The sequence below is a fragment of the Gossypium arboreum genome, chromosome 10 (assembly GCF_025698485.1).
Source record: "Gossypium arboreum isolate Shixiya-1 chromosome 10, ASM2569848v2, whole genome shotgun sequence".
Classification (NCBI taxonomy): domain Eukaryota; kingdom Viridiplantae; phylum Streptophyta; class Magnoliopsida; order Malvales; family Malvaceae; genus Gossypium; species Gossypium arboreum.
Window position 1 is genome coordinate 71,329,547 of NC_069079.1, and position 72,089 is coordinate 71,401,635.

Here is a 72,089-nt window from a genome sequence, read left to right on the forward strand (position 1 = left end):
ATAAGCTGCCTTCAACCGCTCCCATGCTCAAGGCCCAAAACTTCTAGGCCCAAATTCAGGGTGTTACATAAGAAGTGTGATGACGAGTTGCTAGCTAAACGGGCATAGAGTGAGTCGACTTCTGATTTAGAATTTTAGATAGGACCCAATGATTGCTTATTATTCAGAGGTAGAATTTGTGTACCAAAGAATCCAGAGCTCATTCGGAGAATCTTGCACGAAGCTCATAATGGTAGCTTGTCTGTTCATATGGGAAGTAATAAGATGTATGGTGATTTGAAATAGATGTACTGGTGGCTGAGAATGAAACTTAAGATTTCTGACTTTGTATCGAGATGTTTAATATGTCAGCAAGTTAAAGATAAACATCAGGTACCTTATGGATTATTGGAGGCCGTAATGATACCGAAGTGGAAATGGGATCGAGTTACTATGGACTTCATATCGGGTTTACCTCTATCTCTGAGAAAGAAAGATACAATTTGGGTTGTTGTTGATTGTTTGATGAATTTGACACATTTTATTCTAGTACGTACAGATTACACCCTTGAGAGATTACTTGAGTTATACATTTCTCAGATTGCCTGATTGCACGGGGTGCCGGTTTCCACCATCTCGGATAGAAATCCACGATCTATATCACGGTTTTGGAAAAATTTACAGAAAGCTCTAGGTACGCGGTTGCATTTCATCCTTAAATCGATGGTCAGTCTAAGCAAGTAATTCAGATACTCGAGGATATGCTTCGTTGTTGTGTATTAGAGTTTGAAGGAAATTGGGAGAAATATTTACCGTTGGTTGAATACGTGTATAATATCAGTTTTCAGTTGAGCATAAAGATGGCATCGTATAAAGCTTTGTATGGTCGTAAATGCCGAACTTCGTTATATTGGACTGAACTTGGTGATAAAAAGATTCATGAGGTTGATTTAATTCGTAAGACTGAAGAAAAAGTAAAAGTGATTCGAGATATTTGCAAGCAGCTTCGAATCAACAAAAATCATATGCGGATTTTAATAGTAAAGACATTGGATTTCAAGTCATTGATAGAGTGTTTCTAAAAGTATCGTCCTAGAAAAAAGTTCTTTAGTTTAGTCGCGAAGGAAAGTTAAGTCTGCAATTTATCGGATCGTAAGAGATTATTGAAAGAATCGGACCTATAGCGTATCGATTAGATTTGTTGTTAGAATTAGGAAAGATTGATAATTTCTTTCATGTATTTATGTTTTGACAATATCGATCTGACCCTTCACATGTTATCTCTCTGTCAGATGTCGAGATTTAGTCTGATATGTCATACACTGAGGAACCAATCAGAATTTTGGCTCGAGAGATTAAAGAATTGATAAATAAGAGCATAACTTTAGTAAAGGTTATTTGGAAATGATATAGGATAGAGGAAGCCACCTGGGAACCCAAAGAAACTATGAGGAAACAATATCCAAACCTTTTTTCTAATAAGATTTTTGGGTACAAAAATTCTTTTAGGGAGAGAGTTGTAACAACCCGTTTTTAGTGAAACTGGAACAGTAGTTTTGCGACCACAAATCTAACATCAAAAATATTTATTTTATTATTATTTTATTTTCCACAACATAATAGCAGTACCGTATAAAAAATTCGTTAAGAAATTTTACCGTTTACATGCTTAATTTGATAAAAAGAACTAAATTGCGTAAAGTGTGTTCTAGTAGCTAAAGGTATTTAATAGCTATAGAACCTTAAAAGTATGAGCCCTTATGTGGTATTAGACCATAAATGGTGTTAGTGGATGTACATGGCTTGGTATAAGTGAAAATTTTAATATTTTTAAAGGGTATATTAATAAATAGGGAAATAAAGGTTAAAAACTAAAGAAAAAAAATTTCTTCATGTATTCATCTTCTCCACTAATTTTATAAGGCAAGAACACCATTTTTTGAGATTTGGCATTCGGCTATTCAAGTGCTTGCATTGTAAGTGTTTTTTGTCTCATTTTTAATAATTTCTATGTTTTTAGATCGTTCTTGCTTAGTCTAGCTAGCCCAGGGACTAATTTGTGAAACTATTAAACTATTAGGGTTTTTCCATTAATGGATGTATATGATTTTTGATGATTTTTGGAAGAAAATGGTTAGTTGTTGTTAGATAAATAACTTTTCTTAGGTGATTTTTGATGAAATTTTCAAATAGTGATTAAATTAAAAAATAGAAAAATATACATGGTGAAATTGTGAAATAAATGAAATATAGGGCTTGCTAGGGACCTATTTGGTATTCAATTGTGATTGGTTGAGGATGAATTGCATGAATTTCCATTTTTATGAGCTACGGACTAAACTGAAAAAAAATAAAAGAGTATAGGGTAAATTTGTAGTTTTGCTAAAATGTAAATTTGGGTTAAATTGAATAAAATACATATCGAATTGAGCTACATTTATCCATTTAGATCAAGACAAACCACAAAGATAAAGTTTCAGATTCGCTGTGCCCATACCTCGTTCTGAACGTGGTCTTAGGTACGTCTTAGTCTTTAACTCACAATTGATAATAACCCGATCTCAAATCAATCTTTGAAAATACTGTAGCCCCTTTCAACTGATCAAATAAATCATCAATCCGAGGTAGAGGGTATTTGTTCTCTATAGTCACTTTATTATGCACATTCTCATCGTGCCATCTTTCTTCTTTACAAAAAATAATGGTGCACCCCAGGGTGAATAACTTAGTCATGCAAAACCTCTATCTGTCAATTCTTGCAATTGAGCTTTCAACTCTTTTAATTCTGTTGGAGCCATTTTGCATGGAGCTATCGATATCGGTGTTGTTCCCGATTCTAATTCAATACCAAATTCAACCTCTCTGATCGGTGGCAAACCCAGTAATTTCTCTAAAAATACATCCGAAAACTCACAAACAACAGGTACAGATTCAACCTCATACGGCTTTAGATAAGGACAAAGATAAAGTTTCAGATTAGATGGAGCAATTTGTAATTTTGCTAAAATGTAAATTTAGGTTAAATAAATAAAATACATATTGAATTGAGCTACATTTATCCATTTAGATCAAGACAAACCTCATACGGCTTTAGATCAGGTACAGATTAGATGGAAATACCCGATCTAAAACTTTATATCTTTTCATTTCAAGTCCGCATACGATTTTTGACAATTTGATGTTGTTTTCAGACTTTCACGGATTACTTTCACTTTCTCTTCAGTCTCTAATCAAATTGACCTTGTGTATCTTGTTTTTACTGAGCTCATTCCAATACAATGGTGTACGACATTTACGACTGTACAAAGCCTCGTAAGGTGCCATTTTGATACTTGATTGAAAGCTATTATTGTATGCAAATTCAATCAGAGGTAAGTATTGTTCCCATGTACCTTCGAACTCGAGAATGCAACATCTCAACATATCTTCAAGTATATGAATGATTCATTCGGATTGACCATCTATTTGTGGATGGAAAGCTGTGTTGAAATGTAATTTCATACCTAATGCATCTTTCAGTTTCTTCCAGAACCTCGATGTAAACCTCGGATCTCTATTCAAAACAATAGAAATAGGCATACCGTGTAATCTCACAATCTGAGAAACATATAACTCAGCAAGCTTGTTAAGCAAATAATCTATACGAACTGAAACGAAGTGAGCTAATTTAGTCAATCTATCCACAATAACCGAGATTGCATCTTTTTTGCTCGATGTCAATAGTAAACCAGATACAAAATCCATTATGACTCTGTCCCATTTCCACTTAGGTATCATGATCGGTTGAAGCAATCCAGAAGGTACCTGATGTTCGGCTTTTACTTGTCGACAGGCTAAACATTTCGAAACAAAGTCAGAAATGTCTCGTTTCATACCATGCCACCAGTAAAGCTGTTTCAAATCATTATACATCTTCGTACTCCCCAGGTGAACAGATAACTGACTGCTGTGAGCTTCATTCAAAATCATCTGAATCAAATCTAAATTTCTCAAGACACATATTCGATTTCTGAACCTCAAACAACCTTCAGCATCAACTCTGAATTCTGAATCAACATTTGAATCACATTGAGCTCGTTTTGCTATCAAATCATCATCAACTTTATGGGCATCATAGATTTGTTGAACAAATAGCGGCCTTACTTTTAACTCAACTATTATTCAACCATCATCAGATATAGCCATATGCACATTTATTGCATGCAAAGCAAACAATGATTTTTGGCTTAAAGCATCAGCAACAACATTAGGCTTTCCTGAATGGTAATCAATCACAAGCTCGTAGCCTTTTAACAACTCTAACCAGCGTTGCTGTCTTAAATTCAGATCTTTCTGAGTCATCAAGTATTTCATACTTTTGTGATCAGAATAAACATGACATTCTTCACCGAATAGATAGTGACACCATATCTTAAATGCAAACACAATAGCTGCTAATTCCAAATCATGTGTCGAGTAGTTCTTTTCGTGCGCCATTAACTGGCTCGAGGCATAAGCTATAACTTTTCCTTTCTGCAATGGAACACAACCCAAACAATTTAAAGATGCATCACTATAAATAACAAATTCTTTACCCAATTCTGGCTGAACTAGCACTAGAGCTTCGATCAAAAGGGCTTTCAACTAATCAAAACTTTTCTGGCACTTTTCTAACCACTCAAACTTAACATGTTTTTGTAATAGCTTCGTCATCAGAATTGCAATCATAGAGAAACCTTTCACGAACCGTCTATAGTAACTGGAAAGTCCCAAAAAACTTCAGATTTCAGAAACATTTCTCAGAGTTTTCCAATCAAGTATACTAAAATTTTACTCGAATCAACCCGAATACCTGATGTTGATACAACATGGCCCAGAAAACTAACTTCGTGTAACCAGAACTCACATTTACTAAACTTTGCAAACAACTAATTATCTCGCAAAGTTTGTAACACAAGTCTCAAATGTTCGGCATGCTTGATTTCATTAGAGAAGTATATCAAAATGTCATATATGAAAACCACAAACCAATCTAGATACTATCTGAAGATCCGATTCATCAAATCCATGAAAACAACAGGTGCATTAGTAAGTCTGAAAGGCATAACCTAAAACTCATAATGTCAGTACCTCATCTTGAAAGCAGTCTTTGGCACATTAGAGTCTTTAACTTGCAACTGATAGTAGCCTGATCTCAAATCTATTTTTGAAAACATTGTAGCCCCTTTCAGCTGATCGAACAAATCGTCAATTCGTGGCAACAGATACTTATTCTTTATAGCCACCTTGTTGAGTTGTCGGTAATCAATACACATCCTCATAGTTTTGTCTTTCTTTTTCACAAATAAAACTGGTGCACCTAGGGAGAGAAGCTCGGTTGAGCGAAACCTCTATCTATCAACTCTTGCAACTAAGCTTTCAATTCTTTTAATTCAGTAGGTGCCATTCTATACGGAGCTATCGATATCAGAGCCATCCCTAGTACTAACTCAATACCAAACTCTACCTCTCGAATAGGTGGCAAACCCGTCAATTCTTCAGGAAACACATCCAAATACTCGCACACAACAGGTACTGATTCAATCTTTCTTTCGATTACTTTACTATCAAGCACATATGGAAACTAAGCTTCACAACCTTTTCTTATATATTTTCGAGCTAACATCGAGGAAATCTTTTTCGGTAAACCGTTTGGATCATTAGATTCAACCCGAATAATCTCATCATTCTGACATCGTAAACCAATAGTCCTTCTTTTGCAATTTACAACAGCATCATGCAAAGTCAACCAATCCATACCCAGAATTATGTCAAACTCATCGAATGGCAACAACATCAAATCAACCGAAAAACACGAATCTCAAATCATCAAGGGACAATTCTTACATACTTTATCAACCATTACACATTGGCCCAAGGGGTATGATACTCTAATCACAAACTCAATAGACTCAACAGGAAAAGTCTTACTGAATACTAATGTCTCACACACATAAGAATGAGTCGAACCAGGATCAATCAATGCAATTACTCTAGTATCATAGAGAGTGAGTGTACTAGTAATAACATCTGGGGATGAAGCCTCCTTACGTGCGCGAATAGCATAGGCTCTGGCAGTTGCACGAGCCTCGGATCTAACTGTTGTATCTTTAGTCCCTCTCTGACTGTTACTCATATTACCCGTATTTCTGGGCAGTCTACCTCGAGTTGCAGTGTTACCCGATCTCGTATTCTATACAATATTTTGTTCAGCTAACTCAGGGCATTCACGAATATAATGATCCATCGATCCACATTTGAAACAAGCTTGATCATGCAATCTACAACTGTTGGGATGTCGGTTACCATAATGTTTACCCTCAGGTTGATTTAATCTGACATTACCCACACTAGCTACTGAGGTCGCTCTCGAGCTCATAGGTGGTCCTTCTTGATCTCGTCGTATACAACCCGAAGTAGCCTTAGAACGGCTAAAATCATCTCGGAACTTCTTTGGTGCTGACTGAAATAACTTACTCTATGATCTCTTACGTGAATCTCTAGCTTCAAAGTCAGCTTTTCTTTTCTCTTTCCAAAGCTCTTCAGCTTTGCAGTCTCACTGAACCAGTACTACAAACTCTTTATCTCAAGTATGCCAACTAACAGTTTAATGTCTTCATTTAGCCCGTCTTCAAATCTTTTACACATTATGGCTTCATTCGAAACACACTCTCGGGCATACTGACTGAGTCTCACGAATTTCCGCTTATACTCTGTCACGGTCATCCGACCCTATTTCAACTCCAGAAATTCTTTGCGCTTCTGGTCGATAAATCTCTGGCTAATATATTTCTTAAGAAACCTAGTCTAAAAGAATTCCCAGGTTACCCGCTCTTTCAGAACCACCGATACTAGTATATTCCACCAGTGATATGCAATGTCTCGAAGTAAAGATATGGCACATTTTAAACATTCATTCGAAGTACAAGATAGTTCATCAAACACACAGATAGTATTATCAAGCCAGAATTCAGCTCACTCAACATCATCTCATCAGTAGCTTCGAACTCTTCAGCCCCGTGTTTTCTGATTTTATCAACAAAAGGCTTAAGTAATCTCAACAGATCACTCACTTGAGGTATAACAGGTATCGAAGATGGATTAGTCGGGAGTGGAGGTTGTGACACCCCTAATGTGACCCTAGTCGGAGAGTGGTTTCGGGACCACGAAACCGAGTCACAAGAATAATTAGGTGTTATATTCTGTGCTTATTGTATGTGGAATTTGTATGCGTAAATATTTCGTGTCTTGATTTTTATTAATTAGGTGCAAATTTATAAGAAAGGACCCATGTGCTAGGACTTGAAAATGTGATAGGTGTATTTTTAAGTGGCCTAATAATGCATGAAGTGAAATAAATGGAGTTGCATGTCAATTATCCCATTTCCTAAGGTGGATGGCGGCCATGACAAATTATGGGCAAGGAAAACATGTTTCCAACATGTTTGGCTAGTGAGTTATGTAGGAAGTATTATAATAAAATAAGCATAAAAAATGAAAAAAAAAAGAGAAAGATGAGCTTGGATGCCCTTGTTGCCGTGAGTAGAGGAAAAGAGAGGAGAAATTTTTGTCCATCCATTTTCACTTCTTGGCGAAAATACTAAGGAAAAAGGGGAGGATTTTTGCTTCATGCTTGGTTTAGAAGAGATCTAGAAGGAGATTTGGCTAAATTGCATCAAGATTAAGCTCAAGAGCTTAGAGGGCCACAATTGGACAAGGGGAAGGAGAAAGTGATCGAATAGCCGTAAAAGCCGTTCGACAACATCCGAGGTAAGTCCTCAAGAAGTGACCCTACTTGAATTATGTGAAATGATGTATGGATGTGTATTGATTATTGATTATGTGTGTATGAGTATTTGAATGATACCCGGGCTAAGTCCCGAAGGCGATTATGCTAGTGATCATAATTGTGTTTGAGCCTTAGTAACGAAAATGAAATATGTATGTCCAATGATTATTGATGTATGTGCGCATGAGAAATTGAATGATATCGGGCTAAGCCCGAAGACGTTAATGCTGGAAATTATATCCGGTTAAGACCGAAGGCAATTGTGCTAGTGGCTACATCCGGGCTAAGACCAAGGCATTCGTGCGAAGTCATTCTATCCGGGCTAAGACCGAAGGCATTTGTGCACGTGGTTATATCCGGTTATATTCAAGAATCTTGGGCTGGAGGTGAGTGTTGGTTGCTGTAATGAATTCAATTAATACGCTCGAAAAGCCCAAAGAATAAGGTACGTTTATATGTGCATTGGAAAGTCGACATGTTTGAGCAACATTCGCTCAATCGTCTAACAATTTCAGCTATTGAATTGATCGATACTTTGTGAAAGTATATAATGATGAAGTGTGAAGTAAGAATGACTATGTGAATGTGTATTAATGGAATGATGCATTTGGTTATGTGAATGTATTGCTTTAATTAAAGCTGATTATATTCCTTGAGGCTTACTAAGCATAAAAATGCTTACCCGTTGCTTTGGCTCTCTGTTTTATAGATTTCGCTCGATAGCAATCGGATTCGGGATCAATAAAGTCAAGTCATCCACACTATCAACGCCTCTATTTTGGTATAAATTTTGTTTGAACTTTGAAATGGCATGTATAGGACTACCCTTGTTGGTTTAAAATGTGGTGATGTATATGTATACGGCCATGCGAAAATGGCTCGTAAAAGGAAGCATGAACTTAGACTATTTTTGGTTTGTATGTATATATATGGTGTCATGATGTGATTATGGATTGGAAATGGGAATGTTGGTCACATGATCAGCCATTGGTATGGTTAAAATGATCATATATGAACCTATGTATGGCAAGACTAGTTGGTTCATGGAGACTACAAAATAGGTAAGACCTACCTTAAAACAGAAGCTGCCAGCTGCAGTGACGTGAATGTGAAAAATCACAAAATTTGTAGGAATGGTATTAAATAGTGAATAAGCTATGTAAATGAACCTTGATGAGTCTATTTTCATATGGAAGAAACGAAATGGTCATAGGAGTTACAGGTTAAGAGATATGAAAGCTATTGTGAGACAGGGCCAGAACAGTTTCTGGGTCCCCTGTCGCAACTTTAGAAATTTACTATAAATTATCCAGAAAGAATTAGGAGTCATGCCTTATATGTACAGATTCCATTTTGAGTCTAGTTTCATTAGAAATAAACGACACCAGTATTAAAGCCCTGTACAGAGAGATATTCAAGTTATAGCGTGCGAAGGTCAGAGCAGTCGATCCCTGTAACATGGGCGACTTTAACTAATAAACTGTACCAATTGGCCCAACCAAAAATTCTAGAAATAAATCCATGGATGGATATATGAGTCTAAATTCAGGGAAAATTTATGAAACCAGTTTCCGAGTTTTGAAACTCGAGATATGATTTTTAAGGCGACGGTGACGCAGTTTTCCAGCCTGACTGGAAATGTCAAATTGGTGGCAAAACATGTGAACTTGGCTTGTTAACCCCTCGTGTCCGACACCGGCGATGGTCTCGGGTTCGGGGTGTTACAATTTTATTGGTATCAGAGCCAGGTTTAGTCGATTCTAGGACTACCGTGATGTGTTTGGAGTCTAGCTTTACATGCCATTAAATGATGAATCGATAGTGTGGTGATTTCGACAATTTGACTTTGTGTTTGTTTATAGCAATGGATCCGATCCCAACCGAAAGCGATAGTGATGATGTGGAGAGTGTGGCGCTGCTCCCACGCAAGGGAGGCGATCTTGGCGGACTCTCAACCTATGGCCAGCAATCCGAATGATGAGGCTAGGCAAGCCTTTTATAGTGTGATGAACGAATGGTTTAATCAATACATTCAAACTAACACTTTGTTCCACAACCTCCATTCCGACAAATGCAACCCCGCACCTACAATACCTCCGGTGACTGACCAAATAAGGTCAAGTAAGCCCCCATCGATAGGATTCGAAAACATGGGGCCACTGAATTTAAGGCTACGGATGATGATGATGCCGAAGCGAGCTGAATTTTGGTTGGATAACACTATCAAGGTGCTAGATGAGCTATCTGTACCCGATGAGTGCTTAAAGTGTACCATCTCCTTGCTACGTGAGTCCGCCTACTATTGGTGGAGTACTCGACTTGTGGTACCTAGAGAGCAAGTGACTTGGGAATTCTTTCAAACCGAGTTCAAAAAATATATCGATCGAGATTCATCGACCAAAAGCGAAGGGAATTTCTTGATCTTAAGCAAGGTTCTATGTCGCCATCGACTACGAACGAAAATTTGTGAGGCTTAGCCGACACGCTGCGAGAATGCATTTCGTCCGAAGCTATTATGTGTAAACGCTCGAGGATGGGCTAAATGATGATATAAGGATGTTCGTTGGCATTCTCGAAATACGAGAGTTCGTAGAACTTGTTGAGCGAGCTTGTAAAGTCAAGAGCTTAGAAAGGAGAAACAAAAGTTGATGTGGGACCGGAGAATTCGAAGAGGTCCTCGGAAAGTCTCTTCAATAGGCATTGAAGAGATTTCGAGATGATGTGAGCCGGTCTAGAGGCGTTTGGGCTTTTCTAGACGAGGACGCGATTGACCCCTGTGACCACACGAGTCACTTGATCTTGATGGTGGAAATGATCGCCGAGAGAGGCGAGTGTCTACATTGTGGCAAATGGCATTCGGGAGCTATTGGTTTCGTGATCGCTCCTCGCTATAAGTGTGGATCGGCCGACCACTTTATGAAGGATTGCCCGAGGATGCATGAGCAGAATGTAAGTCGAGTGGAAACCGGGTGCTACCATCGCCGAGGTAGGCCACCTAGAAATATGGGCAATGTCGATTGGCGGTCGAGAGGATCTAGAGATGCTACCATCGATCCGAGGCTCGTGCTCTGCTAGGACTTATGCCATACGCCGCACGTGAGGATCTTGCCTCTCCGGATGTCATTACCGGTACTTTCACTCTTTTCAATACAAATGTGATTGCTTTGATTGACCCCGGTTCTACTCATTCATATATATGTGAAACCTTAGCATCCAAAGAAGACTTTGCCTATTGAGTCTCTCGAGTTTGTAATTCGGTGTCAAACCCCTTGGGTCATTACGTGCTTGTCAACAAAGTGTGCAAGAAAAGTCCCCTAGTGTTCCGAGGTTCTTGTTTTCCGGCGGACTTGATGCTTTTGCCGTTCGATGAGTTCGACGTTATTCTTGGTTTGGATTGGTTGACCATGCACGATGCGGTTGTAAATTGCAAGAGCAAGACTATCGATTTGAGGAGCGCGAATGACAAGATAATTCGGGTTGAGTCTACGGACTTAAAGGGGTTGCCGGTGTAATATCAGCGATGTTGGCCCAGAAATATGTAAGAAAAGGGTGCGAAGCATACCTTGCGTACGTGCTCGATGACAAGGAATCAGAAAAGAAACCCGAATCTGTGCCCGTGGTTTGTGAATACCCGGATGTTTTCCCCGAAGAATTGCCGGGTTTACCACCTGTTCGAGAAATAGAATTTGGCATCGAATTGGTACCTAGTACCACTCCAATTTCGATAGCTCCGTATCGTATGGCACCAACGGAATTAAAGGAGTTGAAAGCTCAGTTGCAAGAATTGGTGGATAGAGGTTTTGCTCGCCCGAGTTTCTCGCCTTTGGGTGCGCCAAGATTGTTCGTGAAAAGAAGGATGGAACCATGCGGGTTGCAGCGTCGACTATCGTCGCCTTAATAAAGCGACGATAAAGAACAAATATCCGTTACCACGATCGATGACTTGTTCGATCAACTGAAGGGAGCCTCGGTGTTCTCGAAAATAGATTTGAGATCGGGCTATTATCAATTGCGAATCCGAGATTCGGACGTACCCAAGGCGCCTTGAGCGAGATATGGTCACTATGAGTTCCTAGTGATGCCGTTTGGGCTCACTAATGCCCTACGGTATTTATGGATTTAATGAATCGGATCTTCGACCATATTTGGATCGGTTCGTAGTCGTGTTCATTGATGACATCTTGGTCTATTCAAGAAATGAGATCGAACATCTTTGAACACTGCGGTTAGTGCTGCAAATTTTACGGGATAAGCAATTATATGCTAAGTTCAGCAAGTGTGAGTTCGGTTAAGAGAGGTTAGCTTCTTGGGTCATGTGGTATTCAGACGGTATTCGAGTCGACAGAATAAAATTTCAGCCATACTTAATTGGAAGCCTCAGAAATATTCTCGAGGTTCGAGCTTTTTGGGCTTGCTTAGGTTATTACCGACGATTTGTAAAGGTTTCTCAACGATAGCCACGCCGATGACGGTTACTCCAAAAGGATGTTAAGTTCGAATGGACGGAGAAATGTCAAAAAGTTTCGATCAATGAAAACTTATTTGATGAAGCCCTAATTCTAGTGCAACCCGAGTCCGCAAAGAGTTTGTCATCTATAGCGACGCCTCCCTACCGGGTTAGGTTGTGTATTGATGCAAGAAGGTCGAGTTGTGGCCTGCGCGTCGAGGCAATTAAAGCCACATGAGAAAAATTATCCGACTCATGATCTCGAATTGGCCGCCATCGTGTTCGCCTTTAAAGATTTGGTGACATTACTTATTTGGTGAAAGGTGCCATGTGTACTCGGATCACAAAAGTCTCAAATATTTGATGACCCAAAGAGACTTAAATCGGCGACAAAGACGTTGGCTCGAGCTGTTAAAGGATTACGAGCTGGTCATTGACTATCACCCGAAAGGCGAATGTGGTTGCGGATGCCTTGAGTCGTAAATCATTATTCGCTTCTGAGCGATGAACGTGCACTTGTCCGTCCGATCCGATAGTGTGTTAGTAGATGAATTGAAAGCCAAACCACTATTGATACATCAAATTCGAGAAGCTCGAGAAAGTCGACGACGAGTTGGGCGCAAAGCGAAATTTGAGTGTGTTCGAACAAGGACTCGAATTTCAAATCGATGATGACGATTGTTTGAGGTTCAAAAGTCGTCTGTGTGTTCCAAAGAATTCGGAACTCATTTCGATAATTCTGAATGAAGCCCATTATAGCCGAATGGCAATCCACCCGGGGAGTACGAAGATGTACAATGATTTGAAACGTCGGTTTTGGTGGCATGGTATGAAGCGAGACATCTCCGACTTTGTTTCGAGATGTTTAATATGTCAACAAGTGAAAACGGAACATCTGGTGCCTTCAGGATTACTTCAGCCAATCACGATACCCGAGTGGAAATGGGATCGAGTCACAATGGACTTTGTATCCGGACTGCCATTGTCAGCAAGTAAGAAGGATGCGGTTTGGGTCGTGGTAGATAGATTGACTAAGTCGGCCCACTTTGTCCCCGACGCATTTAATTTTTCAATGGACAAACTAGCCAATTGTACGTTTCTCAAATTGTGAGATTACGGGGTGCCTATTTCCATCGTGTGGGATAGAGATCCGAGATTTACCTCGCGATTTTGGAAAAAGTTGCAAGAAGCTTTGGGTACCAAGTTGCATTTCAGCACCGCCTTTCACCCCAAACCGATGGTCAATCCGAAGCGGATAATTCAGATACTTGAGGATATGTTGAGATGTTGCGTCCTCGAGTTTAGTGGTTCATGGGAGCGGTATTTGCTGTTGATTGAATTCGCCACAACAACAACTTTCAATCAAGTATTAAGATGGCACCCTACGAGGCTTTGTACGGTCGTAAATGCCGTACACCATTGTTTTGGACCGAGCTTGGTGAAAGCAAGATTTTCGGGTGGATTTGGTTAGAGATCTTTGAAGAAAGTGAAAGTAATCCGTGAAAGTCTAAAGATAGCCTCCGATCGTCGAAGTCGACGCGGATCTCAAGCGTAAGGATATCGAGTATCGTGGGTGATAAAGTGTTTCTCAAGGTATCGCCTTGGAAAAAGATACTCGATTCGGCCGTAAGGGCAAGTGAGCCCGAGGTTCATTGGGCCATATGAGATATCCGAAGCGAGTCGGTCCAGTGGCATATCGTTTGATTTTGCCCCCTGAACTCAAAAAGGTTCACGATGTCTTTCATGTTTCGATGCTTCGACGCTATAGATCCGATCCATCACACGTGATTAGCCCATCAGAAATTGAAATCCAAGCTAATATGAGTTATGAGGAAGAACCGATTCGTATCCTATCACGAGAAGTGAAAGAGTTGCGAAACAAGCGGGTTCCGCTAGTGAAAGTGTTATGGCTCAAGCACGGATAGAAGAAGCTACTTGGGAGACCGAGAACTCTATGAGAGAGCGATATCCAAACCTATTTACGGTAAGATTTTGGGACGAAAATCTCTTAAGTGGGGAGAGTTGTGACACCCTAATGTGACCCTAGTCGGAGAGTGGTTTCGGGACCACGAAACCGAGTCACAAGAATAATTAGGTGTTATATTCTGTGCTTATTGTATGTGGAATTTGTATGCGTAAATATTTCGTGTCTTGATTTTTATTAATTAGGTGTAAATTTATAAGAAAGGACCCATGTGCTAGGACTTGAAAATGTGATAGGTGTATTTTTAAGTGGCCTAATAATGCATGAAGTGAAATAAATGGAGTTGCATGTCAATTATCCCATTTCCTAAGGTGGATGGCGGCCATGACAAATTATGGGCAAGGAAAACATGTTTCCAACATGTTTGGCTAGTGAGTTATGTAGGAAGTATTATAATAAAAATAAGCATAAAAAATGAAAAAAAGAGAAAGATGAGCTTGGATGCCCTTGTTGCCGTGAGTAGAGGAAAAGAGAGGAGAAATTTTGTCCATCCATTTTCACTTCTTGGCCGAAAATACTAAGGAAAAAGGGGGAGGATTTTTGCTTCATGCTTGGTTTAGAAGAGATCTAGAAGGAGATTTGGCTAAATTGCATCAAGATTAAGCTCAAGAGCTTAGAGGGCCACAATTGGACAAGGGGAAGGAGAAAGTGATCGAATAGCCGTAAAAGCCGTTCGACAACATCCGAGGTAAGTCCTCAAGAAGTGACCCTACTTGAATTATATGAAATGATGTATGGATGTGTATTGATTATTGATTATGTGTGTATGAGTATTTGAATGATACCCGGGCTAAGTCCCGAAGGCGATTATGCTAGTGATCATAATTGTGTTTGAGCCTTAGTATGTGAAAATGAAATATGTATGTCCAATGATTATTGATGTATGTGCGCATGAGAAATTGAATGATATCCGGGCTAAGCCCGAAGACGTTAATGCTGGAAATTATATCCGGGTTAAGACCAAGGCAATTGTGCTAGTGGCTACATCCGGCTAAGACCAAGGCATTTGTGCGAGTCATTCTATCCGGGCTAAGACCAAGGCATTTGTGCGTGGTTATATCCGGTTATATTCAAGAATCTTGGGCTGGAGATGAGTGTTGGTTGCTGTAATGAATTCAATTAATACGCTCGAAAAGCCCAAAGAATAAGGTACGTTTATATGTGCATTGGAAAGTCGACATGTTTGAGCAACATTCGCTCAATCGTCTAACAATTTCAGCTATTGAATTGATCGATACTTTGTGAAAGTATATAATGATGAAGTGTGAAGTAAGAATGACTATGTGAATGTGTATTAATGGAATGATGCATTTGGTTATGTGAATGTATTGCTTTAATTAAAGCTGATTATATTCCTTGAGGCTTACTAAGCATAAAAATGCTTACCCGTTGCTTTGGCTCTCTGTTTTATAGATTTCGCTCGATAGCAATCGGATTCGGGATCAATAAAGTCAAGTCATCCACACTATCAACGCCTCTATTTTGGTATAAATTTTGTTTGAACTTTGAAATGGCATGTATAGGACTACCCCTTGTTGGTTTAAAAATGTGGTGATGTATATGTATACGGCCATGCGAAAATGGCTCGTAAAAGGAAGCATGAACTTAGACTATTTTTGGTTTGTATGTATATATATGGTTTGATGATGTGATTATGGATTGGAAATGGGAATGTTGGTCACATGATCAGCCATTGGTATGGTTAAAATGATCATATATGAACCTATGTATGGCAAGACTAGTTGGTTCATGGAGACTACAAAATAGGTAAGACCTACCTTAAAAACAGAAGCTGCCAGCTGCAGTGACGTGAATGTGAAAAATCACCAAAATTTGTAGGAATGGTATTAAATAGTGAATAAGCTATGTAAATGAACCTTGATGAGTCTATTTTCATATGGAAGAAACGAAATGGTCATAGGAGTTACAGGTTAAGAGATATGAAAGCTATTGTGAGACAGGGCCAGAACAGTTTCTGGGTCCCCTGTCGCAACTTTAAAAATTTACTATAAATTATCCAGAAAGAATTAGGAGTCATGCCTTATATGTACAGATTCTATTTTGAGTCTAGTTTCATAAGAAACAAACGACACCAGTATTAAAGCCCTGTACATAGAGATATTCAAGTTATAGCGCGCGAAAGTCAGAGCAGTCGATCCCTGTAACATGGGCGACTTTAACTAATAAACTGTACCAATTGGCCCAACCAAAAATTCTAGAAATAAATCCATGGATGGATATATGAGTCTAAATTCAGAGAAAATTTATGAAACCAGTTTCTGAGTTTTGAAACTCGAGATATGATTTTTAAGGCGACGGTGATGCAGTTTTCCAGCTTGACTGGAAATGTCAAATTGGTGGCAAAACATGTGAACTTGGCTTGTTAACCCCTCGTGTCCGACACCGGCGATGGTCTCGGGTTCGGGGTGTTACAGAGGTTGTGGTGCAGCCGTATTAGTCTGGATATATTCAGTAAACCAATCATTCATCATTTGGTAAAAGGCTTGTTTAGCCTCTCCCTCTTGGTTACTCGAAGTCAGTTGAGAATCAACCAGCACTGTCCCATGCGCCAGAGCAGGCACTATACTCTCGACATCATCAGCTATGGCTCTGTTAGGATCCTTTTACTATATGAAAACACATTTTCAAATGTTAGAAATCATCACACTAACGTAGTTTATAATATGGCATGTATAGCTAGACTCACACGCGCTACGTTAGTCCTAGAATCGACTAAACCATAGCTCTGATACCAATAAAATGTAACACCCCTAACTCATATCAGTCACCGGATTAGGGTCACGAGGCATTATCAAACAAAAATACATTTCTGAACAACCACACATTTATACAAGTCATATTCATATATATAAAGCGTAAGTTCAATTAAAATAATAAGCATGATTTTATTAACCATAATATAATGTACAAATCATATTAAAAACATTTCAATAATATCCGAATACTTAGTAGAAGTCAAACAATTTATATCTTATTTTCTTACAAGCATATTTTAAAATAATTTAAACAATTCGCATGTTAGCATAGACATATAATATTATCAAATTTACCAAATGGTTATATATACAAGTCATATATTAAGATATAAGTCAATAATAAACCTCAACCAAAACACATCGAACAACCATGTTTATTCACTTAAAACAAATTCATATATTCAATATCATATTTATATACTTACACATATAAAATTGATACATCATTTACTTAGATACATAAGTGCAAAAGCCAAATCATCAATCAACATTTTCATTACCTAAATTCACATCTCACTGAACATACTTGTCAACCAAATTAAACTACTACTATTTTTACAAGTCATAACCAAATCATTTTAACCAAGGATAACATAACAAACTTAATTTATACCTATATGTATACCATGGCCGAATCACTCAAATCACATCCAAATCACCAATCAACTTCAATGCATAAAACTCATATCACATACACCATTCATCCATAACACATAATATTATAATAAAAAATGAACTTAAACCATAACAAAAAACAATCGAACTCAAAATAGAAAATTTATTCATTTTCGCATGGCTTAATTTATACATAAACCAAAATGCAACATTCCAAATGTATAATCTAGCCTATACATGGCATAGATTCAAAAATTCACTTATAAAGATACCGAAGACAGTCGATAGTGTGATAGACTTTGCTGACGATCCCCGAGCTCGTAACTTGACTCCAAAATCTATAAAACAGAGGCAAACACAAACACATACAATAAGCTAACATAGCTTAGTAAGTCATAAGCAAGTAAACAACCCAATCATATAATCAACTCAATTAAACTAAACCAAATTATATTATCATTACCACAATTAGTCTCAAACTTACAAATTTCATAAATAATACATTTTCATACACAAATGCTACCATGGTCGAATGCTCATATAATTAAAATAACAAATTATCATTCAACTTTCAAAACCAAAATGTCATTATATAACCAAATATACATACACACATATGCACAAGCTCAATAATCATGATATAACATCATGTACATATACTACTTATGTGGCCGAATATACATGGTCATATATACACATGTTCAAGAATCAATTCCATAATTTTCATATCATTTATTCACAAAGTCGAATACACTTACCATGTTCACATACATTCTTCCTTTACTTCATATAAGACTTACAACATATATCAAGTAACTTACTTACCTTATTTCAAGTAGGAAATAAACTAATTCATACCTAATCATTTTAGCTCAATTTATACATTCGATCACACTTATCGTTGCCCGATGAACCATTCAGAATTGGATAGGACACTCGGATAATCACATATATCGCACAATGCCAATGTCCCAGATGTGGTCTTTTATGTAATCACATATCGATGCCACTGTCCCAGATAAGGTCTTACTCGTACACATATCTCGAAGTAACATATCAATGCCAACATATAAAATGTGGTCTTACTCGCACACATATATCGAAGTCACATATCGATGCCAACGTATAAAACGTGGTCTTACTCGCACACATATATTGATGCCATGGTCTTACTCGCACATCACATATTGGAATCCTATGTCATGACATATGTATCCTAGCTATTCTTAAGGTTCATACGGGACTTTCAGATGTCGTATCTCGGTCGAATCGAACTCACAAACATAGTTGCCAAGCTTGTATACATTCAGCTATTATAAATATATGTTCACATATTTCATTCCAGCATATATATAGTTCACATTTAATTAAAATTAACAACGTCTATCTACTTATAAACTTACCTCGGATGATGAAAAACGAAACGGGACGACTAGTCAACAACTTTAGTTTTCCCCCGATCTAACTTCGATTTCTTTGGTTCTTGATCTAAACATATTTAAATTGAACTCATTCAAACATATTTTCATTCAATTTAGTCAAAAAACACATAGATGGGCAAATTACCATTTTACCTTTAACATTTTACACTTTTTACAATTTAGTCCCTATTGCACAAAACACAAAATATGCAAAATTTCACTACACCCATGTTAGGTCGAATATTCCTAGTATTCATTCAAGTCCATGTATTTAATTTATTTCACATTTTAGTCCCTCAATTTAACATTTTTGCTATTTAGTCCTAATTACTCAAAATCATCAAAAATTCCAATACAAAACATGTTAACCCAAAACATATCTTTCATATTTCATCATCAAACAACAAAGCTTTCAACAATGGCTAACTCAAAATATTCACCAAAATAAAAAATTAAAGCATGGGTCCTGTAGATAACTTAGCAACAATCTCAAAAACGTAAAAATTATCAAAAATCGAGCTAGAACTTACCTTGAATCAAGCTTCAACAAGGCTGAACCCTAGCTTTATTTTTTCTTTCTTTCTTATTTATGTTTAGACAAGAACAAGCATTATGAAAGCTTGTTTTAAATTTTTATGTTTTGTTATTTCATAAATATAACACATTTTACAATTATAACCTTAATAAAATTATTTATATTTCACTAACTAATGGCCGAATGTGTCCATACAATATTTCAAGGGTATAATTACATTATAAATACCCAATTAAAAGAAAAAAGTAATTAAACACTTCAACAATTAGCATAGAAATTTTGCATTTTACACGATTAAGTCATTTTATTTAATCAGACACCCAAAGGACAAAATTAAATCACAAAAATTTCACACACACATAATAAACACATAATAAACACAAAAATAATTAAAAAATATTTTTTTGACTCAGATTTGTGTTCTTGAAACCACCATTCTAACTAGGGTCTAAATCGGACTATTACAGAGAAGGTATACGTTATTATCGTATCTTGAATCAAAACTACTTGGATTTTTTTTTCTTGAATGATTTGTACATTAATGATGCTAATTTTGGCGAGATCTTTACTACTTATGAGAGTGATGCTTTTGGGAACTTTTATAGGTATGAAGGCTTCCTTTTCTAGGAAGAAAAGTTATGTACTCCTCAAGGTTCCATTTGGGACTTACTTGTGCATGGGACATTTCAGAATAAGTAAGACCTTGGAAACGTTTCAAGAGCACTTCTATTTGCCTAGGATGAGACAAGATGTTGAATGAGTCTGTGAGAGGTTCTTGACGTGTAAAAAGGCTAAGTCTAAGATTCAACCACATGGCCTATACATTCTACTGCCCATACCTGAATCTTCTTGGATGAATATATCCATGGACTTTGTCCTTGGATTGCCCAAAACAAAAATGGGGAAGGATTCCATCTTTGTTATTATTAATCGATTTTCAAAAATGTCTAATTTTATTGCATGTACGAAAATTGACGATGTTGTTCATGTTGCTAATCTTTTCTTTAGGGACATTGTTCGATTGCATGGCATCCCATGAACCTCATCCTGTCCAATCGAGATGCGAAGTACGTAAGTCATTTTTGGAGATCGTTGTGGGGTAAACTTGGAACTGAGTTGCTGTTCTCAACCACTTGCCACCCCAAACAGATGGACAAACGAAGGTGGTCAACCACGCTCTATTCACACTACTTCGAGCAATCATCCGAAAGAACTTAAAATCGTGGGAAGAATGTTTGCCACATATCGAGTTCGCCTACAACTGATCTATTCATTCGGTGACTAAATATTCATCTTTTGAAATAGTTTATGGGTTTAATTCGTTAACTCCATTAGATTTAATGCCTTTGCCTAACTATCAACTAATTTATTCTGATACTAAGAAGAAGGCTAAATATGTCAATGAGTTGCATCAAAAGGTTCGTGCCAATATAGAAGCGAGAATCGAGACTTATGTGCAAAAGGTGAACAAAGGTCAAAAGTGAGTTGTTTTTGAACCTGTTGATTGGGTTGGGGTTCATATGCGTAAAGAACATTTTCCAGCCCAAAGAAGGTCCAAATTGTTACCTCGAGGAGACGGACCTTTCCAAGTCCTAGAACGAATCAATGGGAATTCCTACAAACTTGACTTACCGGGTGAGTATAATATAAATGCAAGTTTCAATGTGTCTGACTTATCTCCCTTTGATGCAGGTTCCGACTTGAGGAAAAGTCACTTTGAAGAGGGGGGAATGATGCGAGCATGCCTCAGAGCTCACCAAGCTCGAGCAATGATCATATGGAGTTGCCCCAAGCCCTATCCTGCAAGCTCAAGCTAAGATCTTTAAAGAGGCCATTTTGGCCTTAGTCACTTGAATGTGGGATGAAATAATGGTGCCAGACACATTGAAAAAGCTTGGACCAGCTCAACGAGGACTCCTTGTGATACGGCCACGCCTCGGGAATGCCCTTGGACAAGCTCACCAAGTGAGGCTTACCATCTTTTGCAAGTTGACCTAGCTCAAATCTAGCTCGTTGAGCTCAATTCATCTTGATTCTATCTCATCGAGCTCATTTCCATCTTTTTTATTTTATGCTTCCTAAACTTGCTGGAATAAATAAAATTATTTAATTAAGTTGTTAACTTAGTTTCAGATTATAAATGTGTTTTATTTTAATACATGTCTTTAATTTGTCCTAGTTTAATACCTGTTTTAATATGCTTTAGCTACAGCCAAATTTATTTTCTTTTAATGTGTCCAAAGCTTAGAAAAATTAAATGATGTTGGATTATGTTTTATTATTAAAATTAAGACGGGTTTTAATGTGTTTGTAGGAGCTGATTAGCAAGCAAAATTCAATGGACAGTAAACATGTGCAATGAACGGCATTGAAGGTGAAGACATGCACTTGGACATGCATTAAAAGGAGGTGGAGCTGCTGATTGTTTCTTCCATGCAGCATTCATGTCTATGGACATTTGGGAAGCTTAATGTGGCCATTGGGTTGCACTTCATGCATGTCCTACATGCATGAACATCCAAGGAAGGAGAAGATAAATTAATTTAGCACATTAAACAACAATGTTCATACATCAACTTGCTCTAAGAAGGCTATTTGTTTTTAAAAAAGAAATTTAAGTGTTCCACACTTGACCATTCAGCTAGAAGCTAAGTTCACACCAAGTGTCCAACCGAATTCATATGTTCACATTGAGGGCTGTTCGTGAGCTACAACAGAATTAAAAATGGTTGTTGCCCATTCGACTATCCAAGGGGAATTATGTGACAGCTCTAATTTGACCCTAGTCGGGAAGTGGTTTCGGGACCACAAAACTGAGTCACAAAATTATTTAAATGCTATTTTCTGTGTTTATTATATATGAAGTATCATGTGTGAAAGTATCATGTCTAAATTTTGTCATTTGAATTTGAAATTATGAAAAAGGACTTATGTGATAAACTTGAAGAATGTGTTAGGAAGAAATGAGGTGACCGAATAATGCATGGCTTATTAAAAGGGAGGACTTGCATGTCAAATTGTCCAATATAAAGTTAGTGGCCGGCCATGATAATGATGATTTGTAATATATGCATTTTATATATATAAGAAATATAATTATTAAATGTTTTATAATATGAAATAAGAATTAATAAAACAAAAAGGGGTGAAAAAGAACAAAGTTTGTTCATCTTTGTTCTTCCTTAGCCAAAAAACCAAGAAAAAGAGAAAAGGAAAAGTTTCTAAGAAGTTCGGCCATGCTTGTAACTAGATTGAGGTATGTTTGATATTATTCTTTGAAATTCATGTATATCTTAAGTTGTTAGTTTGAATTCTACCTAGCCCATGGTTCAAATTTTGCTATTTGATGGAGATGATATTCAGCCATGGATGTTGTATTTCTTGGTTGGTGTTTTGATGTTTTTATGACGAGGCATGAAGGTGGTTGATTTTGAGTGTTTAATAAAAAGGATTGGATGTGAGTGTGTGTCAAATAGCAAATGATGAGTCTTGGTAACTTCATGAAGTGTTCGACCATTGTGTTAAAATGTTATACTTGTGTTTAAATTTGGAATTTAATAGTTATATGGTTAGTGTGGGTATAGATGACCGAATATGAACATGAATTATGATATGAATGAATTGTTGTTAAATAATGGCCGAATGTGCTTAAAACCATGCAAGGTTGGGTTTGTTAGTAAATTGAGATAAATAGAATGAAATTACCATTTGTAAATTGTAAATGTGAGATGATCTTTGATTGAATTGAAAATATCCTTGTGCTATAATCGTTTAAGCGGTTAGAAAGATTGCCGAATATGAATTAAAGAGAGAAATGAGGTAAAGGATGAGTTTGAGCTTGTAAATTATATATGTGATTTAATTGAGAATTTATAATCGACTAAAGTGATCATTGTGTAATTATTTATATATTTTTATTTATTTATAATGGTCGAATGTAGCATGAATAAGGATGTGAATAAATTGTAGTTATAGAGGTTTTCAATAAAAAATATGAGTTGGATGAGCTAATGCCGAATGGACTTGTGGAATTAAGTGTTAAAAGATTTTTTAATTAATTAGTTAAGTGATATTCGACTATATGAACAGCATGTGCACTTGATGTTATATTACGGTCTAAGAGTGGTTGTATGAAAGTAAGGTTAATGAATGTAGTAGTGCCATGTGAAGTGTGTAAATTACATGACTTTGATAAGTGTTGCTTCTGTTTTGAGACTTATCAATGTTTTTTTTTATGTGCCGAATGTGATTTTGGATGAATGAGATGTGATAATTATAGTATTTTATAAATTGCCGAATGTGGTTTTAAATAATAGAGACGTGATAAGTTGAATTTGTTAATCAAGCTCAAGAGCATAAGGAGCCAATTTTGGATAAAGGGAAAGTGAAACTAGTCGATTAGTCAATCCGTAGTTATTCGATAAAATTCAAGGTAAGTTCTTAAGTGTTTGTGTTTGATCATGTTATATGCTTAAGAGTTGAATAATCATAATTAAGAAGATGTTTGATTGTATATATATATACATATGTTCTTTGAGTTGAATGAATATTAAATTAAAGTTATGAGCCATAAGTGACTAGCATATCTAGTCAACTTTGATACTATTAAATGATGTACTAAGATATGTGTTCCAATGTGGAAATTAAACCCTATGTGGTTGAAAGGATGAAAATCTTTGTTCATAGATATGTGTTTCAGTTATACGTAATTGAAGTATAAGTTATGAAAGTATGAAAGAAAATGTGAATTGTTTATCGAAATGTGATATTCGGGCCTTGGCCTAGCAAGCTTTAAGCTGGTGAATAATATTATCGGGCTTCGGGCCTAGCAGGCTATAATGTCGGTGAGATAATATCGGGCTTCGGGCCTAGTAGGCTATAATGCCGGTGAAATAATATCGGGCTTCAAGCCTAGCAGGCAAAATGCCAGTGAATGAGTTCAGACTTAAAGTCTAGCAGGCTTCGTGCCGGTGATGAATGCGGGTTTAAAACCTAGCAGGCTAAATGCCGGTGATTTGATAAAAGTCTAAGACTACGAGACCTTGTGTTAAATCGGCAATTGAATTCATTCAATACATTAAGTTGGCCAGGTATGTGATATATGCTTATACATGTTAGATCGATTGGAATTGAATCATGAATGTGAAATGAGAAGCATAGGTGAAGATGTCATATGTAATATCCCGAATTAGGGCCTAATCGGAATAGTGGTTTCGTGACCATAAATCCGAGATAGAAATAATTATTTTATAATTATTTTGAGGTCTATGATATGATTGCATGATTGTGTGAAAATTTCGTGATGAAATTCTATGCCTAAAGTGCTTAAATTGAAAGTAGGGACTAAATCGAATAAGTTGCAAAACTTGCATTCTAGAAGTTTTTAGTATGAAATTGTTTTGGAATATTAATGAAGAGGTCTTAAATAGCAATTTGACCAATTTTAAGTTCATGGACAAAATTAGGACATGGAAGGAATTTTTGGAAAGTTTAGTAGTAAGGGTATTTTGGTCATTTAGTTATTAAAATGAATTAAAAACAAAATTAAAAGCCAATTTTTATCCATCTTCTTCATTAGGCTGAAATTTCAAGGGTTCTCCATAGCTAGGGTTTGTTTCAAGCTTCCAAGCTCCATAGTAAGTGATTCCAAGCCCCGTTTTTAATGATTTTTACGTTTTTGAGATCCCGGTAACTCGATAAAGCTTATGTTAGCAATAATTTAACCTAGGGTTTATATTTGGAAAAATACCCATAGGTGAAATTTGTGTATTTTGATGTTTTATGATAGAATATGAAGTTTTAAATTATGTTAGACAACTTGTACTACTCGATTTTAAGCAAAAACAAGTAAAAGGGCTTAATCGGTAAAAATACCTAATAGTCACAAGTACATGTTAGAGTGAGAATTTGATGTTGCCATAGAAGAGAAAAGTGATCAGCATGTTGTAAAACATAAGAATAAGGAATAAAGTTTAATCCCGAGCCTAGGGGAAAAAATGTAAATATGCAAAAGTTTAGGGGTAAAATTGTAATTTTGCCAAAATTTGAGTTAAGGATTAATTTGATAATGTGAGTATTAAATAAGCTAAATGTGTTATTTTAGATCAAGAAAGACGTGGAATCGACCTCAATCGAGGAAAAGAAAAGATTGTGGACTAAATTGCAAAATCTTTGTATTTTGGTACCAAGGTAAGTTCATGTGTAAATAATGTAGCATAATGGTTATTTTAAGTTATTGATGTTAATTATATGTTATGCTGAATTTTATTATGAAATGTATGCTTTGTGGTTAATTTCAAATAATATGTAAATTATGTGAACTACTTGTTAAATATAATTGTTACTGAGTATTGATTTCGGCATTCTACGGAAGACGGCAAGGATAAGTGTTCGAGGAAAAAGCCCGTTTGAACCTTAGGAATAGATTAGGATACAAGTGACATGTCACTAGGATGGTTGAGCATCCGAACTCGTTGAGTTGAGTCCGAGTTCACTTATGGATGCGAATGTCCGAACTCGTTGAGTTGAGTCCGAGTTCGTGAGATGTAACTAGGCATCTGAACTCGTTGAGTTGAGTCCGAGTTCACTTATGGATGCGAACGCCCGAGCTCGTTGATTTGAGTCCGAGTTCGCTATGGGCGGGTTACATGATTGCTTGATTGCATATATGGCACTTATGTGCAAGTTATCCATGTATCCCAATTATATTCGATGTGTTCAACGGGTAAAGTTCTACTCAAATGGAGGAATATTCGAGATGTAAAGAGACGTATTGGTAAGTGATGTGAAATGGATATTTTGGACAGGTATGTATTTAACCCTCGGGTTGAGTATTGATACAACCACGATAAGGTAATAAGATGATGAAAATGATTAAAATGTGATATGTGTTTTAGTGATACATGCTAATGTTGATTGGTATGACTGTTTGTTATGTTACTTATTATTTGCATATGAACTTACTAAGCATTTATGCTTACTCCCTCCTTCTTACACATTGTAGTTTTGGACAAGCCACTCAGAGTCGGGATAGGTCAAGGCTCACCACACTATCCTAAGACTTTTGGTAATGGCTTGTAAATTTAAGTATGGCATGTATAGCAATATACCTTTTTGTGTAAATGATCTTATGGTATGGTGATGGAATGGTTGAGGAAATGCTTGATAATGATAAATTATGAAAATAGTTAGTTTAGATTATATTTGATGTTAAGGAAAATTATTAAGATACTTAGTGCATAAAAACTCATAAAAGGGATGAAATTTGCCATAAACAGAATACTGCAGCAACACTGACGCGAGTTTAAAAATTTACTAAAAATCATAGAAATTGAACTTGGTGATGAAATACATATCAAATTTAAGCTTATTATGTCTAGTTTCACATGAAACAAATGAAACAGGTAAAGGAATTATATGTTACAAGATATTTGAATTTTAGTGAAACAGGGTCATAGCAGTTTCTGAATCCCCTGTTCCAACTTTAGAAATTCACCATAAATTGTAAAGATATAATTAGGTAGTTTATTTTATATTCTCAGAATCCTTATTGAGTCTAGTTTCAGGAGAAATAAACCTCATAGTCATATGGATTTTGTACAGAGAGAAATATGGTTCGTAGTAAACAGAGGTGAGACCAGTCAAGTCCTGAAACAGGGGTAACTTTAACTAATAAACTGTACTAATTGGCCCAACCAAAAATTCTAGAAAAAAATTAGTAGATAGGTATATGAGTCTAGATTTATAGAAAATTTATGGATCTTGATTTCAAGTTTCGTAACTCGAGATATGATTTTTCTTGTGACTGTGATGCAAGTAGCTTAAAAGCTGTAAATGTAGAAATAAATAATCCAAAGTTCTAAATATGTTAAATTAAGCTTAGTAACACCTCATACTCGACTCCGGCGATGGTCTCGGGTGTGGGGGCGTTACATCATATGTGTATGTGTGTGTATTTGGTCATGGTGAAAGGTTATATGAATTATGTGAAATACCATTTAGATATGACGAAAGTAACTATGGTTATGGAATGGTACAATGGTTAAATTCGATTGAATTAAAGTTGACATTGAAGTATTTAAATGCCTATGTCATATATGTGAGTAAGGGTAAAACCATCGTAAATTATCGATAAGGGTGGGCTATGTGCGGAACCATCTTATAATTGCTAATTTGAACGGTTGTGTGCGAATCATTGAGCATGATGTATTGTATTGAGATTATGCTTAAGTGAAATTATAGATATGTGATGAAATTGATTGGTGATATACATGTTTAAATAATATGAATTCAAAGAATGTGTGAGAGAGTAAATTTGTAATAAATCTGCTTGGGGCAATAGTAGTAACGTGATTTTGGAAAATCACCATAAATTGTGGGAGTTGAGTTAGAAGCTGAATAAATTATGTAATTAAATCTTAATGAGTCTAGTTTCTTATAAAAGAAACCGTGTAAGCAAAAGAATTGCTGATAATGAGTTATTTGAAGTGGCGTGAGACAGAGTCAAATGACTTCGGGGTCCCTGTTCTATTTTTAGAAAATCATTATAATTTGTACAAAAATGGTTATAAGATAAAATTTATATTCATAGACTCCTTAGTTTCAAATGAAATCAACGAGAACATATTTTGAATTTTGTAAAATGAGAAATTTGATTCGTAGTGAAGAGTGGTCAGATTAGTCAAATAGTGAAGCAGGGGAAACTTTAAGAAAAATCTGGTATTGATTGGCCAAACCAAAAATTCTGAAAATTTTATTAATAGAAGATATATGAGTCTATTTTCAGGGGAAATTAACGCAATTTATTTAGAGTTTAATAGCTCCAGTTATAAATAATTTAATGACTTTTGTTCAGGAAGACAACTTGTAGTGAATTTGTGATTATGTTGTAAACATTGATAAAACTTGTTAATGAGTTGCTTATTGCTTTCTTATGAACTTACTAAGCATAAAGCTTACTCCCCTTTTCTTTCCCATATTCCCTAGGGTTTCCAGGTTAGCTCGAGTTGGAGGCCATCAGAGATATTATCACATTGTCGAGTCTATGCTATCGGCATAAGTAAATCTTAGTGTTTCGAGTCTATGGCATGTATAGGGTTGTGAAGTTGAGTATGTAATATTATGATTAAGCCAAATACTTTGGCTTGTTATTAAGGTAGTTTGTTTAATCATATGCTTGTATGTTATTATCTCCTGTGATGTGGTTTATAGCATGTATATTTAGAATTTGAATTGTGATTCAATGTTGAGTAAGTAAATGATACAAGACTAAGATATTGGTAAATATTTAATAATGCCTCATGAATGTTTTGGGGTCTTGTAAGCCCAATTAAAGGATAATATACGCGTGTATGAAAAGTTTAAAATTGATCAAAAATTTTTACGGCCTGGTTTTATATAAATGGTTGAGTTTAAATTTGGTAGCACCTCGAACAGGTCAAGGTAACAGGTCAAGGTTCCCTATCTTCCTTCATCGAACCACCTTAAGCCATATAAGTCCCGGGTCAACACTCTCCTTAGTGTTGGTTCGTTCTTGTTGCTTAAGTCTAACTTCCATTCCGCCTATCTATCAACTTATCTAACTTAATTTCTTTGTTAGCTGAACGTAATCACACTATTTTCATTACTTATCTACTTACTTATCCGATTATAAACCTATTACAAGTTTGGAACAATACTTCTTCATCGACAATCAAGCAACTAAGATGACTCTACTCAACACACCCAGTAAAGATCGTATTAGTTAGGCTGACTTAGGCGTTTTTGAGCGAAGAAATTGCCTAAGGCCATAGGGCTGCTTGTGAAAACTCTATGTCTGTGACATTAGTACATGTTTCTCCATAACTATGTTCCATTGAATCTTCAATTATACATTAATGATTAGTAGCCAATGTGAACAACCTGAAAGACTAATGCGATCCCGGCCGTATCATGTTACGATACAATTGGACGTTACTGAGATTGGCCTAAACGCGAAGGGCCCAAGTGCAAAATGAAATTTAATTTTAGTTTGTTAATTTGTATGCAGGTTTTAATTGATAGAATTTGGGGTGGAAACCATTGCTGGAATAATCGAATAATCAAAGAAGTCCGATTCAAGTGTCCCATGCAATTTGCTACAAGCTCATTCAGTTCGTTCATAGTTAATCCAAGCTCATTGAGCTTAACATTAATCAGTTTTAGCTTGAGGATCAACTTGTTGGAATATCTAATTCGGTTTCAGTTCAAATTTAGCTTTATTTAATTTATGCATTTTTGAGCTTAAAAGTTGCTGGAATAAACTTTTAATGTGTTTAGTTATTCTAGTTTAATTAATTAAGTTGTTTTAATTGTCTTTAGTTGTTTAAATAATTATTTTAATTAATTAAGTTGTTTTTTAATTTTCTTTAGCTGCTTAAATAATTTCAGCAATTAATATGTTCCAGCTTAATTAAATTAGCTACAGTCATATAACTTGTTTAAACATTTAACTTGTTTAATTGTGCTTATAGGTGAATTAATCATTGAACTAGCTATTACATGGATTGGCATTAAAGAGAGAAATGAATTCAGCTATTATGAAGATGAATTAAAGGCCAGTAGCTGTTATGAGCTTATTCAAGTAATCGTTTGAAGATTTTAATGGACAAGGAGTTGATTACACAAGCCATTCAGCTTCCAAATGTTTTTATGTGTTAATGGTTGTTCCAATTCATCCATTTACACCTTGAATCAGTTTTCTTCAGGCATTCATGCAAAGAGGCTGTTCGTGTGCCAAATTTAAGCCAATTGTTGTTGCTATCCATTCAGCTACCCAGGAAGAAATAAAAGGCTATTATAACCTTTTTAGCTGATCAAACATTGAATCAAATTCATACAACTCATTAGAGCTAATTATTAGCTGATTGGGAAGATTAAATAAGTTGTTCATAGCATTACATATGTTAAAGTTTCTCAAAGGTCTTTTAGTTTTTCATTAGCTTAATTAAGTTCATCAATAACTTTTTAAGCTGATTAGTTTGTGTCCATTCGATGGAACATGTTCAGCCTATAAATAGTTTGTTTTTGTAATTATTTTAGAAGACTTTTTGCTAGGTATAAGAACATTTGTTCTTTATAAGAATTCAACTGTCATTGTTCTGTTGGATTGAAATGACTTATCAAGCGCAGCTTGTGGCATCACTCTTTCCTTGTTATCCGAACTTATCACATACCAAAGTGTGGCATTCGTAATACCTTTGGTTCCAATCTTGATAGATAGCGGGTTAAGGTTTTATTTGCTATTTTTCACCTACCATTATCCATCTAAGTGTTTTTAAGACTTGGGTCAACAATCCTATATATTGTTGGTTCAGCCTTTGCCTTAGTCGAACACTTTCCATTCATATTTTAAACTATCTTTGAGACCTTTATTCGAACCTAACTTCCAGCCTTTTCAAATTTATCTTTCCATTTTTCCAACCTATTTCGATTTAATTCAATGCTTACTTAATTTAACAATTATGCATCTAAAATGACTTAAATCATCATTGAATCGAGTTTGTATCATTTGGTATCATAGCTGGTGAAATTGAAGCGAGTATCGACATTTTAACACTCCAGTATCGTATTTAGTTTTATAAAAACAAAAAAAATTGTGAAAAAAATTCAAAAAAAAATTCAGTAGTGTGAAAATCAACATTTGGGGTACAAACTACGTTGGAAATTAAAAAAAAAAAAGAAAAAAGAAGAAGCTAGCTTGGGATTTCATTGTTTCCTGAATCAATTCATTCATTTCCTACCATTCGGCCACACTTAATTCACTCCATTTTTTTTTCTAAGCCTACCCTTTTGTCTTAATATCATTATCTACCAATAGCCGAACATCACTTTTGTAAGCCGACCCACATCGACTACTGTTAAGTCAAAGTAGTCCATTGCGAACATAGAGAGGCGGATTGAGCAAAAAAAGGCAAGAGAGTGGTGAGTCGATTCGAGTGAACAAAAGCCAAGTGAGTGAATTTTCTTTGGAGAGAAATAGTGAGGTTTTTTGCTTGTGTGAACTTAAGATGTCAAGAAGTTCGAAAAGAAACCCAAATGAGGGAAATGGTTTTCAACCTATAAGGAATGTTGGTAGAGGTGTGCCAGATTTTACATTCCAAGCCTTCACGAGTGAAATGGAGCGTTTATTTGATCGAAGCCTCAAACCCATCAAGAAACGATTAGACCGAGTCAAGAACGAGACCAACAGGAACGAGTTTCTTCAAGACGAGGGACAGAAATAAAATCGTCACGAAGAAAAATGTCCAACGGTTATTCAAGAAGAGATCCATACCGTAATTCTTATATGATGAGGAATTCAAGATGAAACAAAGAAAGCTTCGAGTTTAAAGCCTATCAAGGTGACGAACGAGAAAACACAAGTCATTCTTCGTATGCATCAAAGTACTCATCTACGGAGAATCAATCACGAAGAGGTGATCGTGTTTCAAATCTAACTTCGTTCATTTCTACCCAATGAAAGTCTACTCTTTTTGAATCTGTTATGTTAACTTCTTCTTGTAACGAAAGGAAATAAGAAAAAGAAATTGAGAGAAGAAAAAAAAAGAAACGATAAATGTAACACCCCAAACCTGGCCTAGACGTTATGGCCGAATCTGTGAAGTCACATTGAAGTGTTTTTCGAAAAACATAATTTCATTGGGAAGTCCATTCTATATTAAAACCTCTTTGTGATTTTAATGAAAATTTAGAATATCTTGTTCATCGTTAAAACTCTAGTCATTTTAGCAAAATGTTAATCAAATTTGACTGTTATTACACTTTAAAACAATGTTTGTTGCAAAAGCTTTTAAAAATATGTTGCGCAAATGTGGTGTTTAAAAAAACATTTATCTTTATAGAAATCCGCAACCTACTACTAACAAATATAAATCAAAGTAAATAAATCCCAAATTAAAATAAAAACTTAAAGAGGCCTTATTATAGAACAAATACCCAAATTAAATTACTCATAATTTAAAAGTTAAAAATGGAAGCAAATGCGATTGTGTGGCCACCATCGAGTCCCTCGCAACACCGATCTGCCTAAGGATTACTGTGACAGCCCAAAATTGACCCTAGTCGGGAAGTGGTTTCGGGACCGCTAAACTGAGTCACCGAAATGTTTGAACGTAATATTTATTGTCTAGAATATGTAATTATGAATGTGTGAAAATTTCAAGCTTCGATTTAGTCGATTGCATGTGAATTCAGTTAGTAGGACTTGTGTGACACTTTTGAAAAGTGATAGGCTAATCTATAAGGACCTAATAGTGCATGTAGTCAAAAGGGAGGACTTGCATGTCAAATTTCCCCCCAAGTGCTAGTGGCCGGCCATGACAAGGAGTGATAGGCAAAAACATGTCATAAAACATGTTGGGACAATGGTGTATGTAAGAAAAAAATAAAATAATGAGCATGGGAATTGAATAATGAAAGGGAAGAAAAAAAAAAAAGAGAATGGTGAGTGTCCCCACCCCATTGCCGTGAGTTGAAGAAAAGAAAAGAAAAAAATTTGTTCATCCTTTTCATTCTCTCTTGACCGAAAATTCTAAGGAAGAAGAGGGAGTTCTTGCTTCATGCTTGGTTTGGAAGAGGATTAGGAGGAGGTTTGGCCATACTTGTGTCTAGATTAAGGTATGTTTGAGGTTGTGCCATGAGATTCATGCATGTTTTTAGTTGCTAGCTTGATGTTCTTATTAGCCCATAGTTCAAATCTTTGCTATGTCATGGGGATGATATTCGGCCAAGGTGGATGTTGTGTTAATGCCATTGCATGCTAAATATGAAGCTTGATAATGATACATGTGATGGTGGGTTGAGGACTCTTGGAATTTCTTTTAGCATTTTTGAGTGAGACATTAAGTTCTTTGTTTAACCATGACCAAAATTGAAACGGTATGGTGTTGGGGTGTATTCGGCCATGGTATATCCATAAGTATGATTTATGCATATTGCATGGTAGGTAAGATTTGAGCTTTGGATATATGTTTATATTTGATATAAGCAACTTGAGATTCGGCCCTTGCACCTATATGTACATATGTTTGCACATGATGTATTGGTATGACATATATACTATCTCAAGGTATATATTTACTTATGATGATGTTTCGGTTATGAAGTAAATGATAGATGTGTATTGAACTACAATATGTAATGCATTAGTTAGTAAAATGTATGCCGTTCATGTGTGGTATTAAATATGTAATTGGCCTCAACATCAACATGCATAATTGGCCACATGAAAGAGTACATAGGTTGATGTGTTGTTCGGCCATAAGTAAGCATGTTGAAGGCTTTATCTCGACCTAGAAAATTCGGCTAAGGAGAGTACTAACTAATGTGTTGAGTTTGATGCATGATTTCACATGTATGTGACTTTAATGTCTAATGTATAAGTGTGGGCTAAGTGCCTTGTGTTCCTCTTTTCGATGCTCAAATGATTAAATCGATTTATTTATTTAATTAAGCTCAAGAGCAAAGGGGATCCAAATCCGATAAAGGGAAGGAAAAAGTGATCGAATAGCCGTCGAAATCGCTCGACCACGTCCGAGGTAAGTCTTCGAGTAATGATCCTACTTGTATTATATTGAAATGATTTGTCATATTATGGCGGATAGCTGAATGTGCGTAGGGACTACGTTGTAAAGTCGATTGAAATCATGCTCTTTGTGTGTGGCTATTGAGCCGAAATTGGAAAGGTTTGATAAATGTTTTGTGTTTGAGCCTTAGTAAAGAAAATGAAATATGGATGTGTCGTGATTATTGATATATGTGTGCATGAGCAATTGAATGATACCCGGGCTAAGCCCCTGTGACACCCCTAATGTGACCCTAGTCGGAGAGTGGTTTCGGGACCACGAAACCGAGTCACAAGAATAATTAGGTGTTATATTCTGTGCTTATTGTATATGGAATTTGTATGCGTAAATATTTCGTGTCTTGATTTTTATTAATTAGGTGCAAATTTATAAGAAAGGACCCATGTGCTAGGACTTGAAAATGTGATAGGTGTATTTTTAAGTGGCCTAATAATGCATGAAGTGAAATAAATGGAGTTGCATGTCAATTATCCCATTTCCTAAGGTGGATGGCCGGCCATGACAAATTATGGGCAAGGGAAAACATGTTTCCAACATGTTTGGCTAGTGAGTTATGTAGGAAGTATTATAATAAAAATAAGCATAAAAAAATGAAAAAAAAAAAAGAGAAAGATGAGCTTGGATGCCCCTTGTTGCCGTGAGTAGAGGAAAGAGAGGAGAAATTTTGTCCATCCATTTTCACTTCTTGGCGAAAATACTAAGGAAAAAGGGGGAGGATTTTTGCTTCATGCTTGGTTTAGAAGAGATCTAGAAGGAGATTTGGCTAAATTGCATCAAGATTAAGGTATGTATGAGGTTGTGTTGGGAGTTTCATGCATGTTTTGGTTGCTAACTTGATGTGCATGTTAGCCATGGCTCAAATCTTTGTTATGCCATGGAAATGGTATTTGGCCAAAGTTGTTATGGTGATAAAGCCATTGCATGCTAAGTGTGAAGCTTGATGATGATGCATGCAATGATGGATTGTCTACTCTTGGGTAAGATTTTGAGTTTTCTTTTGTTCAACCATGATTGAAGTTAAAAGGGCATGATTGTCATATTCGCCATGATGCATTCATGAGCATGATTCATGCTTCTTGCATGTTAGTTAAAATTTGTGTTTTGGATGGCTATGGACACCTTGAAATTGCCATGCTCATATATGTATATATATGTTTGCACATGATGTTTTGGTTATGAAGGAAGTGATGAATATGTTTGTTTAAAGAAGAAGATGTTGAAGAATAATTGTGAAATTGCAAGCACATTCGACCTAGCACACATATGAGTGCTTGATGCTATATTATAAGTTTTGAGCTACAATATGCAAAGCATTAACTAGTAAAATGCATGCTGTTTTTGTGAGGTATTAAGTGCATAATTGGCCTCAACATGTACATGAATATTCGGCCTTGGGTAGCCTATTGAAGGCCTTAGCTTTTCCTTGATGCTCGAATAAATTGTATTGAATTGCTTGATGTAGTATAAAATGTGTGTAACACCCCGAACCCGAGACCATTGCCGGTGTCGGACACGAGGGGTTAACAAGCCAAGTTCACTTGTTTTGCCCATCCATTTGACATTTCCAGTCAGGCTGGAAAACTGCGTCACTGTTGCCTTAAAAATCATATCTCGAGTTTCAAAACTTGGAAACTGGTTTTGTAAATTTTCCCTGAATTTAGACTCATATATCCATCCATGGATTTATTTCTAGAATTTTTGGTCAGGCCAATTGGTACAGTTTAATAGTTAAAGTCACCCATGTTACAGGGATCGACTGCTCTGACCTTCGCGCGGTATAACTTGAATATCTCTCTGTACAGGGCTTTAATGCTGCTGCCGTTTGTTTCTAATGAAACTAGACTCAAAATGGAATCTGTACATATAAGGTATGTCTCCTAATTATTTTTGGATAATTTATAGTAAATTTTTAAAGTTGCGACAGGGAACCCAGAAACCGTTCTGGCCCTGTCTCACCATAGCTTTAATATCTCTTAACATGTAACTCCTATGACCATTTCGTTTCTTCCATATGAAAATAGACTCATCAAGGTTCATTTACATAGCTTATTCACTATTTAATTCCATTCCTACGAATTTTGGTGATTTTTCACATTCACGTCACTGCAGCTGGCAGCATCTGTTTTTAAGATAGGTCTTACCTATTTGGTAGTCCCCATGAACCAACTAGTCTTGCCATACATAGGTTCATATATGATCATTTTAACCATTTAACCATGCCAATGGCTGATCATGTGACCAACATTCCCATTTCCAATCCATAGCCACATCATGACACCAAATATATACATACAAACCACAAATAGTCTAAGTTCATGCTTCCTTTTTCGAGCCATTTTCGCATGGCCGTACATATATACATCACAACATATTTAACCAACAAGGGGTAGTCCTATACATGCCATCTCAAGTTCAACCAAAATTTATACCAAAATGGAGGCTTGATATTGTGGATGACTTGACTTCAACGATCCCAAATCCGATTGCTTGAGCGAAATCTAGAAAACCGAGAGCCAAAGCAACGGGTAAGCATTTTTATGCTTAGTAAGTCTCAAGGAATATAATCAACTCTAATTACAGCAATACATTCACATAGCCAAATGCATCATTTCATTAATACACATTCTTACTTCACACTTCATCATTATATAATTTCACAAAGTATCAATCAATTCAATAACTGAAATTCATTAGTCGATTGAGCGAATGTTGCTCAAACATGTCGACTTTCCAATGCACATATAAACGTACCTCATTCTTTGGGCTTTTCGAGTGTACTCATTGAATTTATTACAGCAACCAACACTCACCTCCAGCCCAAGATTCTTCGGAATATAACCGGATATAACCATGTGCAAAATGCCTTCGGGTCTTAGCCCGGATAGAATGTCTCGCACGAATGCCTTCGGGTTTTAGCCCGGATGTAGCCACTAGCACAATTGCCTTCGGGTCTTAACCCGGATATAATTTCCAGCATAATTGTCTTCGGGATTTAGCCCGGATATCATTCAATTTCCCATGAACACATACATCAATTATCATTGGACATACATAATTCATTTTCGTTACTAAGGCTCAAACGCAATTATAGTCACAAGCATATTCGCCTTGGGACTTAGCCGGGTAGAATTCAAATACTCATGCACACATAATCAATAATCAATACACATCCATACTTTATTTCACATAATTCAAGTAGGGTCACTTCTTGAGGACTTACCTCGGATGTTGTCGAACGGCTTTTTCGGCTATTCGATCACTTTCTCCTTCCCCTTGTCCAATTGTGGCCCTCTAAGCTCTTGAGCTAATTCAAACAAATTCAATTTATTAAAACCTCATTGTGCTAGCTTATGGCCGAATATGACAAGGAGTTTAAATGGTCATATGGCCACCCTTTAGCTTGAATACACAATAGTCATGCACATTTTATACTACATCAAGCAATTCAATACAATTTATTCAAGCATCAAGGAAATGCTAAGGCCTTCAATAGGCTACCCAAGGCCGAATATTCATGTACATGTTGAGGTCAATTTTGCACTTAATACCTCACAAAAACAGCATGCAATTTACTAATTAATGCTTTGCACATTGTGGCCCAAAACTTATAATATAGCATCAAGCACTTATATGTGTGCTAGGCCGAATTGTGCTTGCAATTTCACAAGCATTCTTCCACATCTTCTTCTTTAAACCAATATATTCATCACTTAGTTCATAACCAAAACATCATGTGCAAACATATATATACATATATGAGCATGGCCGAATTTCAAGGTGTCCATAGCCATCCAAAACACAAATTTTAACTAACATGCAAGAAGCATGAACCATGCTCATGAATGCATCATGGCCGAATATGACAATCATGCCCTTTTCAACTTCAATCATGGTTAAACAAAAAGAAAACTCAAAATCTTACTCAAGAGTAGACAATCCATCATTGCATGCATCATCATCAAGCTTCACACTTAGCATGCAATGGCTTTATCACCATAACAACTTTGGCCAAATGCCATTTCCATGGCATAACAAAGATTTGAGCCATGGCTAACATGCACATCAAATTAGCAACCAAAACATGCATGAAACTCCCAACACAACCTCATACATACCTTACTCTTGTTGCAAGTTTAGCCAAATTTCCTTCTAGATCTCTTCTAAACAAAGAAAATGAAGCAAAAATCCTTCCTTCTTCCTTAGTATTTTCGGCCAAAGAAGAGAAAAATAGGTGAACAAAATTTTTTTCTTTGCTTCTCTTTCACTCACGGCAAAAGGGGGGAAGGATGAGCAAATTTTGATTTTTTGTTTCTCTTCCTACATGCTTAATTTTTTATCATTTATCACATCATGCATTAACAAAACATGTCATAACATGTTTTCCTTGCCCATATTCCCTTGTCATGGCGGCCACTATACCATCTTTGGGGAAATTTGACATGCAAATCCCTTATTTTTGCATGCATGCTCAACTAGTCATCACACATTTCCCCATCATACTTTCAAAGTTTACTACTAGGTCCTTTCTAGTGAAATTCACATTTATAATTCTAAATTGAAACACCAAAATGTCATACACAATTTAACACATATCATAGGCATCAAAATAAATTTTTAATTATTTTTATGCCTCGGTTTTGTGGTCCCGAAACCACATTCCGACTAGGGTCAATTTTGGGCTGTCACAATGTGCATGACCATTGTGTATTCAAGCTAAAGGGTGGCCATATGACCATTTAAAATCCTTGTCATATTCGGCCATAAGCTAGCACAATGAGGTTTTAATAAATTGAATTTGTTTGAATTAGCTCAAGAGCTTAGAGGGCCACAATTGGACAAGGGGAAGGAGAAAGTGATCGAATAGCCGTAAAAGCCGTTCGACAACATCCGAGGTAAGTCCTCAAGAAGTGACCCTACTTGAATTATGTGAAATGATGTATGGATGTGTATTGATTATTGATTATGTGTGTATGAGTATTTGAATGATACCCGGCTAAGTCCCAAGGCGATTATGCTAGTGATCATAATTGTGTTTGAGCCTTAGTAACGAAAATGAAATATGTATGTCCAATGATTATTGATGTATGCGCATGAGAAATTGAATGATATCCGGCTAAGCCTCAAGACGTTAATGTGGAAATTATATCCGGTTAAGACCAAGGCAATTGTGCTAGTGGCTACATCCGGCTAAGACCAAGGCATTCGCGAAGTCATTCTATCCGGCTAAGACCAAGGCATTTGTGCACGTGGTTATATCCGGTTATATTCAAGAATCTTGGGCTGGAGGTGAGTGTTGGTTGCTGTAATGAATTCAATTAGTACGCTCGAAAAGCCCAAAGAATAAGGTACGTTTATATGTGCATTGGAAAGTCGACATGTTTGAGCAACATTCGCTCCATCGTCTAACAATTTCAGCTATTGAATTGATCGATACTTTGTGAAAGTATATAATGATGAAGTGTGAAGTAAGAATGACTATGTGAATGTGTATTAATGGAATGATGCATTTGGTTATGTGAATGTATTGCTTTAATTAAAGCTGATTATATTCCTTGAGACTTACTAAGCATAAAAATGCTTACCCCGCTGCTTTGGCTCTCTGTTTTATAGATTTCGCCGATAGCAATCGGATTCGGGATCAATAAAGTCAAGTCATCCACACTATCAACGCCTCTATTTTGGTATAAATTTTGTTTGAACTTTGAAATGGCATGTCTAGGACTACCCCTTGTTGGTTTAAAATGTGGTGATGTATATGTATACGGCCATGCGAAAATGGCTTGTAAAAGGAAGCATGAACTTAGACTATTTTTGGTTTGTATGTATATATATGGTGTCATGATGTGATTATGGATTGAAATGGTAATGTTGGTCACATGATCAGCCATTGGTATGGTTAAAATGATCATATATGAACCTATGTATGCCAAGACTAGTTGGTTCATGGAGACTACAAAATAGGTAAGACCTACCTTAAAACAGAAGCTGCCAGCTGCAGTGACGTGAATGTGAAAATCACCAAAATTTGTAGGAATGGTATTAAATAGTGAATAAGCTATGTAAATGAACCTTGATGAGTCTATTTTCATATGGAAGAAACGAAATGGTCATAGGAGTTACAGGTTAAGAGATATGAAAGCTATTGTGAGACAGGGCCAGAACGGTTTCTGGCTCCCCTGTCGCAACTTTAAAAATTTACTATAAATTATCCAGAAAGAATTAGGAGTCATTCCTTATATGTACAGATTCCATTTTGAGTCTAGTTTCATAAGAAACAAACGACACCAGTATTAAAGCCCTGTACAGAGAGATATTCAAGTTATAGCGCGCGAAGGTCAGAGCAGTCGATCCCTGTAACATGGGCGACTTTAACTAATAAACTGTACCAATTGGCCCAACCAAAAATTCTAGAAATAAATCCATGGATGGATATATGAGTCTAAATTCAGGGAAAATTTACGAAACCAGTTTCCGAGTTTTGAAACTCGAGATATGATTTTAAGGCGACAGTGACGCAGTTTTCCAGCCTGACTGGAAATGTCAAATTGGTGGCAAAACATGTGAACTTGGCTTGTTAACCCTCGTGTCCGATAACGGCGATGGTCTCGGGTTCGGGTGTTACAATTTATTGGTATCAGAGCCACGGTTTAGTCGATTCTAGGACTACCGTGATGTGTTTGGGGTCTAGCTATACATGCCATTAAATGATGAATCGATAGTGTGGTGATTTCTGACAATTTGACTTTGTGTTTGTTTATAGCAATGGATCCCGATCCCAACCGAGCGATAGCTGATGATGTGGAGAGTGTGGCGCCTGCTCTCGCCCAAGGGACAGCGCCGGCGGACTCTCAACCTATGGCCAGCAATCCGAATGATGAGGCTAGGCAAGCCTTTTATAGTGTGATGAACGAATGGTTTAATCAATACATTCGAACTAACACTACTGTTCCACAACCTCCATTCCCGACAAATGCAACCTCAAGACCTACAATACCTCCGTGACTGACCAAATAAGGTCAAGTAAGCCCCAATCGATAGGATTCAAAACATGGGGCCACTGAATTTAAGGCTACGGATGATGATGATGCGAGCGAGCTGAATTTTGGTTGGATAACACTATCCGGTGCTCGATGAGCTATCCTGTACACCGATGAGTGCTTAAAGTGTACCATCTCCTTGCTACGTGAGTCCGCCTACTATTGGTGGAGTACTCGACTTGTGGTACCTAGAGAGCAAGTGACTTGGGAATTCTTTCAAACCGAGTTCAAAAAAATATATCATCGAGATTCATCTACCAAAAGCGAAGGGAATTTCTTGATCTTAAGCAAGGTTCTATGTCGCCATCGACTACGAACGAAAATTTGTGAGGCTTAGCCGATACACGCGAGAATGCATTTCGTCCAAGCTATTATGTAAACGCCGAGGATGGGCTAAATGATGATATAAGGATGTTCGTTGGCATTCTCGAAATACGAGAGTTCGTAGTACTTGTTGAGCGAGCTTGTAAAGTCAAGAGCTTAGAAAGGAGAAACAAAAGTTGATGTGGGAACCGGAGAATTCGAAAGAGGTCCTCGGAAAGTCTCTTCAACAGCATCAAGAGATTTCGAGATGATGTGAGCCGGTCTAGAGGCGTTTGGGCTTTTCTAGACGAGGACGCGATTGACCCCTGTGACCACACGAGTCACTTCGATCGCTGATGGTGGAAATGATCGCCGAGAGAGGGCGGAGTGTCTACATTGTGGCAAATGGCATTCGGGGAGCTGTTGGTTTCGTGATCGCTCCTGCTATAAGTGTGGATCGGCCGACCACTTTATGAAGGATTGCCCGAGGATGCATGAGCAGAATGTAAGTCGAGTGGAAACCCGGTGCTACCATCGCCGAGGTAGGCCACCTAGAAATATGGGCAATGTCAAGCGGTCAGAGAGGATCTAGAGATGCTACCATCAGATCTAAGGCTCATGCTCCTGCTAGGACTTATGCCATACGCACACGCGAGGATGCTGCCTCTCCAGATGTCATTACCGGTACTTTCACTCTTTTCAATACAAATGTGATTGCTTTGATTGACCCGGTTCTACTCATTCATATATATGTGAAACCTTAGCATCCAAAGAAGACTTTGCCTATTGAGTCTCTCGAGTTTGTAATTCGGTGTCAAACCCTTGGGTCATTACGTGCTTGTCAACAAAGTGTGCAAGAAAAGTCCCCTAGTGTTCCGAGGTTCTTGTTTTCCGGCGGACTTGATGCTTTTGCCGTTCGATGAGTTCGACGTTATTCTTGGTTTGGATTGGTTGACCATGCACGATGCGGTTGTAAATTTCAAGAGCAAGACTATCGATTTGAGGAGCGCGAATAACAAGATAATTCGGGTTGAGTCTACGGACTTAAAGGGGTTGCCACCGTAATATCGCCGATGTTGGCCCAGAAATATGTAAGAAAAGGGTGCAAAGCGTACCTTGCGTACGTGCTCGATGACAAGGAATCAGAAAAGAAACCCGAATCTGTGCCCGTGGTTTGTGAATACCGGATGTTTTCCCAAGAATTGCCGGGTTTACCACTGCTCGAGAAATAGAATTTGGCATCAAATTGGTACCGGTACCACTCCAATTTCGATAGCTCCGTATCGTATGGCACCAACAGTAATTAAAGGAGTTGAAAGCTCGCTTGCAAGAATTGGTGGATAGAGGTTTTGCTCGCCCGAGTTTCTCGCCTTTGGGTGCGCCAAGATTGTTCGTGAAAAGAAGGATGGAACCATGCGGTTGCAGATCGACTATCGTCGACTTAATAAAGCGACGATAAAGAACAAATATCCGTTACCACGTATCAATGACTTGTTCGATCAACTGAAGGAGCCTCGGTGTTCTCGAAAATATATTTGAGATCGGGCTATTATCAATTGCGAATCCGAGATTCGGACGCACCCAAGACCGCCTTGAGCGAGATATGGTCACTATGAGTTCCTAGTGATGCCGTTTGGGCTCACTAATGCCCTCGCGGTATTTATGGATTTAATGAATCGGATCTTCGCACCATATTTGGATCGATTCGTAGTCGTGTTCATTGATGACATCTTGGTCTATTCAAGAAATGAGACCGAACATGCTGAACACTTGCGGTTAGTGCTGCAAATTTTACGGATAAGCAATTATATGCTAAGTTCAAGACGATAAGTTTCGTTAAGAGAGGTTAGCTTCTTGGGTCATGTGGTATTCTGATCGGTATTCGAGTCGACCGAATAAAATTTCAGCCATACTTAATTGGAAGCCTCAGAAATATTCTTGAGGTTCGAGATTTTTGGGGCTTGCGGTTATTACCGACGATTTGTAAAAGGTTTCTCAACGATAGCCACGCCGATGACGAAGCTACTCCAAAAGGATGTTAAGTTCGAATGGATGGAGAAATGTCAAAAAAGTTTCGATCAACTGAAAACTTATTTGATGAAGCCCCAATTCTAGTGCAACCCGAGTCCCGCAAAGAGTTTGTCATCTATAGCGACGCCTCCCTACTTGGGTTAGGTTGTATATTGATGCAAGAAGGTCGAGTTGTGGCCTGCGCGCCGAGGCAATTAAAGCCACATGAAAAAATTATCCGACTCATGATCTCGAATTGGCCGCCATCGTGTTCGCCTTAAAGATTTGGCGACATTACTTATTTGGTGAAAGGTGCCATGTGTACTCGGATCACAAAAGTCTCAAATATTTGATGACCCAAAGAGACTTAAATCTGCGACAAAGACGTTGGCTCGAGCTGTTAAAGGATTACGAGCTGGTCATTGACTATCACCGGGAAAGGCGAATGTGGTTGCAGATGCCTTGAGTCGTAAATCATTATTCGCTTACGAGCGATGAACGTGCACTTGCATGTCTCGATCCGATAGTGTGTTAGTAGCTGAATTGAAAGCCAAACCACTATTGATACATCAAATTCGAGAAGCTCAGAAAGTCGACGACGAGTTGGCTGCAAAACGGGCTGAGTGTGTTCCGAACAAGGACTCGGAATTTCAAATCGATGATGACGATTGTTTGAGGTTCAAAAGTCGTCTGTGTGTTCCAAAGAATTCGGAACTCATTTCGATAATTCTGAATGAAGCCCATTGTAGCCGAATGGCAATCCACCCGGGGAGTACGAAGATGTACAATGATTTGAAACGTCGGTTTTGGTGGCATGGTATGAAGCGAGACATCTCCGACTTTGTTTCGAGATGTTTAATATGTCAACAAGTGAAAGTGGAACATCAGGTGCCTTCGGATTACTTCACCAATCACGATACCCGAGTGGAAATGGGATCGAGTCACAATGGACTTTGTATCCGGACTGCCATTGTCAGCAAGTAAGAAGGATGCGGTTTGGGTCGTGGTAGATAGATTGACTAAGTCGGCCCACTTTGTCCCCGACGCACGGATTTTTCAATGGACAAACTAGCCAATTGTACGCTTCTCGATTGTGAGATTACACGGGTGCCTATTTCCATCGTGTCGGATAGAGATCCGAGATTTACCTCGCGATTTTGGAAAAAGTTGCAAGAAGCTTTGGGTACCAAGTTGCATTTCAGCACCGCCTTTCACCCCCAAACCGATGGTCAATCTGAGCGGATAATTCAGATACTTGAGGATATGTTGAGATGTTGCGTCCTCGAGTTTAGTGGTTCATGGGAACGGTATTTGCCGTTGATTGAATTCGCTTACAACAACAGCTTTCAATCAAGTATTAAGATGGCACCCTACGAGGCTTTGTACGGTCGTAAATGCCGTACACCATTGTTTTGACCGAGCTTGGTGAAAGCAAGATTTTCGGTGGATTTGGTTAGAGATGCTGAATGAAAGTGAAAGTAATCCGTGAAAGTCCGAAGATAGCCTCCGATCGTCGGAAGTCGACGCGGATCTGAAGCGTAAGGATATCGGTATCGTGGGTGATAAAGTGTTTCTCAAGGTATCGCCTTGGAAAAAGATACTCGATTCGGCCGTAAGGGCAAGCTGAGCCCGAGGTTCATTGGGCCATATGAGATATCCGAGCGAGTCGGTCGGTGGCATATCGCTTGATTTTGACCCGAACTCAAAAGGTTCACGATGTCTTTCATGTTTCGATGCTTCGACGCTATAGATTCGATCCATCACACGTGATTAGCCCATCAGAAATTGAAATCCAAGCTAATATGAGTTATGAGGAAGAACCGATTCGTATCCTATCACGAGAAGTGAAAGAGTTGCGAAACAAGCGGGTTCCGCTAGTGAAAGTGTTATGGCTCAAGCACGGGATAGAAGAAGCTACTTGGGAGACCGAGAACTCTATGAGAGAGCGATATCCAAACCTATTTACCGGTAAGATTTTCGGGGACGAAAATCTCTTAAGTGGGGGAGAGTTGTGACACCCCTAATGTGACCCTAGTCGGAGAGTGGTTTCGGGACCACGAAACCGAGTCACAAGAATAATTAGGTGTTTTATTCTGTGCTTATTGTATGTGGAATTTGTATGCGTAAATATTTCGTTTCTTGATTTTTATTAATTAGGTGCAAATTTATAAGAAAGGACCCATGTGCTAGGACTTGAAAATGTGATAGGTGTATTTTTAAGTGGCCTAATAATGCATGAAGTGAAATAAATGGAGCTGCATGTCAATTATCCCATTTCCTAAGGTGGATGGCCGCCATGACAAATTATATAAGGGAAAACATGTTTCCAACATGTTTGGCTAGTGAGTTATGTAGGAAGTATTATAATAAAAATAAGCATAAAAAATGAAAAAAAAAGAAGAGAAAGATGAGCTTGGATGCCCTTGTTGTCGTGAGTAGAGGAAAAGAGAGGAGAAATTTTGTCCATCCATTTTCACTTCTTGGCCGAAAATACTAAGGGAAAAGGGGAGGATTTTTGCTTCATGCTTGGTTTAGAAGAGATCTAGAAGGAGATTTGGCTAAATTGCATCAAGATTAAGGTATGTATGAGGTTGTGTTGGGAGTTTCATGCATGTTTTGGTTGCTAACTTGATGTGCATGTTAGCCATGGCTCAAATCTTTGTTATGCCATGGAAATGGTATTTGGCCAAAGTTGTTATGGTGATAAAGCCATTGCATGCTAAGTGTGAAGCTTGATGATGATGCATGCAATGATGGATTGTCTACTCTTGGGTAAGATTTTGAGTTTTCTTTTTGTTCAACCATGATTGAAGTTAAAAAGGGGCATGATTGTCATATTCGGCCATGATGCATTCATGAGCATGATTCATGCTTCTTCATGTTAGTTAAAATTTGTGTTTTGGATGGCTATGGACACCTTGAAATTCGGCCATGCTCATATATGTATATATTTGCACATGATGTTTTGGTTATGAAGGAAGTGATGAATATGTTTGTTTAAAGAAGAAGATGTTGAAGAATAATTGTGAAATTGCAAGCACATTCGGCCTAGCACACATATGAGTGCTTGATGCTATATTATAAGTTTTGAGCTACAATATGCAAAGCATTAACTAGTAAAATGCATGCTGTTTTTGTGAGGTATTAAGTGCATAATTGGCCTCAACATGTACATGAATATTCGCCTTGGGTAGCCTATTGAAGGCCTTAGCTTTTCCTTGATGCTCGAATAAATTGTATTGAATTGCTTGATGTAGTATAAATGTGCATGACCATTGTGTATTCAAGCTAAAGGGTGGCCATATGACCATTTAAAATCCTTGTCATATTCGCCATAAGCTAGCACAATGAGGTTTTAATAAATTGAATTTGTTTGAATTAGCTCAAGAGCTTAGAGGGCCACAATTGGACAAGGGAAGGAGAGAGTGATCGAATAGCCGTAAAAGCCGCTCGACAACATCCGAGGTAAGTCCTCAAGAAGTGACCCTACTTGAATTATGTGAAATGATGTATGGATGTGTATTGATTATTGATTATGTGTGTATGAGTATTTGAATGATACCCGGGCTAAGTCCCAAGGCGATTATGCTAGTGATCATAATTGTGTTTGAGCCTTAGTAACGAAAATGAAATATGTATGTCCAATGATTATTGATTTATGTGCGCATGAGAAATTGAATGATATCCGGCTAAGCCCCAAGACGTTAATGCTGGAAATTATATCCGGTTAAGACCAAGGCAATTGTGCTAGTGGCTACATCCGGCTAAGACCAAGGCATTCGTGCGAAGTCATTCTATCCGGCTAAGACCAAGGCATTTGTGCACGTGGTTATATCCGGTTATATTCAAGAATCTTGGGCTGGAGGTGAGTGTTGGTTGCTGTAATAAATTCAATTAGTACACTCAAAAAGCCCAAAGAATAAGGTACGTTTATATGTGCATTGGAAAGTCGACATGTTTGAGCAACATTCGCTCAATCGTCTAACAATTTCAGCTATTGAATTGATCGATACTTTGTGAAAGTATATAATGATGAAGTGTGAAGTAAGAATGACTATGTGAATGTGTATTAATGGAATGATGCATTTGGTTATGTGAATGTATTGCTTTAATTAAAGCTGATTATATTCCTTGAGACTTACTAAGCATAAAAATGCTTACCCGCTGCTTTGGCTCTCTGTTTTATAGATTTCGCCGATAGCAATCGGATTCGGGATCAATAAAGTCAAGTCATCCACACTATCAACGCTCTATTTTGGTATAAATTTTGTTTGAACTTTGAAATGGCATGTATAGGACTACCCTTGTTGGTTTAAAAATGTGGTGATGTATATGTATACGGCCATGCGAAAATGGCTCGTAAAAGGAAGCATGAACTTAGACTATTTTTGGTTTGTATGTATATATATGGTGTCATGATGTGATTATGGATTGGAAATGGGAATGTTGGTCACATGATCAGCCATTGGTATGGTTAAAATGATCATGTATGAACCTATGTATGGCAAGACTAGTTGGTTCATGGAGACTACAAAATAGGTAAGACCTACCTTAAAAACAGAAGCTGCCAGCTGCAATGACGTGAATGTGAAAAATCATCAAAATTTGTAGGAATGGTATTAAATAGTGAATAAGCTATGTAAATGAACCTTGATGAGTCTATTTTCATATGGAAGAAACGAAATGGTCATAGGAGTTACAGGTTAAGAGATATGAAAGCTATTGTGAGATAGGGCCAGAACGGTTTCTGGGTCCCCTGTCGCAACTTTAAAAATTTACTATAAATTATCCAGAAAGAATTAGGAGTCATGCCTTATATGTACAGATTACATTTTGAGTCTAGTTTCATTAGAAATAAACGACACCAGTATTAAAGCCCTGTACAGAGAGATATTCAAGTTATAGCGCGCGAAGGTCAGAGCAGTCGATCCCTGTAACATGGGCGACTTTAACTAATAAACTGTACCAATTGGCCCAACCAAAAATTCTAGAAATAAATCCATGGATGGATATATGAGTCTAAATTCAGGGAAAATTTACGAAACCAGTTTCCGAGTTTTGAAACTCGAGATATGATTTTTAAAGCGACGGTGACGCAGTTTTCCAGCCTGACTGGAAATGTCAAATTGGTGGCAAAACATGTGAACTTGGCTTGTTAACCCCTCGTGTCCGACACCGGCGATGGTCTCGGGTTCGGGGTGTTACAGCCCCGAAGGCATTTATGCTAGTGATTATATCCGGGTTAAGACCCGAAGGCATTTGTGCGAGTTGCTATATCCGGGTTAAGACCAAGGCATTTGTGCGAAGTTGTTATATCCGGCTAAGACCAAGGCATTTGTGCGAAGTTGCTATACCCGGGTTAAGACCAAGGCAATTGTGCTTGTGGTTATATCCGGCTAAATTCCGAAGAAACTTGGTTTGAAGGTGAACTTTTTGTGCTACAATAAATTCAATTAATACGCTCGAAAAACCCAAACAATAATGTAACACCCCGAACCCGAGACCGTCGCCGGAGTCGAACACGAGGTGTCAACAGACTTCAAACCACTTATTGAGAAGTTCCAGACAAGCTGCCAATCTGTGTACTAGTCGCTTCAAAAATCATAACTTGAGTTTTACAACTCGAAAATCAGCTTTGTAATTTTTTTCTGAAACTAGACTCATATTTCCATCTACATATTTTTTTCTAGAATTTTTGGTCAAGCCAATTAGTACAGTTTATTAGTTAAACTCTCCCATGTTACAGGGGCCGACTACACTGACCTTCATGCGTTACAACTCGAATAACTCCCTGTGCAGGACTTCAATACTGGTGCCGTTTGTTTCTATAGAAACTAGACTCAAGGATGAATTTATACATATATGGTATGACTCCTAATTATTTCTGGTTAATTTATAATGAATTTTCAAAGTCGGAACAGGGAATCCAGAAACCGTTCTGGCCCTGTTTCACTAAAACCCAAATATCTCTTAACATACAACTCATATAACCGTTTCGTTTCCTCCATATGAAAATAGATTCATCAAGGTTCATTTACATAATTTATTCACTATTTAATTCAATTCCTACTATTTTTAGTGATTTTTCACATCCACGTCACTGTTGCTGCCAGCATCATTTTCTAGGGTAGACTTTCTCTAACACATAGTTTCTATGATTCAACCACCCCTTTTTCATATATGGTCCAAAATATAAGCATGATGACCCATTCTAATGGCTGGTCATTGCCAAACACTTCCATGCCTCTCAATGAGCATATACATACCAAATGATTATAACATTATGCTCAAAACATTTATAAGCCATTTTCGCATGGCTATTCAAAATTTTACATACCAAGTTCAAACAAAACATAATAGCCTATACATGCCGAAATGTTTTCTTAAACCATCTAAGAAGAAGATACCAAAAAGTCGCTAGACGGTGTGATGACTTCGATGACAGTCCCGAGCACGCAAAATGGATCAAGAACCTAAATAAACAACAAATAAGCACACCAAATGAGTACATAACTCAGTAAGTCGTAAGCACTACTCTACCATCCAACAATAACAATCATAAGTGAGTAAACAAATAATACAAAATCGATGTTTCCAACCATAACAATCTATACTACAATTTCTTAAATTTTGGTTCGATCTCATGCCAAGTCCTTCAACCAAATCAAACGCCAAGTCAGCCCAATCGATTTGGATCCGCTTCCACAAGTTGGAACAACAATGTACTAGATAATTTTATGCATACACCGCACGGTCCCAATTTCGATACCTAGTTAGTAGCTCAATCACTTACCTCGTTCATGCACAATTTATTTCCACAACCGAATGTGGCACACATAGTGCTTATTATGTTCGCACACATAGTGCCATAGCGAATCGCACCCATAGTGCCATAGTAAATCGCACACATAGTGCCATAGTAAATCGCACACATAGTGCCATAGTAAATCGCACACATAGTGCCATAGTAAATCGCACACATAGTGCCATATATTTCCAGCACGCACACTTAGTGCCATATATTTCAAAGACGCACACTTAGTGCCAATCTCGTCACCATACACACGTATTGCCCGCACACTTAGTGCCAAGCAAACTTTCTACACATTTCACTATTTCTTTTACATTCAACAATTGTCATCACTCCATACACATACAATTTCATTCATACATATATAGCATTCCATTAAACACAATTGCATAGATTTTCCAATCATTTGAGCAATATCAAACATATGTGCTTAACGACTTACCTTGTTTGGGGTAGAACGGTTCCAAATCGGCTACTCGCTTGCTTTCTCCTTTCCTTTGTCCAATTTAGTCCCCTTTGCTCTTGAGCTGAATCAAACAATTTACCTCTCCATCAAACACAAACATACGGCATTCACATGCATTATTTTGGTTATTGCCTAATACTTAGCACAACTAAGCTGAAATTTTACTCAATCTCATCTTAATTTATTGCTACTTATTATCAAAATTTCCAATACAAAGTATTTAACACCTATGCCCATTCATACCCCATATGGCGAATGCTTCATTCCTTACCCAATTAACCATCCAACAATTTTCAACCTCATTACCACACTTTTTATGTCTAATTGTTTAAATACCCTCAAGCTCATTCACAAGTACTATTATACATCTCATTAAGCATTAATCATTTTGCAACATAAATTCTATAGCATGGCGAATACTCATTCACACACACACACATAACAACAAGAACTCAATGGCACAAAATTCCCTTTTGTTAAACATTCAACTCACTCATCTCCATGCTTTCATCACAACAACATCAAAACACTCACCAAGGAAGACAACATTCATGGTCAAATTTAACTCACCTAACAACCTAGTTTCGATTCGAGATTCAAGGAAAATTTTGAACCAATCCTCCAAATCATGCATGCATTTTCAAGAGTGGCATAAAACATACCTTCTTGTATCAAAACACCTTAGTCTAGTAGGCTCCCATGGCTGATTTTTCTCAAGCTTTTTCCCCTTTCTTCCTAGTATATTCGCCAAGCAAGAAAAAGATGAGAGGATGGACACTTTTTTTCTCTTTTGTTTTCATCATATCCCTTTTTTTTCAATTTCATTTCTTTATTCTTTCAAGCATAATCCATTAACTAAACATGTTTGAAACATGTTTTCCTTGCCCATCACTCTTGACATGGCCGGCCACTAGCCTTAGGAATGGGCTATTTGACATGCAAGTCCATTTATTTTACTTCATCCTTTTATTAATCTCTTAAAATTAGCCACATATATTTAAATCCTTTCACATGAGTCCTTTTTCTTTCAATTCACAATCAAATTAACTAAATCAAAGAATTCAAAATTCACACATGCAGTTTTTCACATATTCTAGACAATAAATATTACGTTCGAACATGTTGGTGACTCGGTTTAGCGGTCCCGAAACCACTTCCCGACTATGGTCAAATTTTGGGATGTCACAGATAAGGTATGTTTGCATGTGCATCGGAAAAGTCGATTCATTTGAAATAGTATTCGTTCAATCGACTAACGAACTTTCGGCTCTTAGATAGGTTGATACCTTGTGTGTGTATATGCTGATGAAGTGTGAAGTAAGTATGATTATGAGAATGTGTATTAATAAAGTGATTCATTTAGCTATGTGAATGTAATACTTTAGTCAAAGCTGATTTCATTACTTGAGACTTACTAAGCATTAAAATGCTTACCCGCTGCTTTGGCTCTCTGTTTTATAGATTTTGCTCGTTAGCTATCGGATTCGGGATCATCAAGTCAAGTCATCCACACTATCAAAGCCCTTTTGGTACTCTTTTAGTTGAACTCTGGATATGGCATGTATAGGACTACCCTTTGCTGTTTTTTTCAAGTACGTTTTGTGATGTATGTGTGTACAGCCATGCGAAAATGGCTCGTAAAAGTGGAGTATGGCATTAGACCATTTGTGTTTATGTATATATGTATGGTTTCATGATGTGACTATGGACTGGAATGGAAGTGTTGGGCAAATAATCAGCCATTGGAATGGCTAAATATGATTATATGTGGACCTATGTATGACAAAACTCTAGTTGGTCCATGGAAACCACGAAATAGGTAAAGTTCACCTTGAAAACAGATGCTGACAGCAGCAGTGGTGTGGATTTTAAAATTCACTAAAAATTGTAGGAATGGAATTAAATAGTGAATAAATTATTTAAATGAACCTTGATGAATCTAATTTCATATGGAAGAAACGAAACAGTCATATGAGTTATATGTTAAGAGATATTAAAGTTCTTGTGAAACAGGGCCAGAACGGTTTCTGGATCCCCTGTTCCGACTTTGGAAATTCATTATAAATTAACCAGAGATAATTAGGAGTAATACCATATATTTATAGATTCCTATTTGAGTCTAGTTTCTATAGAAACAAACGGAATCAGTATTGAAGCCCTGTACAGGGAGATATCCAAGTCGTAATGCGCAAAGGTCAGTGTAGTCAATCCCTGTAAAAGGGGAGAATTTAACTAATAAACTGTACTAATTGGCCCGACCAAAAATTTTAGAAAAAAATATGTGGATGGACATATGAGTCTAATTTCATGGAAAAATTACGAAACTGATTTTTGAGCTTTGAAACTCAAGATATGATTTTTAAGGCGACAGTGACGCAGTAACCAGCTTGTCTGGAAAATTTTAAATGGACTGTGAAAATAATTAGGTCTGTGTGCACCTTGTGTTCGACTCCGGTAACGGACTCGGGTGCGGGGTGTTACAATTACCTACGCAGAAAAGCAGAAGGGTGAGTTTATGAAAACTCAGTGTGTAAACCCTTAACAACAGTCAGTCATTTAGTAGGCAATTACAGTCTGGGCCTAAGCCCGTTTCAATAACAATTCAATTTCAGTTAGGGCCTTAGCCCATTACAGTATCAGTATCAGTGTGGGCCTTAGCCCACTACAGTGACAATACAGAATGCAAACAGAAATCCTACCCAACCAGCCTCTACACTCCACTCCGTCCAGCCCTAGATTCTATGTGGGGATAAAATCAACCCACCCATCCTTACATTCCAAAATAGCACCGATTGTGGCACTAAACAGTGGTTGCAACAGAGCTATCAGTACAGTACAGTTTCTCCATTCAATAATAAACCCGTCCCCATGCAACATATCATAATATTATGCATGTATGCATTACATATATAAAATGGCATGCTCGAAAACAATCATACATACATAAGGGCATAACAGTCATTTTACCTCATAGGGACATAACAGTCATTTATCAATCTAGGGTCTTGGTATACTTACCGACTCAATAGTAGGTCTACAGTCGTCTCGGGCAACCCGTGCAACCTTAACAATCAAGCAAAGAAAATGGGCCCAAGGCCCATAATGTGGCCCATGTAGGCCTACACACTCGTGTGGCCCCCACTAAGCCCAAAAATGGCATTGGTCGTGTGAACTACACAGCCTGGCCCAATAATCTCCACACATCCGTATGGTTTACCTGTGTGGGGCCCATGAGCCCGTAGGGCCTACACAGCCTATTTCGGCCCAATGCAGCCCAAAACGGCCTAAGCCTTCATGGTGGCCTCTACGATCAAACACCCATGTTTATGCATTCAGATTACCACACGAGCGAGTGCATGTCCATGTAGCACCAATAGTCACATTTTCTGGATTTTTCCGATTCACGATTTGGACAGTGTTTACACACTTGCTTGCGAAAACGTGCTACTAGCCCACGAGTATTCCAAGCCTATCACAATTAGAACTTCAGTTAAACACTTATCAAACGAATTGTAAAGAACCCTAGCCAACACTTGTTCAAGAATTTACCTATCACTTGCTTTGGTTGATCACCCTAGAACTATTGCAAGAGATCGTTTTCAATCCCTAAACTACCTGCATCCCAAACACCACTTGTTAACTATTACCATACACGCAAGGCATTAAACCAAGTGTGTAGTAACTTATCGAAAGCATAGACTAAGAGTGAGAGACAGCAGTATTCGGCCAACACCCAAAGCACACCTTTAATCTAAGGCACGAGATGAATCAATCGCACTCCCTAGTAGAAAACGACAGAAAGGAGAGGTGTTAAACAAAAGGTTATTTCGGCTGAAGAGACAATAGAAACTGTGCACCTAACCATGGACGGAGTAGTCGGCTAACACAAAAGATGAGAGAATAGAACTAAATGTGAGGGAAAGAGAGGAAAGAACCTTGTACTCGAATTTGACTGAACAAAGATCAATTGCCCAAAACCACACAGAGAGGGGAAGAGATGAGGTATTCGGTCACAATAGAAAGATGAAAAGAAAGGAAATATGTTAATCACAAAGGGAGTCCAAAGAAGGGAAGAAGGTATATTCGGCCAAGAGAGGAAATCGACTGGGGAAAGAGAAGAAGAGAAGTCAATGAGCAGTTGCCCAAAACTGAACATAAAAGCAATAGAGAGAAAGTAAAGAGGGGGAGAGTATTCGGCAAAAGCAAAAAAAAAACACACCAAAATACCCGAATGGTTAGTAGCCAATTTCGACTGCCCCCCCCAAAAAAAAGAAGGAACAAACCCGACAGTAAAGTCAAAAGCCAAAAGTAAAGAAAGAGCAGAAAAAATACACTGTAACTGAAACAACACTTACCCCCCAAAGCCGAATTCTTCCCTAAAACTGATTCCAAAGGGTGTCTACAATATCAATTCGGCGCCAACACTCCCTCAACTTCACAACCCCTGGATTTTCTCTTAAAATCTCTCTACAACATCCTCAAACCGATCACTATCCAAATCCCCCTTCCTCCTCCTTCATTTTGGCTACACAATCCCCTACACCCCTAAAACGCTCCAACTACCCACTAGCTTCAGACTTCCACTCGTATTCAATCTCTTACACGGCACAGAATGTCCCTACCAAGATTTAAACCTCAAACCTCAAGCAAACACTACACGCCACCTATCCTTCAGACCAGCAGGCCTATTCTATCATGTTTTACCAACATTTATTTAAGAAGTCTACTAACTAGAGACAGGGTTTAATCAAGTAAAAACAAAATTTTGTACAAGCCAAGGCTTGAACTCAGGACTTCTTTAACACTTGTCAAGACACTTAACCACTGAAGCAAGCATGCATTTATGTAACACAACATACAAAATTAATCACTTAATATTTTGGGCGTTACAACTCTACCCCCTTAAAAGAAAATTTTGGCCTTGAAATTTACCTGATCAAAATAGATGAGGGTATTGTTGTCGCATCACCTCTTTGGGTCCCCACGTGGCCTCCTCTGAGCTATGATTACACCAAAGTACCTTAACTAGTGGGATAGACTTCTTCCTCAGAACCTTTACATCACGGTCTAGAATCTGAACCTGCTATTCTTCAAAGGTCAGATCTGGCCTAACCTCAATCTCCTCAGTCGAGATAATATGCACAGGATCAGATCGATAACTCCTCAGTATAGAGACATGGAACACATCATGAATTCGGTCCAACTCTAGAGGTAACTCAAGTATATAGGCAACCAGTCCCACACGTTTCAGTATGTAGTAAGGTCCAATGAACCTAGGGCTTAACTTGCCTTTCCATCCAAACCTTAGTACCTTTTTCCATGGCGAGACCTTGAGAAATACTAAGTCCCCAACAGAATACTCAATCTCCTTACGCTTCAAATCCACATATGACTTCTGTCTATCAAATGCCGCCTTCAATCGATCCCGAATTAGTCTAACTTTATCCTCAGTATCAGAAACCAATTCAGGGCCCAGAACACGCCGCTCACCCAATTCAGTTCAACACGAAGGTGTACGACACCTATGACCATACAATGCCTCGTATGGTGCCATCTGTATGCTAGACTGATGGCTATTTTTATACGCAAACTCTGCTAATGGCAAGTAATCCTCCCAACTGCCTCAGAACTCTATCACACAACTCCTTAACATGTCCTCCAGTATCTGAATCACCCTCTCTAACTGACCATCTGTCTGAGGATGGAAAGCCGTATTGAAGTCTAACCTTGTACCTAAAGCCTCATGTAACCTCTTCCAGAACCAAGATGTGAAGCGAGAATCTCTATCAGATATTATGGAAACCGCTACCCCATACAGTCACACTATCTCAGACATATACAGTTTAACCAGCTTCTGCAATGAGTAATCAGTACGAACATGTATGAAATGGGTAGATTTGGTCAATCGATCCACGATGACCCATACTAAATTCTTCTTAGTAGGCGTTAAGGGTAGCCCACTTACGAAGTCCATAGTCACTCTCTCCCATTTCCAAAGTGGAATCTTAACTGGCTAAAGCAACCCTGAAGGTAATTGATGTTCTGCCTTGACCTGCTGGCAAGTAAGGCATTTACTTACAAAGTTGGTAACTTCATGCTTAAGACTTGGCCACCAATATAACTCATGAAGGTCTCAGTACATCTTATTCCTACCGGGATGCATAGCATAAGGACTACTATGAGCATCTCGCAGTATAAACTGACTCAAATTAGTATCCCTCGATACATAGACTCTCCCACGGAAACACAGTACCCCTTCGCTGTACAGTCCAAAATCTAAAGTTTCCCAACACTCAATCTGTCAAAATCGAGGACCCAGTGACGAATCCTCCAACTGTTTACCCTTAATCTACTCAATCCACATCGGTTTAACCTGAAGTTTGGCTATCAAACCACCATCATCAAATAAGCTGAGACGAGCAAACATTACCCTCAGATCCGTCATAGCCCTATGGCTCAGTGCGTCAGCCACCACATTGGCCTTACCAGGATGGTATTCAATCAAGCAATCATAATCCTTAAGTAGCTCTATCCATCTACGCTACCTAAGATGTAGCTCTTTCTGAGTGAGAAGGTACTTGAGGCTCTTGTGATTCGTGTAAATGATACACTTCTCACCATACAGGTAATGTCTCCAAACTTTCAGTGCGAATACCACCACAGCCAACTCCAAGTCATGCGTCGGATAATTCGCCTCATGAGTCTTAAGCTGGCGAGATGAGAATGCCACCACCTTACCCTCTTGCATTAACACACAACCCAAACCAACATGTGATGCATCGCTATCGACAGTAAATTCTTTCCCAGGCTCTGGCTATACCAAGACAGGGTCCTCAGTCAGAACTTTCTTAAGTTTCTCAAAACTTTCTTGCTGAGCATCAGCCTAGTTAAACGGCACACCATTACGCAACAACTTAGTCAGAGGTGCAGCAATCAATGAAAACCCCTTAACAAACCGTCTATAATACCCTGCCAGACCTAGAAAACTTCAAATCTCTGATACCGTCTTAGGCAGATTCCAATCCAGAACAACCTCAATTTTTTGAGGATTAACCCTAATCCCTTCAGCAGATACCACGTGTCCCAGAAATGTTACCTCTCGTAACCAAAACTCGTATTTACTAAACTTGGCATATAGTTGTTTCTCCCTCAAAATTTGTAGCACAACTCAAAGATGTGCACTGTGATCATCTTCAATTCTCGAGTACACCAAGATGTCATCTATAAAAACCACTACGAACCGATCCAAATGACTAGAACACTCGATTCATCAAATCCATAAAAGCCGCTGGTGCATTCGTCAGTCCAAACGACATCACTAGGAACTCGTAATGACCATAACGAGTCATAAATGTTGTCTTGTAAACATCAGTCTCTTTCACCCTTAATTGATGGTACACTGATCGGAGATCAATCTTAGAGAAAATCGAAAGTCCTCGAAACTGGTCGAATAGATTACCTATCCTCGGTAGGGGTACTTATTTTCAATAGTCAATTTATTTAGTTTTCGGTAGTTGATACACATACGCATGGATCCATCCTTCTTTTTTACAAACAGAATTGGTACTCCCCACAGAGACACACTAGGTCGGATGAATCCTCGATCCAGTAATTCTTGAATTTGAGCCTTAAGCTCCACTAGCTCCTTCGGTGCTATTCTATAGGGGGCGATGGACACCGGAGCTATACCAGGTAGGAGCTCAATCCTAAACTCAACTTCACGGTTTGAAGGTAACCCATGTAGCTCATCAGGGAAAACATTCGGAAAGTTCTTAACTGTTCTGATATCTTTAATAGACAAACCCTTAGAATCAAAAATACCGATGTAGGCTAGATACACCTCACAACCCTTATGAACCAATTTCTCAGCCTTCACTGCAGAAATCACAGTTGACAAGTAATTCCAACACTCCCAAATCACAACTACCTCTTCGCCCTCTGCAGTTTTCAGTACCACCCGTTTAGTAGTGCAGTCCAAATTCACTTGATGTTTAACTAGCCAGTCTATTCCCAGTATTAAGACGAATTCTCCAAAAGAAAGTTCCATTAAATCCGCCAAAAAGATCATTCCTTAACCTCCAAAGGTACATCCTTAAATAGTTCATTCACTCTCACTGACTGCCCTAATAGACTCAACACAGTAACCTCACACACAGTGTTTTCAACCATTAAACCCTAAATCTCAGACACAGTGCATGCTATATAAGAATGTGTAGACCCAACATCAATCAGTGCAGTATAAAGTACATTATGGATAAAGAACGTACCCATATTAACATTTGGGGCGTCTTCATCCTCTCGGCGACGTGCAACATAAACTAGTGCTGGCTACCTCGCCTCAGTATGACCCGCACCTCTGCCCTATGCTCCATGACCACTGCCCATACCATTTCCACCTCTGGCCTAACCACAGCCTCTTGGTGGTTGCTGAACACCTCTTGGTGGCTGGACAATACTCATACCAGTAGCTTGCACCTGATCGGGCCTCCATGGACAATCTCTGATACAATGCTCTAATGATCCACACCTCAAACATGCCCCAATATTTTTCCAGCATTCGCCCTGATGGCATCTCCCACAATCCACACAAGGCTACAATCCAGTAGCAGCAATAGGGGCCCTAACTCTGACTGGTCCAACAACTCTGACCTTTTTTTTAGGCCTCACAAATGAACTTGAGGGCTCCGAATCCCTACTGTTCCTACCCCTTTCCTTTTCACGGTTCTAGCACTCAGCCCACTTCACGTCCTTGGTAATCTTTTTCTTATCCACTAAAGCTGCAAAATCTCGTTCCCTCTATGGAGCTATCAGAACCCTTAAATCATCCTTAAGACTGTCCTTAAAATGAATACAGCGCTCATATTCGGTTGCCACCATCCCACGTGCATTGCGGATAAGTCGTAAAAATTTAGCCTTGTATTTAGCCACAGATTTATCCCCCTGAATCAAATTCAAAAACTCTCTCATTCGGGCATCCACATAACTAGCACCCACATATTTTCCTTGGAATGCAGTCTTGAAAAATTCCTAGGTCAACCAGTTGGGCTGAGTACCCTCTTTAACTGTAAGCCACCACTGATAGGCTTCGTCTCATAGCAATGACACTACACCTTTTAGTTTCTACTCGAGGGTGCAATAAAGGTCATCCATGCTCTTCTCTGTGGCCTCAATCCAATATTCAACCACATTAGGCACAACTCCCGCAATACCCCTAAAAATATCAGCCCCATTAGACCTGAGTCGTTCCATATCTGACCCACGGCCCATAATACCAGTATTGGGCCCAGTGACCCTCTCCAAAATTCACAACATAGCTTGGGACAATGTGTCGTCCCCAGCCGCACGATCATGAGACCCAGTCTTAGTCACAAGTGAAGCCGGTGTCTCTCTGGCTTCAACATTAGGCATATGACCAGATGACGAAGACCCAGCCCGAGCACCTCCAAGGCCTCCGCTGCAGCCTCTTGTACCCCTTCTACGAGTACCTCGGGTGCTCATAATATTTACGCTTTTATCTATATTAACAATTTTATGCATCAGTTTTTACAGTTTCGGTGTTTATTAAAGAATATTTTATGAAAATATTATCAGTAATTTAGAGTTTTGTTTTCGCAGATCGCATTCTCACTACAGTTTTAGGTTACCCAATATAGAGTATTTCAGTACAGTCTATTGCCTACAGTATTCTCAGTATTCCAATTTGTTAGAATGGATTCTTACTGATGCGTGCTCGTAATCATGAATTTGATTACAAGACGTTGAGTTGCCCGATCGCCTAATGCTGTATAATTTTGAAAGACTTTAAGGTGAAAATGGGATTAAAGGTTATTGATTCAATGGAAAGGATGAAAATTGTGGTGGATGGATAACTTGCACAAAATGGACACTTAGAAATGAATCAAAGATATGAAATATCTTGACCCAATTTCCATAAAGTGAAATAACAAATAACTTTTTGAAGAAGAAGTAAACTATGACCCACTATTTAGTAAAATAGGAACCAGCAATATGTTAGAACACCACACTTCAGAAAAAGAAATAAAGGAAGTGATAAGTTCAAAAAAAAAAAAGGTTTGACACCACAAGGAGTACCTTGATAAGTCTAAGTAAGTTTTTTCAAGAACAATGAGATATAATTCTCACAATAACTCAAAAATATTCATTCAACATTCATTCAACATAGTTTTTTTTAGCACTGTCCTTCTAAAGTTATTTATAGCACTAATATGACTATTCAAATTTGACATTCATACAGTTATTAACAAAATATTAAAATTCGATTATAACTCTTGATGGGCAGCCAAAGGATCATGTCTTTTCACTTGATTTAGGCATAGATGAAAAGTCATGCCTCTTCACTTGATGAAGGCTTAATGGTCCTTTAAATGTGCTGCTTGGTGTCCCTTCATTTTCCTCTTAACCAAATGCCTTAATGCTTGCGTATTCATTTCTTTAATTGACAACATAACTAGCTTTGAGTGATGAAACCAATTAGACTTCAAGAGTCACTCTTTGTCCATTTGAACAGCCACCATAATGAGATTTGAGTGCTTCAATATCCAGAAAAAACATTCCCTTTAAGCACCAGAAATTAAGTGACTAAATGCACACTCTTTTATGCCAAAACTGAACAACCATTTGAATGTGATAGCATTTGGTTCTTCTTGGCAAATGAACAGACCTATTGTAGCTTTAAAATATGTGACCAACCTTTTGGACTTTCCTACAACAAACTATTGAACACACAATTAATTTATTTAAGAATAATTAAACACACTATAACTTATGCATTAAAAATTAACAGCTAAATTAAATAACATACTTATCTAAACAAACTCAAACATATTTAACAACTAAGATGCTTAAATGCATGGTTTAAGATGCAAACTAAATGAACAAATGAGTTACTTAATGCATGACTTAATTTAATCATGCAAGCTTTAACTAACATGAGAGTTACATAATGCATGTAATAAATTATGATGCAAACTTAACTAACATGAGAGTTACATAATGCATGACTTTATTAAATCCAAAACACATAGTGCATGTCACAATTAAAAGATGTAGATTAATAATGCAAGACATTAATTAAAAGCTGTAGAATTAATTAATCTAAAATAATAGCCACATGCAAAACATTGCATGAACTTTTGATGTTATTTTGGGTCCAATAAGCGTTGGACATCTCATGTTTAGCCCAAACTTGCTGAATCAGACCCATCATCACCTCTTTAAACTTCTTCAATCTAGCACGTGCCATAAACCTGATGAGAATTTCAGTTGCACCCTCTCTTGAAATGGGCAACTTGGAGTTTGGTCCACTTAAAGAAATCGAATGCACTTTGATTATTCCTGTGCATGTATCATCCCCCTCCCTCTTCAAAATGATTTGTCCTTAAATCGGGCCATTAACTTGAAAAAAAACTTTGTTGATCACTGTTCCTTGAATTATATCTTTCTTCCATTGAGTTGAACACAACTCTTTCTAGAACCTGAAAATAAAAAGCATTTTCAGAAACAGAATCAGAATGAAGGATTTCTTTCAATCCATCACTTTCATTATCTTGGAACAATTCAAAGATATTGCAATTTGTATAAACATAATGAATATCAAGCATTACTTCCAAATTTTGTAAACTCAAGTTAACTCTGGGATCAAAAACAAAGTTTTATCTTACCATTTCAATCTGACTCAAAAGTTTCATGGCTGGTAACATAGAAGAAACATGAAGCAATTGAAAGTTATAATCATGCAAAACATGCTCGAATCCTCTCAACCATAATATAGAACAATAATCTCTAGGATCAAAGTTTTGATTTTGACTTTGTAAGTCATCAGAATTCACATATTTTGTTTTCAAAAATAATGACAAAACATGGAGCAAATGAAATTAGCCAACACATTTATACAAAATAAAATTATGATGCTCACCTTCTCTTAACAATAACTTAAGAAAACATGCTCCGAGTTTAAACACATGGTTTTGATCACTTATTTTTGAATACAATAAAAACTTTTCTTTCAGCAACAATTCACACATGTTAAACAAAGAAGATTTAGACATACACAATTTCAAACAACCAAACCTTTCAAATTTCATCCGAATCGGCATGCACATACATGAGGATTTCGCACAAAGATTTAAAGAATTAAATAACCATCACAATCAAACAAATTAAGCTTTTTACGTGAAAATTCTTTATGCGATCAAATTTTGTATGTTGATTTAATCCAACGACATCAACAGACTTACCAACATAATACACATCATGAGAAAAACTCTTCATGACAATACTTGAGACAAAATCATCAACAACAATCAAAGAATGACAATTAATCGAAGCAATGTCTGAAGATCTTTCAAAAACTAAGTCATCGGTAATTTTATCAGCAACACTCAAATTAGATTGCTATGATTCAATTGCTAAACATTCCTTACCTTGCTTACCTTTAAGCACTTGTGGATTAATTTCATTTTTGATCTTACCTTTCTCGATCAATCAGAATCATCTCTCATCAAGAAGGTATTGAAGTTGAAACTTGTCAAATGAATAAAGAAAAATCACAAGGCAAACTCGCATATGGGTTAGTTAGGACATTCCTCACTTTTTCTTAATCACTTTCTTCTTTTTCAATTCTACTTTCTTTTTCTTCTCTCTTGCACTTTTTTCAATTTTCTTTTCAAGCTCACATTCTCTTTCAGTCTATTTTTCTTTTTCATTCTCTTTTCTCTAAACTTCTTTTCTCACACACTCTCTTTTTATTTCCTTTTCTTTTTCTCTCATTTATTTTTTACTTCTCTCAATTTCTTTTATTTTTTGCCATTTTCTTTCATAAAACATTCTTCTCTCCCGTTTCTCAATTTCTTTGTAACGCCTCAAAAATCCTAAGTATTTATTTTAGTATGTTCATGTTACACAAAATGTGTATCTATTTTAGTGGTTAAGTGTTCTGGGAAGAGTCTGAAAAGTCTTGGGTTCAAGCCCTAGCTTGTGCAAAAGTTTTGTTTTTAATATGAATAAACTCTGTCTCTAGTCAGTAGGCTTTTAAATAAGTGTCGGTAATACATGTCAGAAAAGGTCTGCTGGTCTAGGGGCTGAATGGCGTGTTACTGTAACCTAAGGTCTGAAGTTTGAGTCCTACTGTGCACAATGGAGTTTCTTATTTTGATGCCTATGACGTGTGGGTAGTAGAGGTTGATCGAAATACTGCAGGGTGAGGGGAGTTTGAATTTGTTGGTTGAGGAGATTATGATGGAGGGATTTTAGGAGGAAATATTGGGATTTGGGCAGTGGAGTGTTTGGAGAGTTTTGAGGAGTATGACGAATATGGGAGTCTCATTTGGTAAAAAAATCGGTCAATAGCTCAACTTCTCTCCTTTGTGTCAAATTTTGCCTTTGGTTTTTGCTACTTCTCTGTAACACCTCAAACCTGGCCTAGACGTTATAGCCGAATCTGCGATGTCACATTGGAGTGCTTTTCAAAACCTAATTTCTTGGAAAAATCCTTTCCACATAAAACTTTTTTAGGTTCTTAGCAAAAATTTAGGAGGTATGTTCATTGTGAAAACTCAAGTTGTTTTAGCAAAACATTAATCATGTTAGAATGTTATTACACTTTAAAACAGTGTTCATTACGGAATCTCTCAAAATGTGTTGTTGTAACACCCCATACCCGATACCGTTTCCGGAGTTGAACACGAGGTGTTAACAGACTTAATTCATTAATTAAACAGCTCATACAATTCATTTTAAAATTTCCAGACAAGCTGGCTAACTGCATCACAGTCGCTTTAAAAATCATATCTCGAGTTACGAAACTCAAAATCCAATTCCGTAAATTTTTCCTGAAACTAGACTCATATATATATCTACTAATTTTTTTCTAGAATTTTTGGTTGGGCCAATTAGTACAGTTTATTAGTTAAAGTCTCCCCTGTTTCAGGGTTCAACTACTCTGACCTCTGTGTATTACGAATCAGATATCTCCCTGTACAGAGCTTCAATGACTATGCCGTTTGTCTCTAATAAAACTAGACTCAATAGGGAATCTGTACATATAAAGTGTGACTTCTAATTATCTTTGTAAAATTTATGGTGAATTTCCAAAGTCAGAATAGGGGATCCAGAAATCGCTCTGGCCCTGTTTCACAAAAATTTAAACATCTCATAAAATATAGCTCATATACCTGTTTCGCTTATTCCATATGAAAATAGACTCATCAAGCTTCGATTCCATAACTTATTCATTATTTAATTCCATTTCTACTATTTTTAGTGATTTTTCAAACTCACGTCACTGCTGTTGTCTGAATCTATTTTATGGTAAATTTTACCTATTTCATGGTTTCCATGGATTAGCTAGCAATTTGACATACATAATACCAAATATGATCATGATTAGCCATTCCAATGGCTAATCATTACCAAGCATTTCTATTTCCATACCACTCAATAACCATATCATAAGACCATATATACAAAATGATTATAATGCTATACATGCCATACTCAAAATATACAAGCCATTATGCCAAGATGGTATACGGATAGTGTGAGCGTGCCTCCGACCGCTTCCGATTTCGAGCTGGCTTGTCAACACTACAAGGAATGAAAAGGAGGAGTAAGCATAAATGCTTAGTAAGCTCACATGCAAATAGCAAGTAACATAACCATATAAGCAAACATAAAACATCATTTGCATAATCATCACCAAGACATTCATATCACCTTTTCATTTATCATCTTACCATATTGTTGTTATATCGAGTTTTCAACCCGAGGGTTAAGTACATACCTATTCAAAGTATCCATTTCACAACACTTACCAATACGTCCCTTTCATCTTGAGTATTCCTCCATTTGAGTAGAACTTTACCCGTTGAACACATCGGAATATAATTGGATACATGGATAACTAGCACATAAGTGCCACATATGTAGCCAAGCTACCATGTAACCCGCCCATAAGTGAACTCGGACTCAACTCAACGAGCTCGGCGTTCGCATCCATAAGTGAACTCGGACTCAACTCAACGAGTTCGGATGCCTAGTTACATCTCACGAACTCGGACTCAACTCAACGAGTTCGGACGCTCGCATCCATAAGTGAACTCGGACTCAACTCAACGAGTTCGGATGCCCAAATATCCCAGTGACATGTCACTTGTATCCTAATCCATTCCTAAGGTTCAACGGGACCTTTTCCCAATCATGTGTCTCAACCATCTTCTACGGAATGCCGATACCGATACTCGGTAGTATTTCATATTTTCCAAGTATATCACATAATTTGACATATTATCAAACAATTATCACAAGTATAATATTTCATAATAATTATCATATCATTTAAAAACATTAAAACATTTAAAATAATAACTATGTTACCAACATTTACATATGAACTTACCTCGTATGCTAAAATGGCTATTTTACCATTTCGTCCACAACTTGGTATTTTCCCCATTTTAGCCCGAATTTCGGTTTTCCTTGCTAATCGAGCTTGGAAGCTTGAAAACCCTAGCCATGGTTTTTCCTTGCTATATTCGCCATGGGGTTGAAGATGAGCAAAATTGGCTTTTAATTTTGTATTTTAATTCATTTTACCCTAAATGACCAAAATGCCCTTACTACTAAACTTTCCAAAATTCCATCCATGTCCAATTTTGTCCATAGACTTAGAAATTGGTAAAATTACTCTTTAAGGACCTCTAATTAATAATCTAATTCAATTTTATGCAAAATACTTCTAGAACACAAGTTTTGCAATTTATTCAATTTAGTCCCAAATTTCAAATTAGGCACTTTATGCATAAAATTTCTTCACGAAATTTTCACACAATCATGCAATCATATCATAGACCTTAAAATAATCATAAAATAATTATTTCTATCTCGGATTTTGTGGTCACGAAACCACTATTCCGACTAGGCCCAAAATCAGGATATTACAGTTGTGTAAACATGGTGTTTTAGAAAACATTTGTTTATATTTTCTTGAAAATTCGAGGCCTACTTCTAACAGATAAAATCAAGTAAATAAATCCCCAAATTAAAATAAAACTTAAAGAGGCCTTATTACATAATGATTAACCCAAAACAAAATCTAATTATAGTATTAAAAGATAACTACGTCAAGTGGCCACCACTAAGTCCTCCGTTGCATCGATCCATCTAAGCTTGGGGATTTCCTACACAGTTAACAGATGGGTGAGTTTACGAAAACTTAGTGTGTGAATTCCCATAAAAGCTTCAATAGAGTAAACAAAATTCGGGCCTAAGCCCTTTCAGTATCAGTTAGGCCTTAGCCTATTTCAGTAACAGTAGCAGTCTGGGCCTGAACCCATTTCAGTATTAGTAGTAGTGGGGACTAAGCCCAATATATAAATACAGTATGCAAACAGATAATCCTACCCAATCCATCCTCTATATGCCATCTTCGTACCAACCCTACACAAAATGTGGGGATAAAATCGACCCACCCATCCCTACACACCAAGTAGCACCGGTTGCGACACTAAAACAATGTTTGTAGCAGAGCTGCAAGTAATAGGCTTATAGCCTTACAGTACACTTCCTTCAAAATCATATATCCCACCTAATGCAATGCAACATAATATAAATGTATATACAGTAAAAATGGCATGCTCAAACTGTCATACATCACATAGGGGTATATCAATCATTTACCCAAAATAAGGGTCTAGGTACACTTACCGGCCCAACAGTAGGTCCACATTCATCTCAGGTGACCCGTGCAACCTTAATAGAAAATCAGTGAAAATGGGCCCATAGCCCATATTGCAGGTCCATGTGGGTCCACACTCTCATATGGCCCACATAGCATAGAAATTGCCTTAGCCGTGTGGTTACATAGCCTGGCCCAACATTTAGCACACCTTTGTGCAATTTACCCGTGCGAGACACACAGGCCCATTGGGCCCACACAGCCAATTTGGCCCAAAAGGCCCAATATCGTTTTGGTCCATGAAAACACTCATGGCCATCTCATTGACCACACAACCATGTTTTGTTACACGGCCTGCCACACGGGCAGCCACACGCCCATGTGGTGTCGACAGCCCACTTTTTGGCTTTTCGGCTTTTACTGTTTTACATCTAATGGCAGTGTTACAAACACCTGTTATGATGTCATAGTCGAACCACGTTCAAGATAAAAGCACCCATGATTAACCACAACCCCATCATCAGTTAATATTCGTGGTTAATCCAAACCCATAGTATTAAAAATGCTTTCACCAAAACATCGCTACTTACTAATCAAATAATCATAGCCCCCTCTTGATTCAAAATCACGTATTCTCTCCAATGCTTGGACCTTCACAAGAAACAGTTAACCGACTCATAAGAATCTACAATCCCACATAAAAACATCTAGAACTTAAACACTTACCAATAAAGGAATTATCACTTGTAGGGAAAAGCAGTCGGCCTAACACCTTGTTATGAAATTGAGCCCCTAACATCATTCGTACAAAAAGAAATGCTAAATGGATATTTCCCCAAGATAGAAAAAAGAGAAAAACGCAACTGTTCAGCCTAAGAGATACCTAAGCCAAACCTTTAAGAGGAATGCCTAATAAGGTTCGACTAGGGAGAACAAACCGTATAACTTACCAAGAAACCAAGGGAATTTCGGTAGTCCCCCCCGCAAGAATCAACAAGACATAGAAAAGAGAAGAAGTGAAGGAAGATATTTAGGCCTTGAAAAAGTTTGACCAAAGTAAGAAGAACAAAACGAGTTTAGAGAGGGAAAGGAGGAGTAATTGATCAAGAAAGATCAATTGAGAGCAAGGGAGAAGAAAGAAAGAATCGGTCCACAAGCCAAGCTAAAAACCGAAAAGGGTTTGTGCAAGGAAGGACAAGTGATATTTGGCCAAGGAGAAGAATACTAACTGAGAAAAAATGGAAGTGAAGGACAGAAATTGGTGGACTAGAGGACTAGAGAGAAGAGTAGAATTGAACTAACAAAAACTGAAAGTTACGCGAAACAAAAAAGAACCAAAAATTACCAAAACACAAAATGAATAGCAAGAGAAGCTCCCTAAACTCAAAGCCGATTTCCTATGGTCAAAGTACCTATTTGGGTACAACTTTTCCCCTTTTCAAATCCCACATAATCCTTGTAATAGCCCGATTTAGACCCTAATCGGAATAGTGGTTTCGAGACCATGAATACGAGTCAAAAAAATATTTAAAAATTATTTTTTGTGTTTATTATGTGTGCAATTATATCTATGAAATTTTCATGATTTAATTTTGTCGTTTGATTGTCTAATTAAATAAAAGGACTTAAACGCATAAAATGCAAAAATTTGCACGCTAATTATTGAAGTGTCTAATTGCTTTGTTCTTTCATTACAGAGTATTTATAATACAATTATACCTTTGAACCTTTGCATGGACACATTCGACCATTAGTAGGTGGAATATAAATAATTTAAACTAAGGTTGAAATGGTAAACTATGTGACAATAAGTAAATAATAAAACATAAAATTAAAATGCGCTTTCATATTAACATGTTCTTGCCGAAATAACAAAGTAAGAAAGAAAAGAAAAAGAAACTAGGGTTCGGCACTTTGTAAAGCTCAATCAAGGTAAGTTTTAGCTCGATTTTTGACAATTTTTATGTTTTTGAGATCGTTGCTTCGAGTACTACAAAACCCATGCTTAAATTTTTTATTTTGGTGAATATTTTGAGTTATACCATTGTTGAGAGCTTGTGATATTTTTTTTTGATGATGAAATATGAAAGATATGTTTTAGATTAACACGTTTTGTATTGGAGTTTTTGATGATTTTGAGTAATTAGGACTAAATTGAAAAAATAATAATTGGAGGGACTAAAATGTGAAATAAATGAAACATATGGACTTGTATGAGCACTAGGAAAATTCGGCCCAAAATGGGAATATTGAAATTTTGTATATTTTGTGTTTTGTGCAATAAGGACTAAATTGCAAAAAGTGTAAATATCAAGGGTAAATTGGTAATTTGCCCATTTATGCCTTTTTGGACTAAATTGAATGAAAATATGTTTGAATAAGCTTAACTTGATTATTTTTAGGTCAAGAACCAAAGAAATCATATTTGGACCGGGGGAAAGCGAAAGTTGTCGACTAGCTGTTTCGATTCATTTTGCATAGTCCAAGGTAAGTTTATAAGCAAATAGGCATACAAGTTTTAATTAAATGCAAGGTATATATGCTGAAATGAAATATATAATTTTATTTATGGTAAAGCCAAATGTGGATAAGATTGATTACTATGTTTCCAAATTGGTTTCGACCGAGTTACGATGTCCAAAAGCCCAGTATGAACCTTAGGAATAGTTAGGATACATATTTCATGACATAGGATTCTGATACATGTGTGCGAGTAAGACCATGGCATTGATATGTGACTCCGATATATGTGTACAAGTAAGACCCTGTCTGGGACAGTGGCATCGATATATGATTACAGGTAAGACCACGTCTAGGACGTTGGCATTGTACGATATATGTGATTATCTGAGTGTCCTATCCAATTTCAAATTGTTCATCGGGCAAAGGTAAATCGTGAATGGATGTGTAAAATGAGCTAAATGGTTAGGTATGAGTTAGCTTGTTGTTTACTTGAGATAAGGTTGATAAGTAACTTGATATTTATTACTAATTATGTGTGATACAAATGAAGATTATATGTGAATTTGGTAAGTGCATTCAGCTTTGTAAATAAAAGGTATGAATATTGTAGAATTGATTCTTGGATATGTGTATATATGTGATCATGTATATTCGGCCATATAAGTGGTATATGTACATGATGTTATAATATGGTTCTTGAACTTATATAAATGTGTATGTGTATGTTTGATAATATTAAGACATTTTGGCTTAGAAAGTTGAATGATACTAGGTCAAATTGATTAAGTGAGTAATCAACCAAGGTAGAATTTATGTAAATGTATTATTTATCTCATTTGTATGTTTGAGATTAAGCTTGATAATGATAATGAAATTTGGATTAGCTTACAATGAGTTGATTATATCATTGGGATGTTTATTTACTTATGACTTACTAAGCTATAATAACTTACTGTGTGTATACTTGTTTCTGTTTTATAGATTTTGGAGTCAAGCTACGAGCTCGGGGACTGTCAGCAAAGTTCATCACACTATTAGTTATTTTGGTACCTTTATAAGTTAAACTTGAATTATGGCATGTATAGGCTGGAATGTGTTTTGAAATGTTGAAATTCGGATATGTAAAATTAAAGCCATGTGAAAATGGCTTACTTCTAAGTTTGGTTTTGATAGTGCTTGATTGTGGTTTAAAATGTGTTAGTTAATATGCTATGAAATGCAAATGAATGGCATAGGTGATCGATAGTATATGTTTTGGAAATGGATGAGTAGTGATACGAGTTTGAGCATTAAAGTTGGTTAATGAACTTGAAAGTGGCATAAATGAATCGGCTATAAATATGTTTGTTTGGTTTGGATGTGTTATATACTAAAATATGGTATATAGGTGAACATGCTTATTATGCTTATTGTTGACCTAGTATGTTCTTAGATTTAATGCTTAATAAGTTTAGTGTGATAATTCACCGATGGAAATTTTGGTGGTATATGTGGTTTAAAATGATATGTTCGGTCATGGTACAAATATATGTACTTGTTCAAAAGTATATTAATTGATTCGAGTATGGTATTTATATATATGTGATCGAATGAATGATTAGTCAATTTGGTTTGGTTTGTATGGATGTGAAAATACATATATTATATTTTAAATAATTGATAAAATAGGTATGATTGATAAATGGGTTTAATGTAGTGTTTGGATTTTATACTTGTAAGACAAAAATGTTTGGAATAAGGTGATTAGTAATATGGAAATGACCTACGTTCTTTGCTAAATATGAAACATATGTATTTAGTAGTATATATGTTCGGTTACCATGACAAAGCATTTCTTTAACTCATAAAAGATAGTTTCATAAATGAACTATTGCATGGTGTTAATATGCATAAATGTACGACATTAATTGGGATAGTCACTTTGAAAATATATATTAACATATGTGTTTGAACAATGTTTTGACATGTGACTGTAAGTATAAATTCAATTGATATCAGATATTAAGCGATACTTGAGTTTGGAATTGAGTAATGTTATCATTAGTTAATATGAAAAGACAATGTTTACTCATGTATTTTAATAATTGTTTAATTATTTAAGTTTATATCAAATCCTTGTTAAAATTTGTGTATGCTAT